Genomic DNA, 72,089 nt, shown 5'->3' on the forward strand with positions numbered 1-72,089 from the left:
TTGAGTACATTCAAACATCCATACATGCATACTGTAGGACCTGAGAGAAAAACCAGAACAACAACTACTGCTTTTCAGTTGTTCATTACGCCCTTGTTGGTGCATCGTTTGCTCCATGGGTCTCAAGAGTCAAGCACTTGCTGCACCATGGCACAAATTACTCCCGGACGACCAGTGGTTGTAACACTATTTTTACTAGTCCCCTTCTTGCAGGCTCCACCACTGCTCCACATTCACTGAGCAAAAGAAAGAAAAACGCACAGTTTCCATGTCCCACTACATTTATCCTTATTCAATTTACTCATGAGCATCTCTTGTCGACCCTTTTCCAGTGGTGTGTTGGGATGTTTACAAATATCCCAAAATACTACACTACTTACCATAAAGACAGTTGCAGACAGGCACTCACGATATATGAGTGTCTTATTGTGTCTGTCTGCAACTTGACGTGCTTTCTTTACTGGAAATAGTAATCTGCCTTTTCCTTCATTGTTCTAAAAATAACTAATGTAGAGTAAACAAATTTCGGAAATATATTTATTTAGTTAACATACTTAAGTGACTAACACTGCAAGATCACAGGTTAATGTAAATGCAAGATAAGCCGTTGCAAATGTGAAATGCTGATACATTAATAATGGGTGTAACTGCCAGAATGCTGAATGCAAACATGCATACATTGTGTTGCACAGGTGCCGAATGTCAGTTTGTGGGACTGAATTACATGCCTGTTGCACTTTGTCAGTCAATACAGGGATGGCTCATGATATTGCGCATATGGAGCTGTTGTCTGATGATGTCCCATACGTGCTCGATTGGAGACAGATCTGGTGATTGAGCACAAATGTGTCGACACACTGGAGAGTATGTCGGGTTACAACAGCACTATGTGGATGAGCATTATCCTGTTGGCAAATGGAATGCTGTTTATGAAGCAGCAAAACAGGTCGAATCACCATACTGACGTACAAATTTGTAGTCAGGGTGCATGGGATAACCATGAGAGTGCTCCTGATGTCATACGAAATCACACTCCAGACCATAACTCCATATGTAGGTCAAGTGTGTCCAATATACAGACAGGTTGGTGCAGACCCTCAGCTGTCTTCCTTCTAACTGAAGTTCCAACTACAGCTGCAAACAGCGGCAGTTTGAGGTCAGTGGCATGCACACTACAGGGAATCTGGATCAGAGCTGTCTATGAAGTAACCGATTTTTAACAGTTCGTTGTGTCACTGCGGTGCCAACTGCTGCTGCGAATACAGTACAACTTGTAAGTCACACACAGAACATCATGGTCTCCCCTCTTAGTAGTGCCACATGGCTGTCCAGAGCCCAGTCTTCTGGCGTCCGTACATTCTTATAACCACCACTGCCAGCAATCATGTACAGTGGCTCCATTCCTACCAAGTTTTCCTGCAATATCGCAGAAAGAACATCCTGTTTCTAGTAGCCCTAAATCAGTGAAGTGTTGATAATGGCGTCTTTGTCACCTTAAAGGCATTCTTGACTCACATCAGCTCCCCACCTCCAGTTCGCGTAGTTAAAGCAAACCTGATTTGCATCATTATAGCAGCCCAGCTGGCACCCCCCATGCGACTGTCAAGAAATTTTAATAGGCACTATCTTTCAGAGTCAGAAACGCACCTTCCAAATTTCATTTACATTGAACAACTCCTCCTTGGTGTTGTGACATTTTTCCTGTCAGTGTATTATTATTTTTGTTGCAGTGACCATCTAGGATCATGTAACAACTCCAGTTCCTCTTCTTTCCTTGTTTTTTTTATATTTCCAGTACTTCATCTACTCTACACATTCTCGTTTCCTTTCTTGTCTGTGTTGTTCCCGGTTTCTTATTTCTTCAGCATTGAAAGACTTATAAACTTAATATTTTATTCTTAAAAAGATTTGTCGTATTTTAGATTCTGTAATTTTTTTTTCTTTCTAAATCTTTACTTATTCCTGTAATCCATGCTATTGTTGCCATCTTCTTCCAGAAATTCAGGAAAATTTGTTTCGTGGGGGCTGTTCTCATTCATCTAAAAAAGATTATCTTCTTTTAGCTATTTCTTCTGATATTTTCTCTACATTTTTGTACATCTCATTACTAATTCCCAGCCTTCTGTCATTTGCTCATTTGCATTACACCCATAATTTTTCTAACTATCCATCTTCCGGGTACCTCTATTCTGTCCAGCTTCTAGTTCATAGTTAGGCATTGAGATCCTGGTTGACCACTGTGGTATAGTTGGGTTTTTTCCCCCTAGTCCATTCTGTTGTTTCTCCAAGGCATTTGAATTTACTTACTCAGTTTTTACCTACTGGTGTTTCTGTGAATATTGGTACAATTTTTATGAATTTTATTTTTTAAGCTGACATTTTGAGGCCAGTTTTATTTGCTGTTTCTTCCAAAAGAGTTATCTGAATAACTGCATGTCAGATTTTCTGAAAGTATTGCAAAATCATTAACTAAAGCCAGGCAGTTTACCTTAATTTCCTCTGTTTTCCATCCTAAAATTACTGGTTCAATTTCGTGATTCTTTAGCTCCAAATTCCAGATCCATTTAATTTTCTCTAGAATTTAGTTAAACAATAATACCAGTTTCTATTTCTGATGGCTGACATAATCACCCTCAAGTGCTTACAATATCGGTTAAATCACTAGTCACATTTAAGACTGTATTTCTTAAGTGAGCTGAAAATTTCTTGTTAAAGAAAGTGGTTTGTGTACTATTTCATCTTATTTTGAAGACTTTCTTATAAACAGTCAATACAAAGACTGAAATTTGTGTAATGTTTCTGTTTTAAGTGTATAAAATAAGTGTTTCCATCTGTTATTGCAATTCTCGAAGTAACTTAATTCTGTTCATCATATTAGATGTTTCAGGAAAGCCTGCAACTGTGTCATCCATGATTTAAATATTGAAAAGTGCACCAGTCACTCACTTTTTTTATGCTTAGCGCAGTGTGTTTCGAAAATTTCTCATTTTCACGTGCATTTGTTTACAAACAGTGTAAGTGATGATTTGCATGTGATATTCTGTGTAATGAAGGTGGCATAACACCCACTAACTTCAAAAAGAGGCAAGGGGGGAAGAAAATCACACATGCTAATATCAAACATAGTCATATGCACAAATGCACTTGAAAATGAGAAACTCTCAAAGTGCATTGTGCTAAGCATCAAAAGATAGCTGGTGAGGTTTTCATTATTTCAATCATTCTCTCAGTAGATTTTCTCATTGCTTGAATGCACATCATAAAAGATCTTCTTACAAATTTAAACAGTTCTATTAGCCAACACTGTAAACGAGAAGTTTCCTAGTCTTAATACCTCATCATAGTTAACTATATGAAACTTGTTAGTGATTGTTTTGGCAACTTGTCCTCACCTGAGAAACACTAGAATGTTAAATTTTATCTAATGTACTGTATATAAATTATTAGAGTGTATTTCAAAATTATGTGTCCAATTTGGACTGATGACTGTATTTTTACTTGACCACAAATAATTGCAACTCCTAAATGAAGCCATGTTCAAAGACTGATTTTTAATCTATATTCCCCTTATAAAATAATGTTTTTTGGAGATGACACCAGTAACCCTGACTGCTTAAAATCCTTTAGTTACACAATCATGGTCTGCAAAAAGGCAACACTTTCTATTAATAGGAAAGTTGCCTGAGACTGCAGTCGTGTATGAGAGTTGCTTTTGCGTGAGAGAGAGAGAGAGAGAGAGAGAGAGAGAGAGAGAGAGAGAGAGAGAGAGAGAGTATTGTTGACAAAGGCCAATGGCCGAAAGCTTTAATTTGACAGTCTTTTGTTGTGCCTATGTGCGATCAGAATCTCTGCTATACAGAGTATCAACTTTCCTTCTCATAATATTCTTACATTCCATCCTGGATTTTCCATTGTTTGATAACTATCAATAGGGATATTGTAAGGTTGTTGGGCAGGGATATTAAATTTTGGTTGGATGGAACTGTTCATTTGGGTGAAGATTGTATGCTGAAACATTGAGGTGATATGCAGGTAGGTTAGTTTTTGCAATCTGGGGTCAGGTTGTCATTGTGTACGAGGCATTTCTGGTAGCGATACGCGTGGGTTTCAGAGGGGGAAGGTACTACTGCTATGGAAAATGAAGGTGATGAGATCAACGTATGAATGGAATGCCTAAAAATAAAAACACTGCAGACAATGGACATGGGATCAAAGTTGTTGCAGACATGCAAAGTTTTTCTGATCAAAGTGTCTAGGCACAAGTATTGCATGTTGAAGACACATTGAATTTGGTTATGCATACCCATGAATCAGCCATCAGAGGAGGAAGCATTCACGATCAGCATACCCGCATGTATGGTGGCCTGGAGATCAGTGGAAGACCATTTCATTCAAGGACAAATCTTGAATTAGCTCACAGAGTGACTGATTTATTTTTACTTGGCGAGAAACCAAAATCCACTTTACCCACGAATATAATTAACACACTGACTGCAGCATACAGTGATGCATGTTTCTTCACCAGGCCAGGCACACAGCGTCAGGTCCTGCTGTGGCTGGCTGCAGCCTCGTGGCAGTCAGTCTCTTAACTAGTGGAAGGGTTGGGTTTGGATGAACCTGTGAATCTACATCCTTATGTCTGAGCAATGGGTGGTGATTTCATCCTAAAATATGACTGCTCAACCACAGCAGCAAACAAACCGGCACATGGAATCTTCAGCACGTTCCAGCAACATTAATCGAAGTGAGCACGTTCAGAATACTCTCTGGAGACTATTTTCTGCTTCTGTTTCTTATCCCAAGACCTATACCTCAGGTGTATTGCTTGGTGATATTAACAGCTACATTCATTCACATTTTATTAGCAGTTGGAGCTAGAGTACATACTGACACTACTTGCAGTAGACCCATATAATAAATTAATTTGTAGTTGTAAAACATTTTCCTAGTTTTTAGATAACTACTTCATATTGAACTGTGCTTTCACGTTTAACTTTAGCAAAGCTTTTGTCCGATTCAGCACTTTTTTGTAACATCATACCTGTGACCTTTGTAATGATTCGGGTAATCAATCATTCAATGGCAGAAGTGCACTGGTCAATAACTACTTTCTCCTGAGTAACTGACAAACTATAAGTGAACAGGTATTAGTAAGTTATATCATGTATGCAAAAGGACACAGAAACCTTTTGATTAAAATTGCATTATGCATCCAAATGTATACATGTGCAAGCACAGTTCATCGAACATCATACGTGTTCAGTGTCAGGATGAGTTACTGCAATGTTCTCTACTAAAGACCTGCCACACAATATTAATAGAAACCTCACTTCTTGCAGATTCAGTTATCTGCAACAAAGTACCATCTGAAAAAGGTGCACAAATGTTCAGTCTGATACTGATAAGATTTCAAACAGATGGAAAGACTGCCAACTTGCTTTTAAATGTTCAGAAATGGAAAAAGTGCACTCCACAAAATGTTTAAGCGTCTTACTGTTGTTATACTCTCAATGTATAATCATAGCTGGAATCAGTTAACTAGCAATTATTCGAATGCAACAATTTCTAGGGATGTGAAATGAAATGACCACATCGGTATGGTTGTAAGACAAGCAGGTGGCACACTTCAGTTCACTGGCACGGTATTACGAAAATACCATACGTAGATTGCTTACAAAACACAAGTGTGACCCATACTAGAGTACTGCTGAAGTGTACGAGACCCATCACAAATCAGAGCAACAGGATATATAGTTCAAGTACAAACCGAGATTTGGAGCTAATGGTCCCGTGGTTAATGAAGTCTACGAATGATTTTAGATTTCATGTTTTACTTGAGTCTGCACTACTACATGTTCCTAATACAATATTTTATGTAATTTTATACTGGCATTACAACTATACAGATATATTCACAGACAGATCTAAGCAGAAGGGCTTCCTTAATTGCTCTGTGGCTTTCTCTGATCAGGTTCTCAAGTTCCAGTTACCTTAGAAACTGAACATATACAGTACAGAATTATATGGGATTTTGAGGCAACTGGAGTAGATGAAATGGGCTGAGACTTCGGAATTCCTCATCTGCTCAAAAGCCTGGATGCCTTCACACTCTACAACACTAGTACCCAAAAAATAAAACCAATCAGAAAATCCATGGTGCCTTTTCCACCTTCAAAGACTTAGGAATGAGATGTCATCCTGCTGATCAGCATGGCACATGGAAATTTACCAAAATGACCCACCAGATGTAGCAGCCAAGGAAATGTTAAACGATAATCAGATGGTTCATTGTGCTGTCCTTTATATGCTAGCACCTCACTGTGGATGTACAGAGCCATGCTTACATTGGAAAAAGACTGGCTAAAAGTGAAACACAATACGCTGCCGCTAGTAAAGGTCATGTGTCCAAGGTGCATCCCCTTCTAGTGCCACAAACAAGAGAGTCCACCTGACTTTGCATAACACCCAGCCATGAGACACACGGGCTCCTGCTTCAGCTACAGGACCCTCCTGCTAGTGGCATCTGTGAGGAATGTTCAAAAGAAAAGTTATAAAATTCTTTGGGTATACTGAAGTCCTTATTCAAAAGGCCTGAGCACAACTATCCCACTATTTCATGAGCCAATCAATTCCTTGTTACCAGAATTCCTGTGAGTGTGACAGAAGCCAGTCCACTTCATCGTCCAAGTTGAAGTGCTTCCCTCTGAGATGTTTTTTAGCAGACCAAACACACAGAAGAGACAGGGCGACATGTCCGGCTGTAGGGCGGATGCAACAAGCTGCTCCCAGTTGAACTTGGCCATTACACTTCATGTGACCTTGGAAAAGTGTGGACACATTCTCAAAGGAATTCTATGAGCATTGGCCCTCTGAGGACAAAAAAGATGGTTTCACCTTGACTGCTGAGGGCACAGCTTTGAATTTTTTAGGGGGATGTCCACAAACCCTCCAGGCACTACCTTCTCATCGACAGGTGTCTTGTTACAATATACCACAGTGAGAGATGCAAATTGCAACCAGTCTGGTTCTTAAGACTTTTTGTACCTTTCCATTTGAACACGCTTACATCACATGTGCCACATTTTAGTTGACTGTTTTAGCTGCAGACAAGGAGAGCAGCAGCTAATTTACCTGCTGATTTGCCTTCTATTTTAGCTGATAACGAGCATTTTTTTGCATTACCTATGTTTTAATACATCATTTGCTAAATTTTCAGTGTTTTGAATGATTACATATACATTCAGACTCAACATGTACAAAGAAGAGCACACAAAAGATAACAGGTTTGTTTGACCCATGGGAGAGAGACAAGATTAGACAAAATACTGTGTGCACAGAGGTATTTAATTAGTTTTCTTTCCTGCACTCCATACACAAACAGAATGGAAAGAAACCCAAATGTGTGTTACAGTGAAAGTACCCCCTGCCAAGCAGTTCAAAGTGGTTTGCAGAATATAAATGCAGACTTAGGAGACAACGAGGAAGGTGATACAATATGGAAAGATTGCAGGATCCCACAAGTTTGGTCATTTCTCCCAAACAACCTCATACATGTTACATATGCCCAGATGCTGTGTTTACACTATTGCTTGTGAGAGACAATATAAATCCTCCGTAAATAGCTGCTGAGTAGTCTGGAGGGAGAGTGGGGAGGGAACCAACCCTACAGCAAATCTTATAGTTAGGGGGTTCCTATCCATTAATTTCGTTGTGCTACATGAATATTAGGGTTTAATATTTATACTATAGAATTTTCTGTAGAGGCCTATTCTTTTCTTTTCTTTTTCTGGCGTCATCAACAGCTATTTTATGGTCCAATTTATTTAGTCTTATGAGGCTGAGTGTACCCATTTCCACACCTCTCACATGGTACACATGCCTACAGATGTCCGTATTTTTGAACCAGACATGTCATGAAATCAGGCATTGAAGATCCTTTTGAGATCTTGTGGGCAAACGTATTTGAAGTATTTCAGCAAGTTCAGTGCACAAGATTTTTGTGCAAAAGAAATACTGTTTTGTGTCACTTATCCCAGCAATTAATAACACTTGTGTAGCAGGCTGCAGCACTGGGACCATGTATTTCATGTTTATTTTTCAGTTATTCTGTTAGCTCTGAGAAAGAACATTTTCCAAATGCTTTAGCTAAGAATTCAGTCATGTTTATGTGTACGTCTACTATAAGGTGAAAGAGAAACAGTTGTAATATACATTGGGAAGCTAAGAGGTATTTTCTGTTCTGCTTCATTAAGATTTGATAGTATAGGCTCTTTGAAACAATTTATGGGATAAAAATTTTACAAAAAAAAAAAAAAAAAAAAAAAACATTTAGCTACCAGCTTACACATTCACTCACAACCAAACTCTATAGAAAGAAAAAGTGTCACAAATGGAGCAATACAACTATTTTAATAGTAACTTAAGAAATATAGTACTTGTGACAGATCAAGGCTTACATATGGAGCTGGAATTATTTCTACAAGCCCGTCTACAACTCATGTTATCTTTGGAACACAAGGTCATTCAATAATATGATACAGCTAAAATGGTAAGCGTGTTTCTTGTCATGGAATGTGTATTATTTAAATGAAAGCTTCCACAATTTGTAATTTACATAGTGATCTCAACTTGTTCGTCATTATAAAACACAGGAATTATGCTACACTAAAGCTGAATATCTTACGTGTTTGGTTGGCATGCACGCATATTTACTCAAATGCAAGCTGAACTTTTTTCCGATTTTTGTGGTCCAAAAATGCACCTACATCTTAGATTCAAGGGAAAAGACTAAGGATGTTCCGAAAAATGCCGCTAGAAGTCACTGTATGTAGTTATTTTGCCACAGAAGCTGTTGTGTTAGTGTTTCAAGTATTGAATGTTAATTTTTTTATCACATTAGAAATTCAAATTTAATACTGCTCGTCTTCAAATTTAATTTAATTCAATTCATATTAATGAGTGTGAATAAGTTCCACATTTGACCATGAGCACCCTTATAAATGAGCTTTTACAAAACCTTGTTCCTTCCATGAGAGATTTCTACCATAGCAGTTGGTCTACACAAATCTTATGTTATCCTCACTGCAAGTAATGGATGAAACTTTCCCAGTGCACCAAACCCCCTTCCTCTAGCATCATTTGTGTTTCTTCCACTGACCCCTCAGTCTTCGAGAGCAGCGCTCGCTACAATTTTTCTAAACGCTACATTTGGATTTCAAGTTTCATTTCAGTCTACTTTAGTACTCTTGTAAAGTGCCAGGTTTTAAGTCCACCACAATGAAGCATGTTCAGCACACTGCCAAGCTGAAAACTGCTTTCTCTCACCAAGAAAACATCAAATTGTGCTGCAGGTCAGCAATACTGTGTCAATTTGAATAACTTCAAATGGTGGAGGCAGGAAAAGGAACAACTTTTAGCTTGTTCCAGCAATAGAAAAACTTTTTCTGGGCCAAAAGTGGCCACTATTACATGTTAGAAGATGTGCTGAATGATTTTGTCAGGGAGCAGTGACAGAAGTGATTACCAGGTGAGTGCAGACATTACCAAAGTTAAAGCACATGAAGTTGCTAGACAGCAGAAAATCAGAAATTTTAAAGGGAGCCGCAACTGGGTTGCCTATTTCACGAAACATTGGAGATTTTGTCTTGCTAGGTGCACTTCAATCACACATGAGCTGTCAGAAAACTACGAGGAAAAACCTCATGGAATTTCAGAGTTTCATAATCAGATGGCACACCAAAAATAACCATGTTCTTGGTGAGACAGAAAACATTGATCAAACTCCAGTGCATTTTGATATGCCAACAAATTACACGGCAGAAGCAAAGGGGAATAAAGATGTCAAGATATAATGTCCAATGAAAACCAGTTCATATCTCGCGTGCCTGCTTGTACAGCTGATGGCCATAAACTGCTATCATTTATTGCTTTTAAATGCAAGACGTCAGCTACGTCCAACGTACTTTCAAACAGCATTATTGTAACTGAAACTTCATTCTAGCATTATTGTAAATGCTAATGAAAGTGGGTGATTCAATGGGAACACAGTATTAGAGCGGTTTAAACTTGTATGGCATCATCATCCTGGTACTTTGCAAGGTTTGCCAGACATGCTTGTACTACATTTGTAGCCAGGTCACACTACTCTGGCTGTAAAGAGAAAATTCTTTAAGAGTAGGAAAGACTTTGCTGTAATTTCAGGAGGGTTGACATCAATTTTACAGCCATTTAAGGACAAACATAAAACTGTGTACGTACAGTGGCTATGAAAGAAGATAAGCAATTAACGCCAACAGAATATTTTAAGCATGCAAGCTTGTCTCAAGTATGTGAGTGGACTGACCAATCTTGGAAATGTCCTAATTTGTCTAACACCGACTGACGTAGGAGATATTGCAGGAGAAAGATTTTCTGCAGTGGTCACATTTTTACTTCTAGTTTGCACTTTGTACAGATCACTTGTGCCGAAAATAGTTCTGTCTAGACAAATAATATTTTTAAAACTTAATATAATAAGGCACCCAGTCTACACCCTACCAGAGATGACACAAATCAGAGATTTGAACACGTAGTTCACTCTTCACCAAATTTATATCCTTTAAATCAAGTGTGATACTCTGTCAACTAAAAATGCAACTTTTTCGATGAAAACACTGCAGTACATTGAAACAAAAAAGTACTTAAAATGAAATTCATGTGATATGGAAAGTCCAACATACGACTTTACCACAAGTTGTGGTACAATCTGTAAAAGTCTTATTGGCCCTTGCTGACCTAGTTCTGCTCTGAATATTTCAACAGATATCATGAATTCTCACTGTTAATTCCGTATGACTTACAACAAATAATTATTATTCCCCCAAAATTACTGAAGAGGTGTAACTGTAAGGTTGAGGAAGGTATTTTTTACAATGGTATGAGGGCTATCCACAAAATACATTACGTTTTCGTTTGTGTCTGTTAGGGGGGGGGCTGGTGCGGCCATCTTGGTGTCATGGCATTCCACCGCTCAGTCGGCATCCTGCCGTGCTAGTGAGAGGTTTGTGCTGTACTCCGTTGAGTTACTGTGACAGTTTGAAATGTCAGCGTTAATTGAAAATGCCGCCAAGTGTGCAGTGTGTCCCGTAATAAGGTTTCTGACTGCAAAAAAGCTTTGTGAAGTGTATGGGGACAACATAATCACTGAGAGTGGAGTGCATCAATGGGTCATAAAATTTAAAAATGGCCGAACTAACGTTCACGACGAAGAGTGAAGTGGAAGACCCAGCATAGTGACTGCTGAACTTGTCGAAAAAGTCGATGCCACGGTCCGTGAAAACCGTAATTTCACAATAACGGAACTCTCTATGAGTTTCCCACAAATTTCACAAAGTTTGTTGCACGAAATCATTACTGAAAAGCTTGGTTACCACAAGTTTTGTGCAAGATGGATACCTAAATCTTGACAGAGATTCACAAAAATCAGCAAATGGCTGCAGCGTTAACGTTTTTGGACGCTTACAAGAAAGATGGCGACTCATTACTCGATCGCATCGTTACTGGTGACGAAACATGGGCTAAGCATGTGAACTACGAGACAAAATTGCAGTCAATGCAGTGGGGGCACACAAATTCCCCCCCAAAAACCCAAGAAATGCATGCAGACAATTTCGGCAAGGAAGGTGATGGCGACTGTCTTTTCTGACAGAAAAGGTGTGCTTTTCTGTGGATTTCCTGGAAAGAGGCACTACAATAAACTCTCAAAGGTATTGCCAAACTCTGCACAACCTCAGAAGAGCAATACAAAACAGGGGAAAGTTGGGCTCAAAGATCTTGCTGATTCACGACAACGCCCGGGCCCACACGGCAAATGCCACTCATGAAGTTCTCGAATCTTTTAAGTGGGAGTTGTTTCCTCAGCCGCCGTACAGTCCCGACCTGGCACCGAGCGACTTCCACTTATTCCCAGCAATGAAGAAGTGGTTGGCTATGCAGCGTTTTGATGACGACGCACAGCTTCAAGAAGAGGTAACCATGTGGTTGAAGGCGCAGGCGGCAGAATTTTACGACGAAGGAATTTCCAAGCTCGTCCATCGCTACGATAAGTGCCTTAATTTAAATGGCAACTATGTAGAAAAGTAGTATTTAAGTGCGGCTTTCATCTGTATATAATAAAAAAAAATTACCAATACTTTATTTTTAATTCCAAAACGTAATGTACTTTGTGGATAGCCCTCGTACTGTAATAAAGCAAAGCACTTAAGTGACTCAAAGAGGAACACCTATTAGAGGTGTTAATTAGATTTCCATGAAGAATACACACTGAATTGAATTGACATCAACACAAATCAATTTTTATTCAATTGTTAGAACAATGTTCTCAAGTTTTAATAATGTATATCAAATATTTTCATTTTTAGCAACAACTGCACATAAATTGTGTATTTACACTGTCTATATAAGTACAAAATATTTTAAATTAAATATTGCTACACACCACACACACACACGCACACACACGCACACACACACACACACACACACACACACACACACACACACACACACACGCACACACACACACACACACACACACAGAAGAAAAGAAAAGAAAAGAAAAGAAAAGAAGACAGGAACAGAAGTAGCAAATTTCAGCTTTGTACCACTGGTAGCCTTTATGTGTTGTTGAAGAAACCAGCTCAACAACACAATCATTCAAAAAACAATTGCTCAATCTTAACCAAAAGGATCTATGATTCTGTTGTAGGTAATTTTGTTGTGTCAAGGTCATCAAAGTAAGGATGTAAAATTGCCTTCTTTGCAGTTATCCTGTCTGCAGGGCTGTATGTTAACATTTTCTGCAACACAAAAATCTATGTATTACATACATATAAAAAAGAACACACACACACACACACACACACACACACACAACAAACTTTACAGGCTAAGAAAGCTGTGCCTTAGGCCAGGAAAGGCAATTTCATACCAGCACCAATAGCTCCAACCAATGAAGAATTGCTATGTTTAAAAAACATATCTCATGAAAAAGTTGCGAAATTTGAGAATAATACTCTATGTTACCTCATAACATAGTTCTCTAGGACTATACGGGATAAACTGTGCTAGTTAAAACCTAAATTCAGGGTGGTCCATTGATAGTGACCGGACCAAATATCTCACGAAATAAGCATCAAACAAAAAAACTACAAAGAGCGAAACTCGTCTAGCTTGAAGGGGGAAACCAGATGACACTATGGTTGGCCAGCTAGATGGCGCTGCCATAGGTCAAATGGATATCAACTGCGTTTTTTTAAATAGGAACCCCCCCCCCCTTTTTTTTTTATACATATTCGTGTAGTACGTACAGAAATATGAATGTTTTAGTTGGATCACTTTTTTCGCTTTGTGATAGATGGTGCTGTAACAGTCACAAATGTATAAGTACATGGTATCACGGAACATTCCGCCAATGCGGATGGTATTTGCTTCGTGATACATTACTGGTGTTAAAATGGACCGTTTACCAATTGCGGAAAAGGTCGATATCATGTTGATGTATGGCTATTGTGATCAAAATGCCCAATGGGCGTGTGCATTGTATGCTGCTCAGTATCCTCGATGATATCATCCAAGTGTCCGGACTGGTTGCCGGATAGTTACGTTATTTAAGGAAACAGGAAGTGTTCAGCCACATGTGAAACATCAACCACGACCTGCAACAAATGATGATGCCCAAGTAGGTGTTTTAGCTGCTGTCGCAGCTAATTCAATCATCATTAGCAGACAAATTTCACGAGAAACAGGAATCTCAAAAACGTTGGTGTTGAGAATGCTACATCAACATCGATTGCACCCGTACCATATTTCTATGCACCAGGAATTGCATGACGATGACTTTGAACGTCGTGTACAGTTCTGCCACTGGGCACAAGATAAATTACAGGACGGTGACAGATTTTTGCACGCGTTGTATTTAGCGACGAAGCGTCATTCACCAACAGCGGTAACGTAAATCGCATAATTTGCACTATTGGGCAACGGAAAATCCACGATGGCTGCGACAAGTGGAACATCAGAGTCCTTGGCGGGTTAATGTATGGTGCAGCATTATGGAAGGAAGGATAATTGCCCCCATTTTATCGATGGCAATCTAAATAGTGCAATGTGTGTTGATTTCCTACGTAATGTTGTACCGATGGTACTACAAGATGTTTCACTGCATGACAGAATGGGGATGTACTTCCAACATGATGGATGTCCGGCACACAGCTCGCGTGTGGTTGAAGCGGTGTCGAACAGCATATTTCATGACAGGTGGATTGGTCGTCGAAGCACCATACCATGGCCCACATTCACCGGATCTGACGCCCCCGGATCTCTTTCTGTGGAAAAAGTTGAAGGATATTTGCTATCGTGATCCACCGACAACGGCTGACAACACGCGTCAGTGCATTGTCAATGCACGTGCGAACATTACGGAAGGCGAACTACTCGCTGTTGAGAGGAATGTCGTTACACGTATTGCCAAATGCATTGAGGTTGACAGACATCATTTTGAGCATTTATTGCATTAAAGTGGTATTTACAGGTTATCACGCTGTAACAGAATGCATTCTCAGAAATGATAAGTTCACAAAGGTACATGTGTCACAATGGAACAACCGAAATAAAATGTTCAAATGTAGCTATGTTCTGTATTTTAATTTAAAAAACCTACCTGTTACCAACTGTTCGTCTAAAATTGTGAGCCATATGTTTGTGACTATTACAGCACCATCTATCACAAGGCGAAAAAAGTGGTCCAACTGAAATATGCATATTTCTTTACGTACTACACCAATATGTAATAAAAAATGGAGGTTCCTATTTAAAAAAACACAGTTGATATCCGTTTGATCTATGGCAGCGCCATGTAGCGGGCCAACCATAGTGCCATCTGGTTTCCCCTTCAAGCTAGACAAGTTTTGTTCTTTGTAGTTTTTTCGTTTGACGCTTATTTCATGAGATATTTGGCCCAGTCAGGATCAATGGACCACCCTGTACGAACTGAAAACCATTATAATGTTACGTACTTCCTGCTCAGAAAAACATCAGCTTTCAGGGTTGCAGATGAAAGCAATGGATACATGAATGAACAAACCTTAGTGCTTACTGAGCCATGAGACGTTTAAACTACAACATATTTCATCCTAAGTTTCTTGACATAGTATACTAAGTACCCTGCTCCGTTTTCCAGACCTCCCACCCCCCCCCCTTTTTTTTTTGTAAAAACACTGACTTAATAATACACCACTTAGCACTATCAAAAGAGGAAGAAAGGATGTTTTGGAAATGAATAATGTAGAGAGACAAATTCTGCACAAAATCTTGCAACATGTTTCAAATTATTTTTAAAAAATCGGGTGTGGAAAAAGAGCTTTCCTACTTCCACTTTATCGTTAAGCCTGCTAACATTAGCCACAAACTTTTTTACAACTATGCACATCACCCTAGGGCTATCCAGTGATGTAACCATATTAAAGCCTTATTCCAAAACCAAACAGTTAAGCAATGGAGCTCTCCCATGAGCAGCTTCAAGAAAGTGAGAGGTATAATTACTGCCACATAGTTATTTCTTTTATTACCCTCCAGAATATAGGAATTATCACTTCCAGCATTAAGTTACTTCCACCAGATCCTGCATGCATGACACATGCACACCTGTTTGTGGCCATGTGCCCTGGGTATGGGACATGTTTTTGACTGACTGGTACTTACTCTTAATAAGTCCAGCCCTTCTGGATCCAAGTTTTTCATGCAACTGCTCAAATTATCTTGAGTCCATTTAGGGAATGATGGCTTGTAATCTGGTAGTTTAGAGACACCAGGCCATGTTTCTTCTGTGGGTGTTTTTAATATACTGAAATAAACACATAATTAAACAACATTTTTATACTACTACTACTAGTACGCACTCTAGGACATATCAAAAAATTTATAGGATTTCGTAGTGGAAAATATATGATTATGCAATTAAACAAAACCACATTCATAAACAAGATAGACTGGTTGTAGAGCCCACAATTGTTCAACCTGAATAACCTATTTTTTATCAGCATTATGCACAACATGCATAGCACAATATTCATTCACCTTTCTGCATGCAAGTGGTTTCAGTTACCTCACAGTAGTTGTGTGTCTGGTGATATCACCCACTGCTTCAGATTCATCTTACACCACATTACTCCAATGCCTAGTCTGTGCACTGACTTACGTGTCGTATAAGGCAGTTCATGAGCAGCAGCTAACTAAGCCTTCATACCATCAGATTGCCCTTCAGATAATTATTCCTGAGAGTTCTATTCACTCAGACTAAACTGTTAATAGAACAGACTCCACTGGCTCTAGGGAGCACTTTTTTATATGATCATACATGGTAGGACTTCACAGTAATAAAAGTAATGCCTTGTGTTATTTTCTCCACTTGCTCTGAATCTACCACTGTCTATCTGACATTTGGTGGCTGCAATGCCATTAAGGGGAAATTGTCATGCTGACTGAAGTTTCATTCAGAGCAGTATCAATAAGTTCTCTATGAGCACAATTCCTCCTGACGGGTGCTGGTTACTCTGCATGGAAAAGCACAAGCAGGGATGATGTACTGAGAACATCAGGTTACTCACTCAGAAGGCTACCAGTAAATCACATGATATACACAAATGTTCATTTTGTTGGGGTTGGACTCCATACGGTTTGCATCACACCTTGCCAGGTCTTCATGCACTGCTGGCAACTTCTAGTTTTGGCTTGGGATGTAAGTGGATAAATTTTTTTCCTATTTCTTGCTTTGTCAGATTTGTTAGTAAATACGAGCTTTCAATGAGTTCCCTGGCTGTCGCCATCAGGAGTTACCTGTGATACTAGTAGCCCATGTAGTACCGCGTATGTAGTTGGCCAAATTATGTCGTGAAGACAACATGAGACTTTAAAATGCTACAGATATTATGCCAATACTTGTGATGGAGGAACATCAGTAGTGACACTGATTCCATTAGATGATAGATCAGCCAGCTTATTTTGCTATAGGCTTTCTCTATCAAGTACCAGTTTCCATGCACAACTTTGGTTATAGCTGCTGCCCCAGTTAGAGAAGTTATTACAAATTTTAACGTCAATGAATTCTTTATGTGACATCCATGCTCTACACAGCGTTAAGAAATTACATATACAAACTGACCAGTTTAAATATTACGAAATTTACAAATAATTATGAATTCCAGAAATATTGTGACCAGGTTTTTCTTTTACTGCACAGCTCTCTCTCTCTCTCTCTCTCTCTCTCTCTCTCTCTCTCTCTCTCTCTCTCGTTTTCTTGGGTAGCCAGAAAATGGATTGAATACCTAGTCCGACCAGGGCTCTGTCATTTTATTTGTGGTACCTCTGATAATACGAAGGAGTACTATGGGCTGCTCATATGGTGATTGAATACCTACTGGAATTCTTTCACCAAACAAGCCATGCACAACAACTTTAACCAGAACGACAGCTATAACCTGCACAGAAACTGGCACTCTATGCTGACAGGCTACACAAATATAATCTGTGTGACTGACTATCTAATGGAATCAACATCAAAATCTAACATTTTTCCATCACAGATATTGACAATCTCTGATAGCATGTGGAAGTTCCATGACTTCATGTTGTGCCTGTGACCTAACAGTGCCAACTACATACAAAAATTCTACAAACTTTGTATTAAAGTTAATTTCTGACAATAACACGGGAGAAAGTAACCCAACACACAATATAGAACCAAATCTAGTGCGGCAAGTAACCTGAGATATTTTTCACGCAATGTTGCCATAAAAAACTACATTCTTGTATAGGGAATGCAAGTTGTGTGTCATCTGCACAGATGAGAACTACTGTACTGTCCAACTGTCTGGTCATTTATGGGGGCCCAATACTAAACAAAGGGAGGTCTTTTTCTATCTTCCCCACTGATTTTTGCTCGCTGACATAGAACTGTATACTAATACAATGAAAAATTCCCATAATTCTAAAAAAATTCTGGGTTTTACATGGATGATAAAATTCTAGCATTTTTTCCCGGGGCGTAAACACCCTGCTGACAGTAAGGGATGTGTGTACCAAGTTTACACACACACACACACACACACACACACACACACACACACACACACACACACACACACACAAAATGAGAATCTGCTTCAGAAAATTGTTCAAAATAAATTTGAGATGTGATGCCACAAGTGTTACGTATTAGATAAAAAGTCTCCAATAATATCATTGCAAAGACCATGATAAATTTTGGAGGAGGAAAACAGAAGGAACAACCTACAAATTTATGAGAAATATTCATGTTAAGGCAACTTAACAATTTAGGTACCAGAATCTGAACAACAGAAAAGATATGGTGGAGCTCCTCAACAAACTAGGGCAAAAAAAAAAAAATTAGAAAATACATCTGTTCTAGTGGATTCTGCAATCTAGCATTACCAAATTTGTAGAGTATGAGGATGTTAATACACATATAACCATTTTTGACTGAGGTGTCAACTTTTATACAAAAGAATACAAATGACATATTGAAAATCAATTAAAATTAACAGAAATAAAAATTACACTTAAGCAGGAATAATCACTGAAATGCTTTGTTTTCAAATTTGAACTATATAGCTCAGACTTTTATGTCACCAGTAGCAGCTAAAGAAATGTTTCCAGAAATGAAACTTTCACTCTGCACCAGATTGTGTCCTGATACAACACTTCCTGGCAGAAGTGCTACTGCCAGCCTTATTGTTGCAGTTTCCCAAGCACAAAATTTTAAACCTACCTAGATATCCTGAAATTTGCACACAAAACATCACTACTTTGTATTTCTGGTATCTCCGAGTTTAGATACTGCTTTACCTGTTGTCCTTGTGTTTTCTTTTGCTGTTGCCTTTCATCACAATACGCACAGTACAAACTGCCTAGCAAAGAAATAAATGCATAGCAGACATCTTGAACAATGAGGCAACATATGGGCATGAAACCAAGCAAGTGTATGTGTGTACTTTCTACTTATTTTTATACATGCACTTTTGTTCCGTGCAACAGCAATTGTGAACGAGGTATCATGTGGACATACCTTTACAGTCACATAGCAACTCTGGAGTAAACTGAAAAGCTGTACTACTGTTTTTACTTTGACTGGCAGTCGCAGGACTAGTGTTTAAATTCTTCAATGACTTCCTCATCAGGCTGCTGTGCTTTGTGTTCATCTTTGTCATTAGATCACATCAACCCTCTTTTCAGGAAGACTGCAACAAATGTGCATTTCTCAGGCTTAACTGTTTCATCTGAGTGGAAATCTTCATAAATATTGATCACACTTTGCCCAATGTCTTTGAAAGTCTATCAAGATCTGCAATATGAATCACTTTGCAGTGCTAGGTATAGTTCTTTTTTCCATATACAATCTTCTGCACCAAAATCACAAAAGAAAGTTCTCATAATGAAAGCACAGAGTAAAAACAACAACCATGCAGGTGATGCACTTTTACGCAATGGTGGCTTGTGAGTATACATTCTGGGTGCTCATAAATTTTAAATTCAGCTACATTTGAGAGTGAAATTAATAGTCTCTGCTGTTATGCTTATCAACAAGTTATATAACTACAGCCACTGACAATAATAATAGTAATAACAACAACAGTAATAATAATAAGATGCATAACTTATGCGACAAAAGAGAGAACTGTTTTGTGGAATTTTGTTGTTTTGTACATAATGAAGTACATTTTAGGAGAATAACAAAATAATGTTTAAGCTTTCGCAACTATCTGTTTCACATTTTTTGTGTAAGCGGGAGTTTTCGGGCTTTTCCATTTTTCAGACAAATGTAAAAGAGCCCTAACAGATTTATTAGTTCACAAATTTATTTCTAGGCTGAAAAATCCGATATTCTTAGACTCCATCCACAACAGCAACATCTTGTGCTCACTGTACACTTCCTTGTTAAATTTTTGCTTGTAGTCACAATTATTTGAGCCTTTGTGGCTACTTTTCCTCATAATTTATTATTCTGTTCCCTGAATGAGAGTTTGACTCTGCAGTGGAGTGTGTGCTGATATGAAACTTCCTGGCAGATGAAAGCTGTGTGCTGGACTGAGACTAACTCGGGACCTTTGCCTTTTGCAGACAAGTGCTCTACAAACTGAGTTACCCAAGCATGTCTCACGACTCATCCTCACATCTTTACTTTTCTGTTAGCATTTAAAATAGATTAAACATAGTACATGTTTACACTGCACATGAAAGCCAGTCCCCACACAGTAAACAACCAACACCAAACACAAAGTGCCGGCTGTGGAAATGATTTAACTTGCGTAGTAATGTCTATCAACACAGTGGTCACTTGACTAGAATACAAATGAGGCACTGAAATCCATAAGGGCCTAAAGCACACTGACGTCACTCCCACATTTAAGTGAATATCGGAGAAACCAATGATACACCATTTTGTGAATTTTCATATATACAATGTGCACCCACAGCACAGATAAACCTGACTCACCATGAGATCAACAGATTTCAGAGCATGAAAAAATGCTACAATATCTCAATCAACAGTGATGTGCTCTGGGCCCTTATGATTCTCAGCACCTCAAAGGAATTACTGTATGACAAAATTCATTACTTAACATATTACACATTCAGAAACCCACAAAATAGGTTTACCAACAGCACAACTTTCACTGACGTCCATTCTAATTTTGTTAAAGTATATAGTGAGTGAATTAGCACATCTGAGGAGTGTGCTGTCATCTAGCAAGATTTATGCTGAGCAAACAGGGATAAAAGTGTGCCGCAGTGTGCTACCACCTGGTGGCAACAACGGAAACGTCTAGTTGAGTGGCAAAGGCTTGCTGTGCACATTGTGAACTGTGCATGTTGTTTATCAAATCCGTATATATTTAGCCCATACAGCGATTATGTCACACGAGTTGGGCATGCGCAAAATCCCCTTAAAATGTGCTCAACTGAAGGTGTGCTCGCGACCCTGATGCCAAGTTTCACAGAGTCTAGAGGAGCCGTAGCGCAGCACATTTAAGTGCCATAACTTTCAGATTGCAGCATCTACATTACGTTTAACAGCATTCAAAGAATAATAAGCAACAAATCCGCAATGTGTCAAAAGTTAGGGTGTCCACATGCTCTTGTGCAGCTGCCACTGCTTTTATTGCACTGGTGCTCCAGAGATGTGTTCACTGGGAGTCTCATTTTTAAACTTGTGAACGTGGTGTACTGACTTAGGAACTTGATTTACTGCAAATCTTGTACCACAAAGAAATAGTAAGACAAAATGTGATCACAGTATGGAGTCTTAGATGTCATGAACTGAACAAAGTAATAAATCCCATAGAAAGATGACAATTGACACCAATTTTTCTGTTATATAATTTTTTCACAGCATGCAAATGATCCACTGGGTTACACAGACTTCCACCATTTCTGATCAAAATCCAATAGTATTTTGGTTGTTAACTATCTCAATGGACATCTTTTACACTACAGAGACTAGTAACAGATCTAAAGTTTTATAATTATTAGCCTGGCTCCTTTCTTGGGAAGTAGACTAATAATATCGTACAACAATGATTACCTGGTGAGTTCCAGGAATTAAACAGCTAGGTTATCAGTCTCTTGCTCATGGGACAGTTCATCTGGATTTAGTGATATCAGTCAGAAAATTTGATAGAATTGTGACAGTATGTAGAAGTGATAAAATAGAGGCTCTGAAAGTAATACTGGTGTCAGGTATGAGAAATAACTGAATGAGATAAAAGTAGATTGGTTGGGCTGGTCTGATAGCCAGAAAGCAGACAAGGTTAGTTACATAGTGAGCCTTTGCATAGTGCTGCTTTAAGCGATGGGGTGGTCTGTGAAGGAGACTGCGAGAGACATTGGAGTGCCCTTCATCAGTCCTGAATAGCAGTTGCCAAGTCTTTGGTCCACAATGGCACCTGCTGCTGCTGGAAGGAGCCCGTTAAAGAGTGATGACAGTTCCATCAGAGCGATGATTATGTAGGAGACATCCCAAATAACCTTGCTGTCACTATCTGACAGGTAGGACAAAGGTGACGGCAGAGGTATACAACTGTCAGCCAGCCATTTGGAGCGCCCAATGTGGTGTTCGGGCCATCAGGTGGTGACAACGAAGTGACAGGACGTCAGGTAGTAATAACTCACAAGTATCATTCTGTAGCTCCTACAGCAGTGAAGCCACCAAACTGGGGGAAATATTGTAATATTAAATACAGCCCAAAAGGTATCATGGGCTGCACTGAAGTGGTTAGGTGTGCCATCATTGAGGAGAGAGAGCTCAAAGTCAGAAGTTGGTTAACCAGAAATCCCCTGATAGAACATGTGGTATTACCCCTACAGTGTGTGGTGTGTGCTGAAATTGCAAAATAAGAGAAGAAGGTGGTAGGTGGTGGGAAGGGCATGGGGGGGGGGGGGGGGGGGGAGGGGGGGGGAGGCGGAAGGGAGGAGTTGTCAAATTAAAATAGGCAGTCAACATTTGTGCCATGCCTAGAGGTAAATAAGCATTGCAAATGTAGACTTCTGGCTTCGTTCACATTCTTGCTGTTACTGCTTCCAGTGTGGTATAGAGGGGAATCTACACCGTGACAATATCTATGCAAACCAACATAGAGACCTCTTCAGATGCTCTCTCAGGGCCTGTATGGTTCCGACAGAAGGCACAGTAACATTGAAGTGCTGGAGAATGGTCATCAGTGAAATTTATTTCTTGTAGAACAACATACTAGTCACCTGTAAGGGTGAAATGACATCTATGAACATTGGTTCTGAATCCTATGGAGTGCAGATATTTAGCACCTTCAGGGACACAAGAGTAGCCTCTTCCCAAGAGTCCTTCATTTTATCCTCTCTCTAGAGGTTCTTAACTCTTGCCCACTGTGGAGTATGAACTGAATCTGGAGTGGGCAGCCCCATAGCCCGCAGTACGTTGTTTCTTCAGCCACTGGCTGGTATCAGGTCACTGGTCTGTAGGTTTCTGGAAAGAAGGTTCTGTAGTGTCACCAGTAGATGCCATAAGAAATAGCTGCTTCACCAGATAGAAGCAGGGAATCCCCAAAGAGGATGCTACAGGAACCATTTACTCAAATACAAGTTGACTAAACTATGAACATGTTATTCTTACTACAGTACAGCACTGAATATCTATGTCACGGGAGTGGAAGGAGGAAGTCCACGTTCTGTCAATTACCTAACAACAATGGTGGCAAAATTCAATGTCACTTGGATGGGATTTAAGTGGTCTTATTTTTTCCAGGCTTCAAATTATGAGAGGTTACGGGTGACCTTAAAGTCCTGGATTTTACACTCTCTAATTATTGCTGTTTTCAGTCCAAGAACTGGTTTGTGCAGCTCTCCGTGCTACCCTACTCCATGCAAGCCTCTTTATTCCCAAATAATGACTGCAACCTACATCCTTCCAAATCTGCTACAATTTTTATCCTCTACACATTCCTAAGAAACTAAATTGGTGACCCCTTGATGTTTCGTGTACTATCAACCAATCACTTCTTTTGATCAAGTTGTGCCACTAATTTGTCTTCCTTATCACCACATGGCTACACTTCAGACAAATACCTTCAGAAAAAGACTTTCTAACACTTAAACCCATATTCAATGTTAACAAATTTGTCTTCTCAAGAAGTGCTTTGCTTGCCATTGCCAGTCTACATTATACGTCCTCTACTTCAGTTGTCATCAGTTATTTCGTTGCCCAAATAGCAAAACTCATCTATTACTTTTAGTTTCTCGTTGCCTAATCTAGTTCCCTAAGCATTGTCCAATTTAATTCAACTACTTTCCATTATCTTTGTTTCACTTTTGTTGATGTTTATCTTATATCCTCCTGTCAATATGCTGTTCATTCCATTCAACTGCTCTTCCAAGACCTTTACTGTCTCAACAGACTTACAATGTCATTAGCAAACCTCAAAGTTGCTATTTCTTCTCCCTGAACTTTAATTCCTGCTCCAAATCTTTCTTTTGTTTCCTTTACTGCTTGCTCAGTGTACAAATTGAGTAACATCTGGGATAAACTACAATCGGGGATAAACTACAACCCTGTCTAACTCCCTTCTCAACCACTGCTTCTGTTTCATGCCCCTCGACTCTTGACTGCTGTCTGGTTTCTATTCTCAAGTTGTAAATAGTCTTTCACTCCTCGTATTTTGCCCCTGCTACCTTCAGAATTTTCAAGAGTATTCCAGTCAACATTGTAAAAACTCACTCTACATCTAATAATGCTATAAACAAAGACTTGCCTTACCAATCTTCTAATACAATTTGCAGCGTCAGTATTGCTTCATGTGTTACAACATTTCTCTGGAATCCAAACAGATTTTCCCTGAGGTTGGCTTCTACCAGTTTTTCCATTCTTCTGTGAAGAACTAATGGTAGCATTTTGCGATCGTGACTTATTAAACTAATAGTTTGGTAATACCTGTCGGCATCTGCTTTTTTTGGAATCTGTATTATTATATTCTTCTTGAAGTCTGAGGGTATTTCACCTATCTCATACACCTTGTTGACTAGATGGAAGAGTTGTCACAGTTGGCTCTTTCAAGACCAACAGTAGTTCTAATGGAATGTCATCTACTTCTGGGGCCTTGTTTCAACTTGGGTGATAACTTACATCTTTCCACTGTGTGAGGAGTATCTTGAGCACCACCCACATTGAGCAATAGACAGCAGATTTCATGGCCATTGCCCGGTGTCCACAAAGGACCATCACCTACTCTTCAGAGCACAGGGAAGCAACAGCTCAGTCATGAACAGTACATTCCCCGCATAGTCAGTAGGGCTTCCATTGTACAAATAATTTATAGTGTCTACGTGGACTGGGTATCATGTTCGGTATTGTGTAAAATGCTGGACATTGAGTGACCTCATCCACATGTCCTGCACCTAAAAAAACTGGAAGTCAAACTCAGATGTGGGGGACCAAACAAGAGCTAACCAAAATTCATGGTGAAAAGTAAAATGGAAAGTAATAATCAGTGTCCTAGGAATGGGCTAGCTTGTAACAGAAGTTGTGCTAGAGGTTAAGCATGGAACAAAGAGACACACTGAGTAAGATAATAGGACACGAAACGAAGTGCTGCTCTGGCCTGGGACACAATGTCTGTCACATCTGTACACACAGGAGTTATGAACTCCCTGGTAGAGAGTAAAAATAATTATGTTGGATTTAAAAACCATGAAATTAAAATTAGTAGCTCTTAATCAAAAGCCAGATGAAATTTAGGTACATTGAACATGTTCTCAGGGAGCAGGTGAAGTAGTTTTAGAGACATCAGTAGACCCAGAATTTCATCTCCAGCAAAACACACATCACTGCATTAGACATGCATCAAAACATACGGAATGAGAAATATGTAAAACAACTTTGAAAACAATCGAAAAGTAATATTTAAAGAAATAATACAAGTAACAGTGGAATGCCAAGTTGTTTCAGTTCTTTTAACATACAACTTTTCCCCTCAAATACTCAAGTGTTAGACTGGCTGTTTATATTTATATGGGTAATCGGCAATAAAGCAGTCACTACCATGGATGCTACAAAACAATTATTAATACAAAGTCAATGATGTAGCTTTATTATCTTCAGTAATTTCATATATTCCAAGAACATGTAAGCGTGTGAACCTACACAAATAAATAATTGTTTAAGGTGTAGACATGGATCCTGTGTAGCCTGTTCAACTACCACTGTGTCATACAGATTTACTATGAGAAACAAGAACAGTTTTTAGTGCATTGTATTAAACAACTGTTTATGTAATTTAACTACTTACAAGAAGTAGAAAAAAATCAGCAATGGAAATATTGTAAAACCATCCTGCAGGAATTGACCTACCGGAAGATCCTGAAAAGCTGGTCTATTTCTGAGTCTCCTTGAAACAATGGCTTCTTTGTTGTCATTTCTGCAAATATACATCCAATGGACCATATATCAATTGGACAGGAGTATTTGAGAGAGCCCAGTAAAACTTCAGGAGCTCTATACCAAAGAGTTACAACCTGGAATTAAACACATGAAAAATAGAGTTTGTCCAAGTCTTATCAAGTGATATTAGGTTCAGTACATGTAAAGTGGTCTAGCAGAGCCCACTTCATTATCTTAGAATCTACTGAAATTTTGTATGGAGATGCCCATAAGTTTTATAGGAGATTCCACATATGCTTGTCTTTCAGTACACATTAGTTGATTGTTATGAGCTCCTTAAGCCATGGCTTTTGAAATTTTGTAACAAAGATGTAAAAGTTTTCATTCTCATTGAAGTGTTGTTTATTAAAGAGCTAAGCAACATCCCTGATATAGACTTGTTCAGTTGTTAGCATGATGTGAGGTAAAGTAATGACAAATATTCAATGTTCAGACAGAATTACTTCCTGATTTAACTGTCACAGAAAGCTGTTTTTGTAATTTGTTTTGTATCAGTACTTGTGTCATATGCAATATTTAGCTCCAGGCAATGGCTGTTTCTTGTAATAATCAGATGCAACAGTCACAATACAAGAGAAGGAAAGTTGCTACTCACCATATAGCGGATATGCTGAGCTGCGATAGGCACAATAAAAAGATTCACACAATCATGGCTTTTAGCCATAAAGGCCTTTGTCAGTAGTGGACACACACACACTCACACACACACACACACACACACACACACACACACACACAAGCGCAACTTGCACACACATCTGCAGTCTCAGAGAACTGAAACTACACTGCTATCAGCAGCACCAGTGCATGATGGGAGTGGTAACTGGGTAGGGGTAAGGAGGAGGCTCGGGCGAGGAGGGGGAGGGATAGTATGGCGGAAGTGGTAGACAGTGAAGTGTTGCAGTTTAGATGGAGGGTAGGAGAGAAGGTGCCGAGCGGAGAGGGGGTAAATAGTGGAAAGGAGAGAAATAAAAATAAAAGAAATTAAAAGACTGGGTGTGGCGGTGAAATGACGGCTGTGTAGTGCTGGCTGGGTGAGGCCAGGGGGGTTACAGGAACGTAGGATGTATTGCAGGGAAAGTTCCCACCCGTGCAATTCAAACAAGCTGGTGTTGGTGGGAAGGATCCATATGGCACAGGTTATGAAGCAGTCCGTTGGTTGTCACGCCTACATAGAATGCAGCGCAGTGGTTGCAGCTTAGCTTGTAGATCACATGACTGGTTTCACAGGTAGCCCTGCCTTTGATGTGATCGGTAACGTTGGTGACCAGATTGGAGTAGGTGGTGGTAGGAGGATGTATGGGACAGGTCTTGCATCTAGGTCTATTACAGGGGTATGAGCCATGAGGTAAGGGATTGGGAGCAGGGATTGTTTAAGGATGAACGAGTATATTGTGTAGGTTCGGTGGACGGCACAATACCACAGTAGGAGGGTTGGGAAGGATAGTGGGTAGGACATTTCATTTCAGGGCACGACGAGAGGTAGTCGAAACCCTGGCGGAGAATGTAATTCAGTTGCTCCAGTCCCAGATGGTACCGAGTTACGAGGGGAATGCTCCTCTGTGGCCAGACTGTGGTACTTGGTGGTGGGAGACTGGAAAGATAAGGCACAGGAGATTTGTTTTTGTACAATGAAGGGCTCCGAAGTATCTAAGTACTGCAACAGTCACCTAGATATTTAGGCAAAGCTGAATCCTCAAATCTCAAAGGTCATCACTAACACAGTACATTTTACATTCATCAGGAATAGTTTATTTTTCTGTACAGGACTCCATAACATTGCTTTCATATTTTTTCAGATATGCCCATTCACCTTAAGTACTGCAGACACACATTTTCATAAATGGCCACAGAACTTCTTTTTATTTTCAAAGAATGAGTTTGCATCTTACGGGCGCGACACTCTCTCATTGTCGGTTTTGACAAGGCTACATCATACTGCATAGAGCAATACTGTATGTACTGTACTTCCAAACAATTCCAATAGATGGCAATGGCATGAAACCACACAATACGAACAAAGAACACGCTAAAACCCAAACCAACACATGCATGACTTGGCGACACACTGACTTTTTGACATGCGCAAGTGCACTGATTAGGAGAGGGAAAAAAAAAACCACTCACACCTGCAAATGCATGGCTCCAGGCACACAAAAGTTGAAACTTGTCAACTGTCAGTCTAGCTAGCCAAAAGCATAGTTGCGCGATGCGTCAGACAGCGCCATGTCAGCCGTGAAAATCGGAAAAATTTGTTTGGATAAAGCAGGTTTAGGATAAAGGCAATTTGGATAAACAGGAGTTTACTGCATTTGCTAACATACCAAAACAAAAGATGTCAGAGAAAGCAGAGCTGTTTCCAATTAATGAATGAAGGGCTCCGAACTATGTAAGTACTGCACATTGACAGCTAAGAATTTGTCGAATTCTCTAACAAGTATAGGAAGCTACACACCAACAATAGACGGAATCTGCTTGCCATCTGTGGGTAATACTCTTACAAAACTGACCTATTCAGACCAAACTCTCAATCCCCCCCCAACACAACTTCACTTCTGCCATCTTTCCACACTCCACAAATGTCCAGCATAATTTGTGGGATTGGCACTCGTTGAAGAACTGTACTGTTTTGAAGCTTTCAATCAGTAAGGGCAGCGCTCTGAAAAATCAAGATTTTGAGTTCGAGTCTTGGTGCAGGACACAGTTCTCATCTCCCATGACATTTCGGATTCTATGCTGTTAAGGGAAAGGGGAGACGAGTTCTAGAATTTGACTTCTTTATATGAAATGATCCATTAAATTATACACAGATTCAAGTAATGCCAATAATACTTTAAAGCAGAAAAGCGAACAGTACACTTTATACCCATCACAGAGTGATCAGCTGGTTGGAAACTATTACCATACAAAGCACACTTCCTTACCAATGTAGAAGGCAGTGGTGACCCATTACAAGCATTACAAGGTATACAAATGTGAAGAGAAATTAAAATTTAAAATAAACAAATGCATGTAAAATCAAACAATGAGAAACTCCAGGATGGAATGTAACAATATTATAAAAAGGATAATTGCTACTTGGTGAGTAGCTATATGGTGAGTAGCAACTATCCTTTTCATAATATTGTAAAATGCATGCAAGTTATTTTAAGAGCACTATACCTTCAAATACCAATCCAGCAATGTCAAGTACAGGATGAAAAAATAACAATATTGTGGGAAGTATAGATTGCTATTCTCTACAAAGAGAAGGCACCGAGTTGCAGACAGGCACAATGAAAGAGACTGAAAATATATTTACAACTCTTAAGCTTTCCACATGCATACACATGGCCACAGTATCTGGGCATTGGGACCAGACTGCGCCTGTATCTGCAACTATATCTGTATTTGTGCCCAAGATGGACAGCAATCTACTGGGGTGTGTGGTAGAGGTCAGGGCCCTACAGCACCAGAATACCCCGACAGCACTTCGAGCTGCCAGTACATCAACCGGCAGAGCTGGTCTTCAGCTTGCTTACTGTATCTAAAATAGCTACACTTTGTGTGCAACATTTAAATAGAAAAAGAATTCAGAAAAATACAGAAATACATTTTTCAATTACATCAGAATGTCGTGCTAGTGGAGGCACGCTGAGATGAACTAAATGGAGAAGACAATTCTACAGAAAGCCATCTCACTAGAAGAAAAGATGTTTGTGACATTAAGGTCTACTCACTAGCTAATTATTTGTATTTACAGCGATATTTACAATTTTAGTTACAACTGTAACATGTTCACAGAAGTGCTTTTACAGTATTTATTAATACTTTACTTTAAAATCAATTTCAACATTATAAATAAATGTATTGGACAAAAGTAGGAAACCACCCTCATTTATTTACACTTTATTTCTTACAAAAATTCAACCACATCTGACTTCTTACATCCATTAGCATCACTTTATCACTTGCTACAACAGGAGATGTATCTACGCTATTTCCATCTGAAAGCAGGTTTTGAGGAAAGCATAGTGTTGGGGATTTGTGTTTTACAGTTCTTGGGATTGGAGACGGGCATCAGAAACAGGCTGCAAGGAAATTTAGGCTCAATAATTTCCACATCCTCCAATGGGCCAGTGTCCGGAAAGTGCATTATAATAAGTACATTGAATGTGATTGCTACTTAGAGGGGCATATTCTTCAAACAGTGTTACATTTATGATGTTCCAGATGTCCTACACATTGGTTTTTTAATTCTGGGTTTGAACACTACTGAGATAAAAGGTTCCAATTTATGATCTCATCTGAATCTCTCCAATAAAAGAGTTGATAAAACTATCCACAGTACTCACATGCATGAAGAAAACTATGTATGGGTGAGTAACAGTTAGCACTTGGCAGCACTACTGGTGTCCTGGTGTAGTACTGGCCTTAAGCAGCTGTGCATTTCACTGGCAGCACTGCCAGGATGGCAGACCTGCTGGCAGAACCTCGCAGCAGCTCCTCTGTTGGCAGTGCTGCCACATTCAGGCAGATGCCACAGGCAGGATGCTCCATTGTGTTCCATACTTTTGTCTGGCATCTCTGCCAGCAGAGCAGCCATAGCATCCCAGTGCAGTGGGGCCTACAGAGGCAGCAAGGAAGTGTGTGGGTGTGTGTGGGTGGGTGTGTGTGGGGGGGGGGGGGGGGGCAGTTAGCAGGATAGGGTGTAGGAAGTTGCTGTGCTACCTGTAGGAGCATGCAGGGATGATCTGGAGACTGGACAGGACTGGTAAGTCCAGTGTTGGGAGGAAAAGACTAGTGCATTGGCAGGACAGAAAGCATGTGTAGTGCTGGAGTGGGAGCATGGAAATGGACAGAGGGGCAGGCAGGAATAGGAAGCCAGAGACTAGCCGAGGTGAAAGCCAGGAGAGTTATGGCAACAAAGGACAAGTTATACGGAAAGTTCCCACCTGCACAGTTCAGTAAATATGGTGGTGTTAGGGAGAATCCAGATGGCACAGGCTGTGAAGCAATCACTAAAGTGAAGCACATTGTGTTTGGCAGCATGTTCAGCAACTAATTGGTCAAACCCTCTCTTTGCCACAGCTTGATGGTGTTGATTCACGCAGACAGACAGCTTGTTAGTTGTCATGCCCACATGGAAACCAGCACAGTGGTTGCAATTTAGTTTGTAGATCACATGACTGCTTTTACATGTGGCCTTGCCTTTGACTGGATAGGAGATACCTGTGACAGGGCAGGAGCGGGTGGTAGTGGAAGGATGCATGGGGCAGGACTTGCACCTAGGTCTATTGCAGGAATACAAGGCATGAGGCAAGGGGTTTGGAGCAGAAGTAAGTACGGACGGACAAGAATACTGCTTAGGTTTTGGTGGGTGACAGAATACCACTGTGGGAGGGCTGGGAAGGGGAATAGGAATAATATTCCACATTTCAGGGCCCAACAAGAGGCAGTTCAAACACTGGAGGAGAATATGAGTCACTTGCTCCACTCCTGAGTGGTACTGAGTCAAGAGGAAATGCTCCTTTGTGACCAGACAGTGGGGAGGTGGTACATGACTGAAGAGAGAAGACATGAGTGACTTGTTTCTGTACAAGGTTGGGTGGAGGCCTCAGTGAAACCTCCGGCACCTTTGGAGGTGGAGTGGTCATCACTACACTGTGGTTTCATAATCACAGGTGGCTAGGCAGTATGGAAGGGAATTCGAAGTAGAGGCATTGCTGATCATTGGTACGTTTGATACGGATGAAGGTACTGATTTAGCCATCTTTTGAGGTGGATGTCAACATCGAGGAAGGTTGTTTGTTGGGTTGAGTAGGACCAGGTGAAGTGAAAGGTGTTGAGGTTCTGGAAGAATGTGGATAGGGGGTCCTCACCCTTGGTCCAGATCATGAAGATGCCCACAATGAATCTAACCCAGGTAAGTGGTTTGGGATTCTAGGTGGTTAAGAAGGATTACTCAAGAGGACTCAACTGTCAGCATAGGATGGTGCCATATGGTTGCCCACTGCTGTACCACAGATGCTTTTTGTAGGTGATGCCTTCAAAGGAGAGCTAACTATGGGCCAGTGTATGGTTGGTTACAGTAACCAAGAAGTAAGTTGTAGATCTGGAGTCAGTCAGGTGTTGGGAAAGGTAGTGCTCAATATATAGCAGCAAGGCCACGGGCATTGTGGATGTTAGTGCAGAGGGTATGGTATCAACAGTGACTAGCACGGTGCCGTGCAGTAAAGGAACAGGAACTGTGTAGAGTCTTGGAGGGAATGATCGTGTCTATCATATAGGAGGGCATGTTGCAGGTAATAGAATGAAGGTGTTGTCCACAAGAGCAAGGATTCTCTTTGAGGCAGCACAGTAACCAGATACAAGGAGGAATACTGGGTGGTTAGTTTTATGGAAAGTAGACGTGTGGGGAGTGGAGGAGAGAAAGACTCAGGGGAAAGGTTCTGGGATGGACCTAATTATTTGAGGAGGGACTGGAGATCTAGCTAGATTTCTGGAATGAGGTCACTGTGGCAAAGTTTGTATGTGGATGTATCCAACAGTTGGTGGAGTCTCAGTTTTTAGGTGGTGGATTGCAGTTCTTGCAGATATAAGGTTGGTTTCCTTGTTGAGGGATTAAGGAATGATAGTGAGGCAAGGTTAGAGGTTACAAAATTCTGTAAAGTTAATAAGGGGAATGTGGGAACAGCGGCAGTGAATCATGGTTAAATGAAGGAGCAAAGTGAGTCGGGTAGGGTTCAATATTGCTTTTGGGTCGAGTCTGGAGGGCTGGTGGAAAAAAATTTTCCACTGTAGGGACTAGGAAAATGTCTTTAACCTCTGAACATAAAACCCCAAGTTCACATTTTTATTACTTTTACAAAAGCTTGAAATCTCGAGTCTAATTGGACAACTCAATAGCAAACCTTTGAAAAAAATAAAAAAATCGCTCATAAACATTTCGGCACTGATAATTAAATATTCTGCCACTACAGACTATCCAGATCTACATATGTGTTTACTGGTATCCACCTTTGCATATTCCACAATAAAATGCGGGCTCTCAGCCTCTATCTTATACCATTGTTTAGGCAGTGCTTCCGAAAATCGATGGCTACAGTCACTCTGAGGTTGACACAGAATTTAGTGAAGAATAATGTGATGTTACTTCACTGGAAACTGATAGTGATGACAGTTTGCCAGGCAACAGACAAATGCTTGGCCGTGGTATGAATAAATACATTTACTGTGCTCCAGCCAGTCCCTCCAACATTTCCATTCCCAGCAAACCATTGTGAAAAAACATGGGTCCACTTTGTATCTACTCAGAAACTAAAAAAAATGACAGTTTCGGGATATCTGAGTGAACGTACAGTGCACGAGTACAGTAGCGATCTTATTACTGGTAATCTTCAATATTCCATTGTTTGGTTTTTGCGTAACTGCTTTCCTTCCATACTGCAAACCAGCACTATTTCCGTTTGTTACTACTCTGTAGTGCATTACTTCTCCAACTCCAACCCTGCTATCCACCCTCCTCCCTGTCCCATGCCACCTCCTTATCCCTACCACCCACACTAGCAATTGCTGCTTCTCTCTCTCTCTCTCTCTCTCTCTCTCTCTCTCTCTCTCTCTCTCTCTCTCTGTCTGTCTGTCTGTCTGTCTGTCTGTGTGTGTGTGTGTGTGTGTGTGTGTGTGTGTGTGTGTGTGTGTGTGTGTGTGTGTTTTTTTTTTTTTTTTCTTCTACTTCAGAAGAAGGACTTCAAGATTGTATATGCTTGGAGATGGTCATATGTTGGCTTGCAGTAACCTATATAATCAAATTACCCAACACAATCTACAAAAGGTGTCAGTTGAGAATCAATGGTGTCAGCAGTCTAAAGAAGATGCACATGTACGGCATTGTGCAAACCATCACTTACAGTGTACCAAAAGACATAAATGTCAAATTTAATAGTACAAAATTATATTTAGGGTAGTAGCAAATTCTGCTTTGGCAACTAATGTAGTGCAACACTGTGGTGTCAACTAGGAGAGTAAAAATTACCACAGAGTACCATCCAGCAACAAAATATAGGATCGTTGGCTACAAAACAATACTGTTCTGATATTTATTAAAGCAACATTGAATAATGAGGGCTACACAATCATTATCATCATCACCATCACCATCACCATCACCATCACCATCACCACCACCATCCAAGCCTTTCTTCAACAGGTCCCAAGGTGCCCAAGAAATGTGCTAGTCCAGCAGGACAATAGTTATGCACATATTTCCTGAGTTACGTAACCACTGTCTCAGTGGGTTCTGAATTACATAACACTTTCTCAGTGATTTAACTCTGCTCAGAATCAGAAAATCAGTTTTTGGATAATTTTGCTTTCATATCGACTAACTGCTTCTCAAGTATTGGTCCTTACTCCTGACACAGATCCCAGGCGGAGGGAGACCCACTTTTAGTGAGGATGGTAGTAGACAATCTTAGTCTAACCCCCTCATTACATATGGGTCTGAGTGAACAGCCCTTCCTTTTTAACCTTACACAACCTATCCCATTAGTTGCAACAGCTAGGCTGTGTGCATCTTTTACTTTTACAGATATATATCTGCAGTGCTACTCAGTTTGCCTCCTGAGTGCAAATACCAGCCAGCAGTGCTGTCTCGTATTTGCTACTTCACTACCACTAGTAACGGACATTCTGAAACTTCGCTCTGAAGCCTCCTAACACTTAATACTGGCACATACTTTTCAGATCTGCAATGATAATTAAAACAGTTTAATAATCACATTTGAAACGCCTCTAGTGGTGTTAAATTTTTTGCCACAAAATGGCAAGAAAATATCTGCTAGAAGGGGTGTAGAGTGCCAACTTAAGAATTTTCAAATGAAACCTTGACCTATTTTCTGTTAAGAGCTTATACTTTATAAGATGGTTGGTTGTGGAGTGTAATATAAGAGATTGAGTCACACGCTGTAGTATACAATATGTACGATTACTGAACATCATAATACACTCTACTTGTATTAAGAGATTTTATATTTGTATTTATAGTCCTGTCTTTATTTTCAACTTACACTGATAATTGTTTAGCAACAGTTGAGACCATATAAAAAATTTTTTTGTTCAAAACTTATACGATGATGCAAACAATTGTTCACGAAGTAAACATATTAATATCTAGTTTAAATGCAAGATGGATAGCCCATTTTATAAAGAATAATTGGAATTGATGAAAAGAATTAAAACAAAGTGGAACTGATTCATTTCCATCATTAGCTATGGAATGTAAACTTAATAGTATTAAAGGCTTTGATGCAAAAATTAAAATTTATGAATTGGCAAAGAAGACTGGCCTACAAGAATCAACAGACAGACAACAATAAAATGCAAAGAAAAAATTCTTAAAGCTGTGAAAAATTCTCAATCTCTGAAATCAAATATCATTCGTGAACATCATGGTGGTATTGCTCAGGTAGAAACGATGTTAAAATTATGGTGCAATAATCAAGGAGTTAAAAATTGTCCTGTTGATCAGAACATGTTGTGCTTTTAAGCTAAGCTCATTTCTGAGAGATTCAAAGAAATTGGGCAGGCAGCCAAGGTGAAACGTTTAAGCCTAGTAATGGATGGTTTAGCCGATTCACAAGGCACAGCATCACAGAAAGTGGAGAAGCAACAAGCACTAACAAAATGACTGTCACTCTATCCAGATAAACTAAAGGCAATGATAGAATATGCCGGATATATCAGTCGAACCATATTCTACACAGATGAAACTGGTAGGTTCTGGAACAAGATGCCTAAAAGAACTTGTCACAAGTCAGTTCATAGCTCGAAAAGTCCAAGAGCTTCAAAAAATACATCTATAACTGGGCTGCCCACATTTGGAAGTCAAATGCTGAAGCCTGGACAACAGTTTTCCTTTCCGAGGACTGGTTTGGTCACCGCTTCATACATGAAGTCAAATGTCATTGTCAATTAAAACAAATCCCATTTAACATGATGCTATTAATCGATAATGCACCAAGTCTTCCTCCTGTTACTATAATTTCTACCCATGCACGAAAGTTGTATTTTTTGCCACAGAATACAACCAGCTTGCTTCAACTGATGGTCCAGGGAGTCATTAAAACATTTAAAGCTTACTACAAGAGACAATCGTTTGCGCATCTACATGAACCTAAGGCACAAAAGAATGAGCTCTCAGTTGAAGACCTTCAGAAACAATTCAATGTTTTAGATGTTGTGAGAATGAAACTTCACAAAAAAAACTTTAAATAGCATCTGGAAAAAACTGTGTCCTGTATTTCCGCAATGAAACCCAGAGGGGATCAGCACCAGGTCATGATCAAATTGATAACATGATTGAAGAAGTGGTCGATCTTGGCAGACAAATTTAGAGGTGGATCACGATGATGATCCAGAACTGTTAAATTCACACAATCAGGACCTGACAATTCAAGAGCTTATAGTAATGTGTGCGCAAAAGCAAAGCATTGAACAACATGATTCTTTAGACCCAGTACAGTCAGAAGATCAAATTATGGTTGCAAACTTTATAGAAGGCCCCAGTTCATAAAAAAATTCAGCAAAAAGAGACTTGAGAGAAATTCCCATTTCTGTAACAAAACGAGGAATAAAAAATTTATTAGGATGCTACAACGAAATTTTGCAAGAGAAGAGAGAAAATTAAAAAAAAAATTCACTTCAGACAATGTGGTTAGATTTCACGAAGCATTCTACATCACAATAACTTCGGTTTACAATGTTGCAGTGCATAATACTGTAACTTAATATATTCTGTTGTACTGTCAAACATTTTGTGAAACATATTTCTTCCAAATTACATTGTTTTCTTTAGTGTCTGGTCCCAATTGAACATAATTTGTATGCATTTATATGCAAAATTGAACACCAACTTAAGCAAATTCTACTTACACCGTTATCGCTAAGCCCCACCTATCGTGTATGTCCAGGGTATTACTATATAAACAATATAAACGTGTTTTCTGCTTAGTGTAATGTCATGCTTCAATAATTTTGTGTAAGTTTTTCTGATAAGAGCAACACTAAGTACCAAGTATTGTTGAGATTATAAAGGGGATCATGGCTGCGACTGGAGAAAATGAGTCGGTCAGTCAGAGAACTAGGAGGAGGAGATGAGTGTTTAACATCCCGTCGACAACGAGGTCATTAGAGACGGAGTCAGAGAACTAGCATGTCGATCAGTCAGGAGGGCTGTTACGTTTGGTTTGTGTGAATAAAAGAAGAACTATAAGAGAAATAAGTTTTATCAAGACATTTTGTTAAGCAAAATCCTCACAACAATATCAGAATATGAAAAAATTCTAGTCACCTCAGGGCTTCTGTAGCTGACACAAATATTTAAACATGACTAACAATCTTCAACACCTCCAATTTAACCAGATAAGCATAGATTAACATAACCTTGTACTGCAAACCTATCATTTTGTAAGGACCACAACATTAAGATGTGGATAATGTAAATAAATATTTTCGACTTGAAATTTTTACTTAATACTCACCTACCAAATATTGTGAATAGCAGCACAACAAGAGGGATCTTTATATATCACTTTTAGAAGGATCACTTTCTTTGTGCAGTGTTGCTCTAATTAATACTAATTATACAGACTTAGCAAAGTATTCCCTTTTCAAGCCTGACCACTTACTTCGTGAGTATATACTCTGAGTGGGACGCCATAAGCACGCCCCAATCCAAAATCAGCTACTTTAATGACTCCGTTTGGTCCTACAAGTAAATTCTGTGGTTTCAGATCTCTATGCAGTATTCGGCGTTTGTGGCAATACAGCACAGCCAATGTGATCTGAAAAACAAAATTTCAGATAAGAATTTTTGGCAAACACTGTTATATTATCTCTAATGACAAATGGCAAACTGCATCTCTGCAGAAAAAACTTCACAACACTTTATGAGCGAACTGGCGGTTTTATAGGCCAGAATCAGTATGGGCAATGTGGGACCTATTTTTGGCTTAACTCGTCATAAGAGGCATTGGTCATGAACTGTCCCTTGAATCCCATACAGTTTATACAAAATTGATATTTAACCCTTTTAAGTAGACAGTGAAAATAAATGAAATGACTGGTTAAATCCTGAAGGATTAATGATTGTGACTAAACAAGAAAGTTATATTTTAAACTACGTCAATTTTTATATAATAATGTCCATGTATGTGTGTGATGGCCTAACACAAAATGCAGTTTCAAAATGGGGGAGGGGGGGGGGGGGGGGGGGGGGAGAAGCCGGTTTGAGTAGGACTCATTCACCAAGGGTCCCACAAAGACTTAATTATATATATAGACAGTTCATTCATCCTGGGAATAGATAGTCTCCATGATTTTTGCCTGTTATCAACATCGATATTGGCAAGATATTGATCCAGGAAATTCTAAGATTTTTGAGAATGTTTTAGTTTTCATTTTGAAGTCTGATAACAAATGACACAAGAAATTACTTTGTGTGATATGATTACAAATTAACAATTTTCAGATATTTGTTCCTTTAGTTGCACTGTGAAACCTTTCTTCCTGGAAAATTTCATGATTCTAGGCCAACAAGAAGTTTTGATGACTGAGTTTATGAGTATCAAAATTGTGACAAAAGGCTGATCTTTTGACTGCATTGACTTACTAGCTTCAATTTTTTTTTTTTGGGCATTGCTAATGGACCATAGATCTTATTATGCAATAAATTTCAGCTTGATACATCAACCCGTTCCTTAGAAAACTGGTTTTTAATAGACATACGGACAGACAGATATAACAAAGTGATCCTATAAGGGTTCCATTTTTATAGACTGAGATAAGGAACCCTAAAAATGATGTGTACTACAAGTACACCATCAAACAGACACATGAGTGAGCAAAGTTAATTTAACTGTACATTAATTCATAAAAATTTTACAGCAAAGATTCAAAACCTGAAAGTGTAATTGACCTCTATCAATTGTGATGTAAACTTAAGTTTTGTTATCCTGAATATAAATAGCAACTGCAGCAATAATTATAGTTTACAGCTGCCTAAATCCTGTAATTGAAGTTGAAGCTTCTGGTACGGTCGTGCAAAACCAGTCACTGAAAACAGAGTCAAATAAGGCAAGTCCAGTGAAAAGTCAAGTCTAAGCATTCACAAAATTATTTGACATCTAACGAAAAGCTTAAGTATTTAACCCAGGTGGCCGACTGGCCACACAATCACACAAAGGAGACGCCAACAATCACCTCATACACAAAGACTACCAACAGAACAGCACATACACCATACAGCTTGCCCTTACATACTTTCCATGATGTGACACTACTAAATCCAAGTTGAGACAAATATTGACCACTATTCCTATACAAAGAGAACTGCATGAATGCCAAACATTACATTACAGCTAAATTCATTGCAGTCATTTTATGACCACATATTAAAAATAATACCAAAGTATTAGAAAAATTATAAACAAAGTCCATGAAAAATGCTTACATGGGGTTTTGCAATGTGAAACTTATTAAAAATTACAAACACACATGAAATGGTGTATTGAGGTTACTCATATACTAACAAGATTACGAAAGGATCTGGGAAACTTGCGTTACCCTCCGACTACATGTAACTGTGGAAGATTTTTAGTACTGGCACACCTGCATATTAACTTCTAATAAAACCTTCTGTACTTCTTTATACACATGTACTACTTGAAAAGTAGCTTCTTGTCGTGTTTACTGACGTTGTCAGAGTTCATTTTATACTCCTTATGACTGCCCCAGTAGTTCAGTTTTTATTGATTTTTATAACCAATTATAATTAAAGCAATTTCAATTCCTTAATATTAATCTTAGAATTATGCTTGAAGTTGCAATGAGCCTGTCTCAGCACTGATCTTTCTGGTGTTTAATTTTGCTGCTATCACATTTGCAGGAGCTTAACAGTTATAGTTGACAATATGACATCTCTCTTTCATTTCAATCACCTTCGCCTCTCTTCAGCCTTTAGCAAACTGCACGCATTTAAAAAAAAAAAAAAAAAAAAAAAACACACCCTGGCCCTCACCCACAGTCCGCCTGCATTTCTTGCCAGGTTGGCCAGTAGTCATGAACTATCAGAACACTCGCCCCTCTCTCTCACTTTTTGAGCCGGCATCTCGTAATGTCGCATTATGAAAGTGGTTACTCAGCCAACAGCAATAGAGAAAATAGCTTCTCTCTATTCTGATAGCATGATAACTAATATTCAAAAAGTTAATGAATAGAAACACTACTGGGTACTGAAGAGAGCAAATGACATTCAGATTCCTAACATACATTCAATGTTATTTATTTGATTTTCAAACAACTAACACACATTGTTGTTGTTGTTGTTGTTGTGGTCTTCAGTCCTGAGACTGGTTTGATGCAGCTCTCCATGCTACTCTATCCTGTGCAAGCTTCTTCATCTCCCAGTACCTACTGCAACCTACATCCTTCTGAATCTGCTTAGTGTATTCATCTCTTTGTCTCCCTCTACGATTTTTACCCTCCACGCTGACCTCCAATGCTAAATTTGTGATCCCTTGATGCCTCAAAACATGTCCTACCAACCGACCCCTTCTTCTAGTCAAGTTGTGCCACAAACTTCTCTTCTCCCCAATCCTATTCAATACCTCCTCATTAGTTACGTGATCTACCCACCTTATCTTCAGCATTCTTCTGTAGCACCACATTTCGAAAGCTTCTATTCTCTTCTTGTCCAAACTACCTCCATGTTTCACTTCCATACATGGCTACACTCCATACAAATACTTTAAGAAACAACTTCCTGACACTTAAATCTATACTCGATGTTAACAAATTTCTCTTCTTCAGAAACGATTTCCTTGCCATTGCCAGTCTACATTTTATATCCTCTCTACTTCGACCATCATCAGTTATTTTACTCCCTAAATAGCAAAACTCCTTTACTACTTTAAGTGTCTCATTTCCTAATCTAATCCCCTCAGCATCACCCGACTTAGTTCGACTACATTCCATTATCCTCGTTTTGCTTTTGTTGATGTTCATCTTATATCCTCCTTTCAAGACACTGTCCATTCCGTTCAACTGCTCTTCCAAGTCCTTTGCTGTCTCTGACAGAATTACAATGTCATCGGCGAACCTCAAAGTTTTTACTTCTTCTCCATGAATTTTAATACCTACCCCGATTTTTTCTTTTGTTTCCTTTACTGCTTGCTCAATATACAGATTGAATAACATCGGGGAGAAGCTACAACCCTGTCTCACTCCTTTCCCAACCACTGCTTCCCTTTCATGCCCCTCAACTCTTAACTGCCATCGGGTTTCTGTACAAATTGTAATGTACAGAAACCACATTATAGACCTGAAAAAATTACAGTCATTACAAGTAAGTGCAATGAAAATTAAACAACACTGTCATCACAGACATTACCCATTCAACAGTCATGTTTCATTCAAGGACTATGTTGTATACGATTAAAGTGACAATGTCTTTAAATTGAATTTTGAGGATTTTCACTAACTCAGACATTCCTTCATCACTGTAGTCTCAAACTCTCTGATTAGCAATTAGTAAATTCATGTAAAAAAATTTTGGTGAAAATGGGGAATGGAACACAATGCTGGCTAAGGTTTTCACCTTTACATTCTTAAGTAGTTTTTCCCTGGGATACTTGAAGTTCAGGGCAGCAATGTTACGCTCAGCTGACCAACCCCTTATTTGGTGAAACTTACCTTAAAACTTACCACCACCACCACCACCACCACCACCACCACCACCACCACCACCACCACCACCACCACCACCAATGTCGTGTGTGTACTTTACTTGTATAGCATTCGATTTATTTTCACTGACTGTGATGCATCCTGTATTCATCCAGGCTATAGTCTCTTCCTCTATCTTTCCTGTTTTTTAATTCAACTTAATCTTCCAATGTTAAAGAAATCATTACTTTTCATTTCCACTACAAACTTTATTTTTAACTCTGAACATTTTATTTTCCAAATTTCTTGTGAACTGTTAATGTATTGCTTGCATTTCTGCTTGCTCTCTGTGACTAAAATCAGTGTAACTGGTCATGTAATTGTGGTTTGGTATTAATGATCATTCATATCTTTGATATGCTGGGCAGAATCTCTATTTGCATTAAAATCATCACAAGTTTGATACTTTTATTTTAGCGACCACATGAGTGACCACAGCAATACAATTCAGTTTTATAGGATTAGCATTTAAGGGCTTCAAATAACAATCTTATCAAATGGTTCACCTGCTATTCCCTCGTACTGAAGTTCCATAGTTCCCTTAAGGCGGCCACACATGTAACTAACTGTATGCTCAACAAGCATGCATGCACAAGCGTGCTTTGGCAAGCATTCAAGTGTAATCATGCTTGAGCATGTGTACAAAGAACAGGAAGGCTAGTGCAAGCATTCAGTGATTTGATTTTTATTTGGTCCTGTTAAATTACATTGTGTACAGAGGATATACTGCAATGAAGAGTAAGTCAAAGAATTCGATATTACATGGAGAAAAAAAAAGAAGAAAAACTGCAATACCATGAGGCAGCTTCCGCAGCATGCCTACTGTTAATAGTTAATATGGGAACAGTATTTTCATTTCTTTATCTACTCTTTACTCCACTACTTCTTTCTTTTCCTAACAAAATCAAAAGGCTATCAAAGCCAGTGCATTGTCATCTGAGCTAGATTTTCCTCGTAAACAAACCAATTCTTGTACAAGCTTGCCTGAACCGTGTAGACGTACATGCTTGTTCCTGCATGCTTGTCAAACGGGCAGTTACATGTGTGGATCTGCCTTTAGATACATTCAAACTGTGTATACTCCACAAGGGAGCATGGAAGATGAAGTTTGTGATAAACAGTATCAATGAGAACTTTTGGGATTGAAACTGTCTTTTGTGCATCAAATGTCAGTCTAGTACATTAATCTTTTATAGCTTTCTGCCTGTCTTTTTGCATTGTTGTGCTTTAAAGACCAACCTGTCGATGGAGTTGTTTTCCTCAGTTCACATCTGTGAAGCCTTCCCATTTTGAGGGGACTTGTCCAAGTCACTTAGAGGCTTAGTTTTTATTTGAAATATGTCCCAGTTTTTGCGTGTTTCTTGGTAGCAGATGTGCATTTGAAACAAAGATCTTTTTTAATTCATACATGCTTAAGGGAGCCACCTACACTCTGAATTTTCAAGTTGTTCTTTCAGCTCAATAGCTGTAATAATCACTTACAAATGCATCTCTGTGGATGGGTGTGTGTACTTTAATGTATAATTCTGACATACTTACTATTCAGTACCATAGCAGACTATAATGTACTTAGTTCACTTTCACATATGACCTAACCTTCACACATTTTTGCGCAAGTAGAGAAAATTTTATACCTTTTTAAACCAAGTTTAGGTAGTTTTAAGTATAAAACATTCCTTTTCTAACCGAACGACAGGAGGATGGTTGGTGGTGGCTAGTGTTTAACGACCCATCGACAACGAGGTCATTAGAGACGGAGCGCAAGCTCGGGGTAGGGAAGGAAATCGGCCGTGCCTTTTCAAAGGAACCATCCCGGCATTTGCCTGAAACGATTTAGGGAAATCACGGAAAACCTAAATCAGGATGGCCGGAGACGGGATTGAACCGTCGTCCTCCCGAATGCGAGTCCAGTGTGCTAACCACTGTGACAGGAGAATGGCACTACATCACTAGAACTACCTTGTTATAAACATCTGTCATTTGGCTCATGTAATCTTTCATCTACAACTTGATCCACCAGTTTGTCACTAGACTTAGTTCACTTCTGCACTGGAAACCTCTGTAGATCTGGCATGTGCCAGGAGTGTCAAGATGAAAAATATATCTCACTGTCCTACCATAATCTAGGTTAGGTTTGCCACAAGAATATTTGTGGTATTCAAAATCAGATGACAGGAAAACAAAAAATGGCAAACTCTGCAGTTGCTTCATTCTAGCCCAAGTCCCTGCTACAGTAACTTTTTCGTGTGTATGTTGTCTTATTATAAGGGCAGATTAAAAAGGATTCTTCAAATGTATGTTCTTTCACAAACATTAAATAACTGGTTGTTAGAGTCAAGGTCAGAAGAATTGTGAAAGATTAAGGAACAAACTGTCATCCTCAAGTGAAACATCTACACTACAACCACAGCCATAACTATTAATATATGACAAAGTAGGTCCCAAACACCCTTCTCAACCACACACACACACACACACACACACACACACACACACACACACACACACCTCTCGCCCTCTCTTTCACCATTTACTGATTTACTGGAGGTTACAAGCTTCATTCCACGCACAGAAAGATGGCTATGATAAAGAGCAGATTGAAACTCCTGATTATCTAGAACAGATAGCCACAGTCATGTGCTCTTCACACAAAACAGCATCAGCTTTATGTCAACCTTTAACGCCAAAGGGCACTCAGCTTATAAGGTATTTCCGAAATTTTTATGTCGAGCTCAACAAATACGAAGACCAGTGCAGTACTGGACATGCATGTGGAAACACATCTGCAAAGAGATGTCTTATTGGGGTGCAGAATTTGAACTTCCTTCATTTACAGTAATATGTGTTACATTTACACAAAACTACTCGTAATCTAGTGAACTTTTTTTAAATTTCAGTTCAGATATTAAAATCTACACAGTAATGAACAATGTTCACTGTACATCACCAGTCTGCATAGAGGATAAATTGACCATTGAGGATGAAGCACCTATGCATAAAATAAGCTATTAAATGATTAAGGAGGTAATAAAATGAAGACACTTGAAGCTTGAGGTTTCAATGTAATCAAGCTTTACAACTATTTCATCTGCCAAAATTTTTAACGAGGTGTGTGCTCCACATAATGCTGTTAAGCTACATTTTCCTAGCTGCGGGAATTTGTTGCAGTGTGTTGCAGAATACGCTTGCATCTTCTGCTGTGGCATGCGGGTTGCAGGGTGCTGCGCGAAACTTTTTCCTACGCGCACCACGGTGCGCGTCAGAACCTAAAGAATGAAACTCTTTTTTTTAGAATTTGGCAACTGCACCTGATAGAGTGATACAAGAACTATCCCCTGAAACTTTTTCTTCTTTAACTCAATAAAAATTTTGTGCTATTGAAATAGATAAATATTTAAGACGTGAAGAAAAGTTGATTTTTTGCACTACTCGATATTTATCACACCATATCTCCTAAACTAAGTGTCGTACAACATAACTTTTAGTTGCGTTCTGTAGTATACAGTGGCGGTCGAAATAATAGAGCCACCTCTATTGACGAGATTAAGAACTAGGATATCTATTAGTTCGCGAAATCGCCACGAGTGCCGTGTTGTCAGTCCCTTGTAGACAACATCAGGGAAGACGTTGCTGCTATCTTTAGTCGTCCGAAAGGAAGCGTTTGAGCTAGACGTGTGAAAAAGAGGCATAAAGGTAAGAATCTTATGGGTCAAAATAATAGAGCCGCTTTACACATGTGCCTTTAAATTGATTTTTATGCAGTTGTTTTGTATGTAAATTGACGTGTGGTTTTGTTTACATTCGTCTAGATGGGCAGAGCAAAGCATACCAGTGAAGATGAGCGTATAGTAATGTTCCGGATGTTCAAAAGTGGGATGTCCATGAATAAAATAGCCAATGTCTTGCATGTTTCGCGAAAACGAGTCCAGAACGCCATGAGACGCTCAAAACAAACAAAGCCGCAGGTGGAGAACAGGGGGCGACCTCGTGTAACTACTCCTCGCGTAGACAGACTCATCACTAGGGAAGTGAAGAAAGACCCATTTTTGTCAACACCACGACTGAAAGCCATTTTGTTTAGCAACGAACATGATGTTCAACCATCAACCTCAACGATTCAAAGACGACTGAGATCTGCAAAATTGAATGGGCGCATTGCAAAAAAAAAAAGCCACATGTTTCACAAGCTAATGTTCGGAAAAGGTTAGCCTTTGCCCGGAGAAATGAACAAAAACCTAATACTTGGTGGAGGAACATCCTTTGGTCCGATGAATCCAAGTTTAATAGGTTTGCCTCAGACGGAAAAGTCTATGTGCGCCGCCCACCAAACCACGAATTTAATCCCAAGTACACTTTAAAAACTGTGAAATACGGTGGCGGAAGTGTTATGGTATGGGGATGTTTTTCGTGGTACGGCATTGGTCCAATACACCGTATCAACGGCATAATGAATGCAGAAATGTACAAAGACATCTTGGCAAATGTGATGCTGCCTTATGCTGAAGAGGAAATGCCGCTGAAATGGAAATTTCAGCACGATAACGATCCAAAGCATACTGCAAGGATCATAAGGCAGTTTGTTCAAGAGCACAATATCGAAGTATTAGAGTGGCCACCTCAGTCCCCTGACGCATCACCCATTGAGAACTTATGGGAGATCTTAGACAAGAGAATTGACCGCTCAAAAGCTACATCTTCAGAAAAACTGTGGGAAGAAATCCAGAGAGCCTGGTATGCGATCAGTAGTGACGAATGCAGGCGTTTAGTAGACTCTATGGGTAAGAGGTGCAGGGCAATCCTCAAAAATAAGGGTTACCCCACGAAGTACTAATGCAGTCCTATGCAAAAAAGACTGTTCCTGTACGTTTCATAAGACTGAGATCAAGTACAATATATTTGTTTCAATTGGCTCTATTTTTTTGACCCTGTGGTCTGGTATTCTTTTGAATATTATTGATTATTACTGATTATTTTGTGTTGTGTTATCGATATAACTGACTATAGTACAATGTGACTCGGTTGTAATGGTTTCCATCATAGTTCAAACATGTCTAGTAATAAATGTGCACTTTATTCCAAACCTTTGCCAGGTGGCTCTATTATTTTGACCGCCACTGTATGTCAATAACGTCTGCAAAAGTTCTCGTCAATAGGGTTGGTAACAGAAGTAATACATGTAACATCTGATGCAGAACTTTTACCAAACCAACGTCCAAAATTTAGTAAGCGACAAACTTTTTCCCGTTACATTTTTTGTGGGAGTGTGAAGGGAAGAAAAAGTTTCGGAAAGGTTTGAAATAATTTTTACAGTTTGTTGGAAGTCAGTGGGTGCTATAGTTTCTCCTAGATGAGAGCAGTTTCGCGAGGTTCGTTGTTGCGGCGCTATTTCCTGCACACTGAGAGGAGCTTTCTGGTAGGCCTGGGGCAGTGCAGCACGACAGCAGCAGCAGCAGCAGCAGAGACATAGAATGCCAAACGTGCAGTGCAGTGCTCGAGCTACAAAACTGTTAATTTTCGCATTCCGAAAGTACATGGAAGTTAGGGAAGAGGACTGTATGTTATTGGAAAGAGTACTCAGGAAGCACAATGCAGTGAGACAAATGTTATTGCATCGTGAAGAAGAATCATAAAATTTTAGTTACAAAACATTTGCTCGACGATGCGGAGAAGTTTATGACATTTTTCAGATGCACACTCTACCAGTTTCATTATTTTCTTTCGTTAGTTGAAAACAAACTGAGAAGTAATTCCTGTAATTGAGTGGCAAAATGTATTACATTGGACGTAATAAAATACAATTTACATCATACTTCACAAGCCACCCAACGGTGTGTGGCAGAGGGTACTTTCAGTACCACTATCTGATGTCTCCAACCCTGTTCCACTCGCAAATAGTTTTATTCATTTTTCTTCTGATTTCTGACCAAATTAAGTCTTTTTTTTCGTTTAATTTTTCCACTCGACATCAGCCATAATCAACAAAATTGGCTTTCGGAAACCTGTTTGATAAGTTGCTCATCCTCTGAGGCGGAGAAGCGGTCAGCCAACATTTCTGATGATTGTTTCTATAACAACTCTTAAAAATTGTCTGTTTTTGCCAGTGTGCACAAAAAAAAAAAAACAGTGTAGCTGTCATCTTGCTGCTGCCAGTTCAAATCCCCGCATTCCTCCGGCCAAGTAAATCGCTGCGATGTGCGGGACAGACTCCTCCCGAAGCACACAAGCTTTTCTCGCAGGCAGAGCCCACAGCAGCACTGTGTTGTCTGCACTATAGGAAAACAGTCTCTTATGTTTGCATGTGAGCAGCAGGATCTCGCCCGCATTTTACACAGCACGCTGCAGGAAATTCCTGCAGCTAAGAAAACACAGCTTTATGGGCACTCAACAATAAATCCATCTCAAGGGTAACAATGTGTGCTGGGAGACAAGCTTTGGTATACATAGTGCTGCGACACAAACAATACTTCACAGCATTGATTGGGGTCCCACAGCAAATGTGCAATAGGTTGCCATTCCGACAGTGTAACCTCCTCATGAGTAAGTGGCAACATAATGACCAGTTACCTTCAAAAATCAGGTAATTATAACTCAGTTGTATTTTACTAAAAGCTTTTAAACAATAGCCTAACCACTATGGATGAAAAATTATTACTCTCTAACTTTCTTCTTAGTAATAATATTACTGACCCTTTTAGAACAAATTTTATTTGTGCACTTCCATCAAAATTACTTCCTCCGAAATTTCAAAACAGGCGTAGTTTATGAATACAATTATCAAAAACTGAAGGAGACCTATATAATAATTTGTTTCATCAATTAAAAAACTGGTTAATCTTACCTGGTACACATAAGACTTCACAACATCTGGTGCAAGATAATTCCCATCTCCAAGCCGCTCTATGTATTTCTTCAAATCCATATCCAAATACTCAAAAACAAGATACAATCTTCCACTTTCCATAATAACGTCTTCCAGTCTACAGAGAACATATATCATCATCAGTGGCTAGTCAGTTTTAAAGTGACAAAATATTCAACATCACATGACGTAAATACATTCACATAGCCAAAAAACTGTAGGTAACTTGATATGAAGACCGCTACACTCGCATTACACATACATGCATCTGTCACATTCTTTCAAAAATACATAAACGCATGTAAGGCAACCTGTACACCAGGTTCTCTATCTGATATAGGTGAACACTACATGTAATGTGCATGCATATCTCATTTGGTAACACAAACAAAGAAGCGGAGTGAAGATCAAAATTGGAAGGCATTGCAAACACTAATTAAAACACTATTAACAGAGGCCAGTCCCCCTCATAAGATCAAGGGAAAGTGGAACAGCTGGTGCCTCTTTTTTATCCAACACCAAAACAGACATATAAGACCAATCAACAATTCCCTCTGGCGTAAATACCAGATCCGCGTGAGAAAATGGCATCTGTCATGTTTGGTGTGCATATCTACATCTACGTGATTACTCTGCTATTCACAATAATGTGCCTGGCAGAGGGTTCAATGAACCACCTTCAAGCTGTCTCCCTACCGTTCCACTCTCGAACGGCACGCGGGGAAAACGAGCACTTAAATTTTTCTGTGCGAGCCCTGATTTCTCTTATTTTATCGTGATGATCATTTCTCCTTATGTAGGTGGGTGGCAACAGAATGTTTTCGCAATCGGAGGAGAAAACTGGTGATTGAAATTTCATGAGAAGGTCCCGTCACAACGAAAAATGCCTTTGTTTTAATGATTGCCACTTCAATTCACGTATCATGTCTGTGACACTATCTCCCCTATTTCGCGATAATACAAAACGAGTTGCCCTTCTTTGTACTTTTTCGATGTCATCCGTCAGTCCCACCTGATGCGAATCCCACACCACACAGCAATACTCCAGAGTAGGGCTGACAATGTTGTGTAAGCAGTGTCTTTAGTAGACCTATTGCACCTTCTAAGTGTTCTGTCAGTGACTCACAATATTATGAATGTGATCGTTCCCATTTAGGTTATTTGTAATTGTAATCTCTAAGTATTTAGCTGAATTTACAGCCTTCAGATTTGTGTGAGTTATCACATAATCGAAATTTAGTTTTTTTTTCTTTTTTCTTTTTTTTAGTACTCATGTTAATAACGTCACACTTTTCTTTATTCAGGGTCAATTGCCACTTTTCGCACCATACAGATACTAATCTAAATCATTTTGCAAGTTGTTTTGATCATCTGATGACTTTACAAGACGGTAAATGACAGCATCATCTGCAAACAATCTAAGATGGCTACTCAGTTTGTCTCATAAGTTGTTACTATAGATCAGGAACCATAGAGGGCCTATAACACTTCGTTGGGGAATGCCGGATATTACTTCTGTTTTATTCGATTTTCCTTCTATTACTACGAACTGTGACCTTTCTGACAGGAAATCACGAATCCAGTTGCACAACTGAGGTGATACTCCGTACGCACACAGTTTGGTTAGAAGACTGCTTGTGAGGAACGGTGTCTAAAGCCTTCTGGAAATCTAAAAATATGGAATCAATTTGACATCCCCTGTCGATAGCATTATTACTTCATGAGTATAAAGAGCTAGTTGTGTTCCACAAGAACGATATTTTCTGAATCCGTGCTGACTATGTGCCAATAAATCGTTTTCTCCGAAATACTTCATAATGTTCGAATACAATATATGTTCCAAAACCCTACTGCAAATAGACGTTACTGATACAGGCCTGTAATTCAGCGAATTACTCATACTTCCCTTTTTGGGTATTGGTGTGACTTCAGCAATTTTCCAGTCTTTAGGTACAAATCTTTCTGTGAGCGAGTGATTGTATATAATTGCTAAATAGGGAGCTATTTTATCAGCATACTCTGAGAGGAACCTGACTGGTATACAATCTGGAGCAGTGGCCTAGCCTTTATTAAGTGATTTAAGCTGCATTGTTACACCAAGGATATCTACTTCTATGTTTCCCATCTTGGCACTTGTTCTTGATTGGAATTCAGATATATCTACTTGGTATTCTTTGGTGAAGGAGTTTCGGAAAACTGTGTAATAAGTCTGCCTTAGTGGCACTGTCATCAGTGATTTCACAATTTTTATCACGCAGTGAAGGTATTGATTGCGCCTTGCCACTGGTGTGCTTTATGTATGACCAGAGTATCTTTGGGTTTTCTGCCTGATACTGAGACAGTTTTGTTGTGGAAATTATTAAAAGCATCTCGCATTGAACCGCACTATATTTCGAACTTCTGCAAAATTTTGCCAATCTTGGGGATTTTGCATTTTCTTAAATTTGGCAAGCTTTTTTCATTGCTTCTGCAACAACAATCTCACCCATTTTGTGTACCATGGTGGATCATTACCATCATTTATTAATTTATGTGGTATACATCTCTCAATTGCTGTCGATACTGTCTCTTTGAAAACATTCCACAACTTTTCTACACTTACATGATCAGATCGGAAGGAGTGAAGACTGTCTCTTAAAAAGGCGTTAAGATCATTTTTATCAATTTTTTTAAAAATAGATACACTTTGCGTTTCTTTTTGATGGTTGTAGGTGTTACGGTATTCAGCCTAGCAGCAACTGCCTTGTGGTCGCTAATCCCCGAGTTCGTCACAATACTCCCTATTTGTCCAGGATTATTTGTTGCTAAGAGGTCAAGTATGCTTTCGCAACCATTTACGGTTCAAGTGGGCTCATGAACAAATTAATCAATATAATTTTCTGAGAAAGCATTCAGTACAATTTCGGATGACATTTTATGCCTGCCGCCGGCTTTGAACGTATAATTTTTCCAGCATATCAAGGGTAGCTTGAAGTCACCACCGACTATAATTGTATGAGCGGGGTACTTATCTGAAATGAGACTCAAGATTTCTTTGAACTGTTCAGCAACTATATCTTCTGAGCCAGCGGGTCAGTAAAATGATCCAGTTAATAGTTTAGTCGAATTGTCAGATATAACCTCTAACCATACTATTTCACACGAACTATCTACTTCAATTTCGCTACAAGTCAAACTACCTCTTACAGCAATAAATACTCTACCAGCAACTGTATTTACTCTATCCTTTCTGAACACTGTTAGAGTGTTTGAAAAATTTCGGCTGAACTTATTTCCGGCTTTAGCCAGCTCTCTGTACCTACAACTATTTGAGATTCAGTGTTTTCTATTATGGCTTGGAGCTCTGGTTTGTTCCCAACACAGCAACGACAATTTACAACTACAATACCAATCGTTTCTACAACTACCTTACTGTGTTTTACCTGCCCACATTTAGACGGACGCCCCTTCTGTGGTTCCCTGAGACCCTCTAACCTAAAAAACCACCCAGTCCCTTCCACACAGCCCCCGCAACCCATGTAGCCACCTCCTGTGTGTAGTAGACTCCTGACCTATTAAGTGGAACCCGGAAACCCACCACCCGATGGTGCAAGTAAAGGAATCTGCAGTCTACACGGTCACAGAACCGCCTGAGCCTCCACTCGGCTCTGCACCGCAGGACCACAGTCGGTTCTATCGACGAGGCTGTAGATGGTGAGCTCCGCCTTAATCTCAGAAGCAAGACTGGCAGTCTTTGCCATTTCTGCTAACCACCCAAAACCAGACAGAATCTGCTCTGATCAAAAGCCACACATGTCATTGGTAACGACACCACCTGCAGCTGGCTGCATCCTGTGCTCTTCATGGCATCCAGAAGCACCCTCTCTACATCCGGAATGACTCCCCCCGGAATGCACACGCAGTGCAGACTGGCTTCCTTGCCCTCCTTGGCAGCCATGTTCCTAAGGGGCCCCATTACGCGCCTAATGTTGGAGCTCCTAACTACCAGCAAACCCACCCTCTGTGAACACCCAGACCTTGCGGGCCGAGAAGTTTCCTCTGGAACAGGGTGGACGATTGCATCCAGCTCAGAGACATCAGCCGCCACAGATAACACCCGAAACCTGTTCATCAAACGAACTAGGGAGGTCCTACGATCGGCCCCTCGGAAAGTTTTTCGCTGCCTGCCAGACTCTGAAATGATCTCCCAGACCATGGGCGAGGGGTCAACCTCAGTGCAAGCAGTACCCGAGGCAGTCACAGCAGTCGACCGATCGGAGGAAACGTGGTACGTGCTCAACATCCCCCGCATCCCCACGTTCAATCCCCACAGTGACGCCCCTTTGCAGCAGCCTCAAGCTGTGTGACGGAAGCCAACGCAGCCTGGAGCTGTGAGCGAAGGGTCGCCAATTCAGCTCGCATCTGTACACAACAATCAGTTCCTATCCATTACTGTAGTCGCTCCTGTTTTAAGCTCGTAAAAATATGCAACAAACAAACAGTGTACTCGCCTTATTAGCAGCGGGAAATCGAAGTGCTCTCTCACGGATGGTCTGACACTGAGCTGTTCTAACCAAACAAACAAAAGCCTGCACAATACAAGGGTCAATACAACGGTCGATAGCAATGGCGGTACTGTACACTACACTGTTATTGAAATAAAAGCTGTGTTAGACATCTCCAGAGGAGCTCCTGATAGTGCTGAGTCAGTTGGCAAGACTCAGCACTACCAGGAGCACCTCCCAAGATGTCCAATGTAACTTTGGATGAAACGTCAGGGATAGAAGAGTTCCATGGGCCACGGCCATACAACTCGGAAGAATCCTCGGCAGCTGAAATTATTTAGCAGTTTTATAAAGGGCTGTATGTAAAAGGCTGAATGTATAGTTCACATTTCATTAATATTTTGTGTGGCTTTACCTTAATAAAATTCTTTAACCTTTGCATACGTCACTGCAGACTATCCAATTTACACAGAGGTGACGGAAGTCATGGGGTATCTACTAATACTGTGTCACACGACCTTTCGTCTGGCGTAATGCAGCAACTCGACACAGCACTGACTCAACACGTCGTTGGGAGTCCCCTGCAGATATAATGAGCCATGCCACCTCTACAGCTGTCCATAACCGAGAAAATGTTGGTGGTGCAGGATTTGTGCATGAACTGACGTCTTGATTATGTCCCTTAAACATTCGATGGGATTAATGTCAGGCAATGTGGATGGCCAAATCATTTGCTCAAATTGTTCAGAATGTTCTTCAAACCAATTGCGAACAACTGTGGCCCAGTGACACGGCGCATTGTCATCCATAAAAATTTCATTGTTCTTTGGAAACATTATGTCCATTAATGGCTGCAAATAGTCTCCAAGTAGCTGAACGTAAACCATAAGTTCAGTTGGACCAGAGGACCCAGTCCATTCCATGTAAACACAGTCCACACCATTGTGGAGTCACTACTTGCAGTGCCGTGTTGACAACTTGGGTCCATGGCTTCGTGGGGTCTACACAACACACTAACCCTACCATCAGCTTTTACCAACCTATCGTAACCCATCTGACTAGGCCATGGTTTTCCATTTGTGTGGGGTCCAACCAATATGGTCACATTCCCAGGAGAGGCGCTACAGGTGATGATGCCATGCTGTTCTCAAAGGCACACACATTGGTCATCTGCTGCCATAGCCCATTAATGCCAAATTTCACCATACTGTCTTAACTGATACCTCAGTTGTACCTCCCACGTTGATTTCTGCAGTCATTTCATGCAGAGTTGCTTGTCTGTTAGCAGTGAAACACTATGCAAATGCCACTCCTCTCTGTCACACCAGCAACATGTTGCTTTCAATTAACTGAGCAGTTGCTGTGCTAGTTGATTTAAATTTTAAGAATCCATTTTGATTTTCAAACATTAGGTTGTGCATCTGGAGAAAGTTTGTAACTCTGCTGTATATGACAACTATTTTGGAAAAAAGACAGGAAGTATTGAGACTGGTCTGTAGTTTTGAATTTTGAATTTGTGTCCTTTTGTAAAGATTGGTGTTACCTGAGCTATTTTTAGCCTGTGTAGGATGGTGCCTGATTCTATCATATTATTTACTGCTGCAGACCAATGTGCAGAGATATTTTGTTTGCACACTTTGAATACATTAATACAGAGGCCATCATACCCTGCAGAACTAAGATTTTAGAGAGCTAATGATGTTGCCCAATGCCACTGACACTAGTATGTAAATCATTCGGCTTTACATTGGTGCGGGAGTACTCCTGGAATTTCCTTTGCAGAAAAACACTTGAAAACTGTATTTAGCACTTCTGCTTTGCTAATATCAATTTTAATTCTTTCATCCTCCATGAGTGTCTGGACACCAACTTCGGTGCCAGCGACAGATTCACAGATGACCAGAATTTCTTTAGGTTTAGTGAGATCTTTCAGTAAGATTTTGCTGTAGTAGTTGTTGAATGCTAGACACATTGCATTTTTGACAGTAACATTAGTATTCCTGTATCTACAACCCTATGCTTTGTTTTTCACGCAAGGCAAAATACAACAACATTCTCTACGCTAATCTGCTTCAGAAGGTGTTGGTTCCATCTCCTACAAAATCACCACACACAAATATGAGTGATGAACACTAAATGAACCCTGCAAAATTATAACAGTAGTTTTTAATCTTGCACCTACTGCTTACGACATACGGCAGGGAAAGTGGAAAAAATCCAACAAAATGAATTTCCACTCTGCAGTGGAATATGCACTCATATCAAACTTCCTTCAAACTGGGGGCCTTTAGAAGATATGAGATCACATACTAGCAGAAGTAATGCTCTGAGGACAGGTGGCGAATCATGCTTCGGTAGCTTAGTCAGCAGAGCTCCTGCCTGTGAAAGGCAATGCTCCCACATTCGAATTTCCGTCCAATTCAAAGTTTTAAACTGCCCAGGAAGTTTCAAATCCAATAAAGTTTCCAATAATCACCGCTTTGAGCATCAACCGCGAAAGGTATACATGGGAGAACTTTCATGCACTCTTTATTTACTGGCACAGAGAAGGGGAAGCCACAGTTCAAAGTCGAGTAAAACAACAACACTAGGCACTGCCAGCAGCAAAGAAAACCATCCCAACAGGCTCTCATTTCGACTGGGAGTTCTGTAAGCACCAAATGAATTCTGGCACGGTATTCGAAAAGCCAATGCAAACCTAAGCTATTTAGTATATAAATCACAGGATGATCTATGAATTCGAAAGGATTCAGATAATTTAACATCTGAGGCAATGATTACATTGCCGCACACACTTTTTGTGCTTTGTGTACTAGGCTTAGGTATATAATATGCACCAAAATACTCAGATTTGATAATACAGATTTTCTGAATTTACCTTACAGTTTTCACTCATACCAAAAAGTGTGTTATATATGACACAAGTGCAGGCATCAGTTTGCACTATAGACTGGTCTGTTATTTATTTCAGACTCACATTAGTAAGCTTCACCAACTCACACAGACTTCATTATCTCCCAACAGACCTCAGGCTACGCTACAGTCTGCTGCCACGATCAAGATCTCGGGTGGTGTGGGGAAGGGGGGGGGGGGGGTTACTCTCTCAGTCTAGCCAAGTCTGGCCAACATCTGACCACTGTGCATGCCATCTATACAACGTAAAACTCAACAGCAATAATAATTCCACTCACCCACTCCCTGTTAACTTGCCTTACATAAACTACAGCTACCCCTCCCGATTTCATAATAAACTTTCCCCTTCCAATTTATAACTACAAAGTACGATGGAAGATCGGCAAGTAACACAATGTTTTTTGTCCCCTGGTATTGGAGCTGGAATGCTGAAATTTCACTGTGATATAGTTTGAAGTTTGCACTACAGAGGGTATTTTGTTTCCATGTGCTCTGGTGAGAGAAGCCTCAATTGTGACACAAAAATGGTGAAGAGCAACAAAGCATAGTTCAATATTTGTAAGCCAAAGGTCATAAATCGAGTGAAATTCAAAGGGGGCGTGCATGGGACGACTGAAGACCGTAACAATGTCTCTAGGTGGCGTGCATTCTTCCAAGAGGGCCATGTGAACATTAGTGATTTGCACACTCCGAGAGGCCACTAACAGCTGCAATCCCGCAAAATGTCGGAGCCATTGAGGCAGCAATTTTGAACGACCCGAGTGTAGAACTTCAGACCTTATCACAGCAGTTCAACATTTCCTTTGTCGCGGTGTACGATATTGTTCGTGACATACTGAAATTTCATTAAGTCAGTGCTCGCTGGGAGTCTAAGAACCTGACAGACAACCACAAGGGCCAGCAAATGATGACAAAGCTTGGATAACTTAAAGCGTTACGCCACAAGAAGGCATGACTTTCTGAATGGTCACTGGTGACAACTCATGGGTGTACCACTACATGCCCAAATCCAAGAAGGCCTCTATGGAGTAGAAACATGCTGTACGGAAAAATTCAAAGTATCTCAATCCGCTAGGAAAGTGCTTGTGAACATGTTCAGGGAAATGCATATTGTGTTAGTAGTGAACTTCGCTGAACAGGGGATCACTGTGAATGCTGCAGCATATACTGAAACTTCGGTTAAACTGTGTCGTGCCCTTCGTGAGAAACGCAACAACATTAACGCTGCAGCGTCGAACTTCTTCATGACAATGCTCACCCCCATGTTGTTGCTCCTGTTCATGAGAAGTATCGCCATATTTGTTGTGGGAGGTGCTCCAGCATACACCATTCAGTCCGGACCTTGCACCTTCACAGTTTCATCTGCTTGGTCCCATGAAGAAATTCCTGTTTGGCCAAAGATTTGCGACACATGGCTATACTCCAACAAACTGACTTCTATGAACAGGGCGTACTGAAAGTGGTACCACGATGGGAAAAATGTGGCGAGAATGTTGGCGACTATGTAGAACAGTAAAAGATGTGAGTTGATGTGTGGTTTTTTTACCTACTAAACTTTTTGGTAACAAAATTATTGTCATTTACTTTCTGACCTCCCCTTGTACACATTTATTACTAAAAGTAAAAGAAAAAAAAGAGGCAGCCTTCTGATAGTTAGGGCAGTTTGATGCAAAAATATTTGAAAGTCAAAGAAGGAAGGAAGATTAGAGCTCAACATACCATCAACAACAAGGTCACTAGAGACCAAACACAAGTTCGGATTCAGTGGAGAACTCAAATATGGATATCTGAACTGCTATCCTTTCCTTTAGAGGAGGGGGGGGGGGGGGGGGATTTCCAGTATCTTGCCACTGCATCACCTCACTCTGTAATGTGACATAACACTTCCTTAAAGCCTGAGTTGGAGAGGATGGGGGCAAAACTATAATATACCTTTGCAATGACCTAACAAGTCTACTAGGCTAAGCAGCATATTATCGTTCAGATCATGGTCATAACTAGGGCCAACAATTCTGATGCATCAGCACATACTGAACATGCTACAGGGTATTTATGCAATTAAAAGATATTTCACAGGAACAACCCTTAAGGAAGGACATTAGTGAAAAATGCACACTATTTAAAAATGCACCTAATCCACAATTTTGAATATATGGCATTGTAATTTTGTACCATACTTTACATGAAATTAACACATTTACTTTGGACACACACACACACACACACACACACACACACACACACACACACACACACACACACACACACACCACCTGCAGAACCGATTTTCTCTCTCATTATACTCACATACCTTTGGCTGTCCTTACAGATTGTGGAATAGTTTTCTGGGGTAAAATTAATAGTCCATAAAATGAAATTTATATATTACTGAAAAGGGCTATTTGAATCTTGTCACGTAGATCGAATAGGACTCACTGAAAGCCCCTATTTAAAAAGGGGTGTTTGTTTACTGCTTCCTCCGTGTCCATATACAAATGTGTGTATGACCAGAGCTAGACTCCGTGACCTGCCAACCAACTGGATTACAACAGTCAATACTTGGAAGGCTGGGTCTCTATATATAGAACAAGTCAGAACTACTTGCTCTCACAGATGAGCCACTTTCGTGCCATTCTTTATAATATGTTGCGAACATAAATAGAGGGATTGGAGACAGAAACGGCTTTCTTTTCTTTTTTAGATCAGAATTAAAATCATTGCTTGTTGAGAAGTGTTTCTACAACATGTTAGCTTATAATGCACTCACTGTTGGATTCTTTAGATTCAGTTAATGATATACTATCAATGCAATCTGTCTTCACAGGGGAGGTTTCTACTGTATTTAATGTTCCCTCTGTTTGAGATACAGTGCGACACTTCTGCTGACAGAGGGTCTGGTGCCAACCTAACTGTGATGGTTACAGTGTCTGCAGGTTGTTGGCTCCTCATGCTTTATACCTCTTTGGAGTATTATATAATGTGCTTTTGTGTTTAATTTTTGAAGAGTGTTTTAAATAAAGTGTCATGTTTCTCCTACAACAGCTATTTACTTACTATACATTTTGTATTTTTCTGTAGCGTTATGTAATTTGTTCATGCTTTTCCACTTTTTAAGTAGTTTTTTTTTTTTAATTCCTTTTTCCTTTATTTACTTATTACGCATGTTGCGCTCAAAGTGCAGTGTTTTGTAATTCCCCTTCCAACCAGGAACTTAGCGAGATCGCCATTCCGGTCATAATGTACTGGACTCGCATTGGGCAGCACTGGAGTTTATTCCCCAACTGGCCAGTGTGACGCGGTTCTTCCATGGTTTCCCATTGTCGCTAAGGTGAATGCTGGCATGGTTCCTTTGACTATGCCGTCGGACTTCCTGCCCTGTCTTCACTTCATCCTACCCTATATTCCTAATGTTTTTGTGTGCGTTTTTCCATGGTTTCGAACCAACTGGATTACTATCATGGCAAAACATATACTTACTTTTATACAAGTGCGGCAAAATTACAACTCAACAGAAGTGGTATTTTCAACAGTCTTATCCGTCAGTTCGTCTTCCTGGTTTCGTATTATAACACTACCTGACCCGGTGCAATCATTTACTGGCCCACGTTTAACAGTCTGATTACCGATTGCCCCTGCCGTTATCCATCACACCGCAAATGCACGGCGGTACACCACTGACTCAAAATAATGGCAATACTTAGAAATGCTATTTACTCACCTAACAATGTTTGGATGCGTTAGCTCTTTAAGTAACGAAATCTCGCGGACAGTTGTTGAAGGGACGCCTTCCTCCTCATTTTCCAGTCTAATCTTTTTCAGAGCAACGTGCTGGCCAGTCTTCCTATTTCTTCCTTTATAAACCACTCCATACGTACCTGAAAATAAATATTACAGATTTCCTTCTGACACCGGCCGCCGCAACCACCACCTTTTCTTGAATAATACAATACCTTCGCCAATCTTCTCAAACTTGATAAAATCGTTCATTTTACCACCAACCATATGTAAATACTCAATTTCGTACAACCCTTACTGGTTGCGTGATTCGCTACGACCAAAACACTAATCCAATAACTGTTTAAACATGATGAATACTTGGATGGCCTTTAATATACGTTACATCCCATTTAAAAGTACCAGGTAAACTTTCGCAGACGCAAATATTCAAGGGACCAATAGCACTTCTCGTCTACCCCAAAGATGTACTTTCTCGCCAAAGATGATGTCAGTGGTAATCAGTCAACCTACGGCGTCTCGCTTCAAACAGCGTTACCTGTTGCTGACTCTGTTCAATAACTACTATTTACAATATTGTAATTAAGTAAGTGACTCCGTCTCCATGATACACCGTAACGTGGCCGTAGAAGTATACCATTATTAACTATGGAAACAACGTAATCCCGTAATCGTTATATTCTTACCAAGTGAATATTGTAAACCGTCGTAATTGGTATACCATCGCGTCTCATAACGTGTTTGTTGTTGCACATGTGCTCAGAATTAAAAATATTAGTTCGTACTGCCTGACGAATATAAACAGTTTATTTACATTGATACCAGTCTTTGGCGCAATTCGCGGAAAGTGTAACTTTTTAAGAAATGTGACTAAATAAAGCAATATTCCATAGCGCTCCAAGCAATGAAGATTTACGCCCACAAATTACAAATATCAAAACGTTTCTCCATCGATTAAATTAATACCACAAATATATTTTTCACTCGGTTTTCTACATCAGCAGGTCACAGTCTGATGTGAATTAGAGCGCGATAACTATTATGTATCTATGAAAAATAAGAGAAATTGAGTACCGGTAGCATTCTCCTTGTCATGAAACAGGTGTTGTCTACGGGGTGTTCTGTAACGAGAGAAAGTGTAAGCATTGCTGCGTTCTTGTTGTAAAAGTCAGTTTTGTTTGTTAATACCACGCTTCCCTGAGATGATGATTTTTATGTACTGGTATCTAATTTATATCACCAAAAGCGGATAAGTTCTTTTCTCACATTTAATCCACACTCATTAATTTGTTTGCTCAGTTTGTTATAAACTGGAATGTACAAATGACATAATATTTGTCAAGCTTCTCTAGTCCTCTATGGATGTGGGAAGTTGAAGCACACAGATTGCAGAGAACAGCAGTGTGAGTGGAAAAACCTCTACTTTTCTCACACAGCACTGTGCACTGTGTCTGCACATGTTCTCTGTGCACATATAGAGCATAGGTCATAATTGCCTCCTCACCCACTCTGAAAGACAACTCACGTTATGTAATGGTTACTACAATACTATACACAATAATGGCCTCTGTTAAATATGTAAAGCAGGCAGTGGCTATGCACTAACCAAGTATCACAGCTTGTACTGATTCAGAACTAGGGAGCCCACACATTAAGGATAGTTTGACAAGTTGTATTGTTGTTGCTATTTAGGCTAATGACGCACTATATAAGGGGTCATTAACATAGGAAGCTATGTATGAGCATCTTTTGTATGTCTATAAGTAGAGAAAGCCTGTTCATGTAAAGCAGACTGCTCAATCAGCCATCCTGATTTTTCCTTTACCTGGTTTTTGCACATCTTCCAGATTATCGATGGATTGGTTACTGCTAATGTATGATGACCTACGACTTCCCCAATATTTACTGCAATTTATAAGGGGACATAAATTCTTATGGCATGTTCTCACTATCATCATCATTGTCATCACCCTCTTCATCTTAATTTTAGTTTTAATCCTGTGAATTTCTTTGTTTTAAAATTTTCTGAACATGTCAAAGCCACATGTCATTTACATATAAAGAAAACGGAATTATATTTAAATAAAATGAACAGTATGTTTTAGTTTTATTACAGTGTAATGTTTCCATTATCAATATTGGTTGGTGATCATTCATTCATACACTCATTCACAATTTGTACTCTGTAAATCACTTCATAAAGGAGTCCTTCAGGGATTTGGAGCAAGTCCAGTTACACATTACATGGCAGATATGCCTATGAAGTATTTTATTAACAAAGTACAAGTAATCCACTCACAATGATCATTATGCAAAATACTTCTAGACTACATTATATAGGTTTAGGTACTTTAGGAAGAAAGCAACTACTTTGAGTGTGAGAAAAGTCACTCCTCTTACATGACTTGGCTGCTGTATTTATCTACTAAACCATACTAAGCATTTACATAACTTTACCGATGTCTAACGTCTGTATTATGGGAATTCAAGTCTGCCCCTGATATGCAGACAAATGTTGTTTTGTAAATACCTAAATACATTTAAGCACCCTTTTATGAAGCAGACAGTGTTGCTGAAAAAATTAACCCTCTCTTAAAAATAATCTTCCAAAACTTTGAGTCTTGTTTTTCCCTAAAACAAATAAGGTCAAAACTGAACAGAGCCAAGGATAAGGGGTGGATAACTCATAAGATTAAAGCATCCTATTCTATGAGCAGCAAGCACTGCATAATTCACAGGACAACAGGTAGATTTGAAAATCCGTTACCACCAGCTTTATCAAATCCTCCATTCTGTGATTAAAAACTCTCATGTACTACGCTCAATAAAATAAAATACTTCAAAAATAAGGCTAAACCTATTTGGAATGTTATTAACAATAACTAAACAAAACTAGTAACCCAAATGAAATTGAGTCCCCAGGAGACAGCTCTGGTGAAAATGGTGACACTTTCAAATCACTAGCCATCAAATTCAATCGTTACTTCTTCACAGTGGCTGCAAAAACAGCATCTAATGATAAACAACCAAATACAGATGCTTTACATTTACTTGTGCAAACACTGCATGCACCACCAACAGACATTAGTTTCAAACAATGGGAAGTCCAATGTGGAAAAACAATATGGAAAGAATAGATTGCTATTCACCACATACAGGATGCGCTGAATTGCAGACAGGCACAATGAAAAAAAAGACTGGAAAAATATTAAGCTTTTGGTAGTTGGGCCCCATTGCCCAGAGACAATTGCCATGTGTATGTGAATTGTCCTTTTTTGTGTGCACTTGTGTGGGGGTATTTTTTCTCCCCGATTTCAGAAAAAGGTCTTTGTCTGTAAGCTTAATATTGTAACAGTGTTTTTCACTGTGCCTGTCTGAGACATCAGTTTCAAAAGTACAGGGTGATTCAAAAAGAATACCACAACTTTAAAAATGTGTATTTAATGAAAGAAACATAATATAACCTTCTGTTATACATCATTACAAAGAGTATTTAAAAAGGTTTTTTTTCACTCAAAAACAAGTTCAGAGATGTTCAATATGGTCCCCTCTAGACACTCGAGCAATATCAACCCGATACTCCAACTCGTTCCACACTCTCTGTCGCATATCAGGCGTAACAGTTTGGATAGCTGCTGTTATTTCTCGTTTCAAATCATCAATGGTGGCTGGGAGAGCTGGCCGAAACACCATATCCTTAACATACCCCCATAAGAAAAAATCGCAGGGGGTAAGATCAGGGTTTCTTGGAGGCCAGTGATGAAGTGCTCTGTCACGGGCTGCCTGGCGGCAGCTGCAGACAGTGCTTGAACCAATATCAGACGATAAGGTTTCATAACTAACCTTTTTCGTAGGACTCAACATACAGTTGATTGTGGAATTTGCAGCTCTCTGCTAGCTCTGCGAGTCGATTTTCCTAGGCTGCGAACAAATGCTTGCTGGATGCGTGCTACATTTTCATTACTCATTCTCGGCCGTCCAGAACTTTTCCCTTTGCACAAACACCCATTCTCTGTAAACTGTTTATACCAACGTTTAATACACCACCTATCAGGAGGTTTAACACCATACTTCGTTCAAAATGCACGCTGAACAACTGTCGTCGATTCACTTCTGCCGTACTCAATAACACAAAAAGCTTTCTGTTGAGCAGTCGCCATCTTAGCATCAACTGACGCTGACGCCTAGTCAACAGCGCCTCAAGCGAACAAATGTACAACTAAATGAAACTTTATAGCTCCCTTAATTGGCCGACAGATAGTGCTTAGCTCTGCCTTTTGTCGTTGCAGAGTTTTAAATTCCTAAAGTTGTTGTATTCTTTTTGAATCACCCTGTACAATCCTAAGGAGATTACAGAATTCACTAAAAAGTAGTAATTCTGCTGGCTATGATGGTACTTCTAGTAGAAAAATTAAAATCTTGTGCTGACTGGACAGGACTGCTGTCAAAACTATCTTTGTAATCAATTACTTAAGGCATACTTCCTGATGTTTGGTGTAATAACAACCATCTACAATACTGGAGATAAGCAAACAGCCTTTAACTACAGATCAATGTAATCAATCCAGTCTTTTAGAAAGTGGCCTGCAGTATAATACTGGCTCATTTAACTGAGAAGGACTTGTAAACTGGCTCTCATTTTGCATTTGTTAAGGGTTAGGCACACAGAAAGCCATACTAGACCTCACAAGCTAAAGACAAAAAGTTTTCCTTGATTGAAGTTTCTCACAATGAGAAATCAGAAAGAGGGATCAGTATGTACCCGGGTGACAATTATTGAACTATACGAAATAAAATTAGTCTAACTTCTGAAGTTTGTGTTAGATGTTCAAAATGCACGGTTGTCTAGGTGGCATGATGGGAATTAGAATATGCATGTGTATAGTTTATTTTTAGCAACAAAGCCCACTTTCATTTAGATGGATTTGTCAATGAGCAAAATTGGCGCATTTTGGACTGAGAATCCGCATTTCGTGATTGAGAAGTCTCTTCACCCTCAAAGAGTGCAATGTCCAGTCACGGGATAACCAGTGCGATATTCCTTGATGGCATAGTGACTACCGACCTGTACATGAAGGTTTTGGAAAATGATTTTATCCCCATCACCCAAAGTGATCCTCTTTTCGACAAGATGTGGTTCATGCAAGACAGAACTCAACCTCATCAAAGCAGGAAAGTTTTTGATGCCCTCCAGGAGAACTTTCTGGACCGCATTCTGGCTCTAGGGTACCCAGAGGCCACTGGCATGGGCCTAGCTAGGCTGCCATATTCTCTGGATCTGGTCACACATGACTACTTTTTTTTTTGGCGGGGGCGGGGGGGGGGGGGGGGGGGGAGGGGGGCGGCTATATTAAAGACAAGGTGTATAACAATAACCATTGCTGAGCTGAAAACAGCCATTCAGGTCATCGACAGCATCAATGTTCCGACACTTCAGCAGATCATGCAGAATTACTCTATTCATCTGCCCCACACCATCACACACCATCACCAATGATGGCAGGCATATCAAACATGTCATAACCTAAATCTGAATATCTGTAATGATGTTTACACATTAAATAAAGTGTGTGCACACAACATTTTTTAACTAAGTTACATTTTTTTCAGAAAGTTCAATAATTGTCACCCTGTACTTTGAAGATATTTGTTGTAGCCAGGATCAAATTGAAAACTTATTTTTAATGACCAGTTTTGACAGGTAAGACTGTTGTCTTCAGAACTTTAAAAAAATTTTTGGTAGTATGTCATGTTCCATTGCGCATTCATTATTCATGCCGTATTAACATTTTAGTGGAGAGTATAGTGCACATTCCACACAGGCTTGTCAAAAATAAAATTACAATTACATTTGTCACAAGTAAAAATATACACAGCTGAATTCCATGTTGTTGAAGTTGGCATTTCTACTTGTATAGCACTCCTTTGATGCTTGTCAGTATTTAAAATCCAAAGTGAAAATTTATGTCAATGTTTACATTTACTTGATGAGTGAAGCACATTTTGGACCCTTCTCATTCGAAATACATAGTGGAACTAAAAATAAAAAATAATTTTTTTAATTATCCTGTTGGTATATTCCGTGGCCTTGCCAAAGGTTTTGATTGTGTAGATCAGAAATTCCACTTTGCAAACTAAAGTTCTATGACATTAAAAATAGCATCCCTCTGGACAGAATTTTATCTCCACTAGCGAACGTGGCAATACTTTGCAACTTCCTAATATGCTTCTTCTATCTCTCTCTCTCTCTCTCTCTCTCTCTCTCTCTCTCTCTCTCTCTCTCTCTCTCTCTCCCCACTTCTTTCTCCCCTCTCCCTTTGTCCATCTCCCCCTCCCCCCCCCCCAATCTCCTGCTTCCCTCTCTATGTCCATCACACACACACACACACACACACGCCCTTCCCCATGGCCACCTCCTCTTCCCCCTCTTTTTGATCTGGAAACTTTTTTAATGTTACTGGAAATAAAGCATTGACTGGGAACTGAATGCAAAACGCCCTATCCACTCACTTAGCACTTTTTATTCCAGTACTGTCAAAGCTTATCTTATACCATCGAAGGTCGGGCCACCTGTGAAAGCAATCATGTCATACACCAGCTCTGCTGCAATCACTGAACAGCTTTTGATATTGATACGACTATCAACCAGCTGTCCACCAGGATCAATAGCTACTGCTAAACCGTGGCCAAGAACAAATTAGACCAACCTGTGGCACATGCAACTGAACATAACATGCTTGATTTCAATTACTGCCTCACTTCCTGAGCCACCTGGATCCTCCCCTCCACCACCAGCTTTTGTAAACTGTGCAAATGGGAGTTACCCTTACAACACATTCTCCACTCTTGAAATTATGCCAGCCTCAACCAACCTACAGTAATACAGACTCCCCACCCCCTCCACCCAACAGTGTCCACCCAATCTGTCCCATCACCTCCTCATTATTCTCGTCCCCTCAACCTCTTTGTGTGCATCTCTCTGCCAATGCACCTGTCATTCTTTCCCCTTCCCTGCTCCTCTCCTTTGCCGCTGCATTACCCATCCCTCTCCCTGCCATAAACCACAGCCTCCCAACACTGTACCTGCTGGCACTCTAGTCCCTGTATACCCCCCCCCCCCCCTCCCTGTACCCTGCTATCCATTCCCTGTCCCCTCCAGATTGCTGCTTTCATTCTACGTGACAGTTGCATTCTGGTCTGAGTTGCCAAATATGGTGGTCACATGTGCGTGAGGTGTGCTTGCTTGTGTAAATGCACACCTTGTATTGTTCACGTTTACACTTAGATACAAGTGAGCAGAGCTGTGAAGCTTTAAGTACCGGTACCTCTCTGCAGAATATCCCACAGCCATGTACAGGGTGATCCATTTGAGATGTCATTATATTTATTAAATTTATATAACTCTGAGCAATTTCCTGTAATGTACATGAAAATGGTGGGAGTTAACGATGAGTGACCATGCTCGGAGGCAATCCCACAGCGTATAGAGAATAGTGCAAACACCGGAAGTCAGAAACACATCGTACAGAGTGCATATTCACAGCACAAGGAACAGGTGTCAGAAACACACTGTATGGGGTGGGACAAGTTAGCACACTTAGTGTTTTTTGATTGTTAAGTGATAATGGCCGTTACACCACAACAATGCGGTCAGTGTGTCGTATGGTACATGAAAGTTTTGAGTGCCATAGAGGCCCAGCGAACTTTCAGGCGTGTCTACATTAGGTATGCCCCATCACATCAAGACACAGTTAAATGGTACAACATTTTCTTGGAAAGTGAATTGCAAATGTCTCGCACAAGAGGAACACAAAGTAATATGAACAAGGAGGAAGATATTTGACAAGCCATGGCTCAGAGTCCACGAAAGTCACTCCCACACTTATCATCAGTGTTGAATACACCACACACGTCAGAGGATTGTTAGACAATACCTTACCATGTGTCCATGCCACATTCAGCACAAACACGTACTGACATAGCTGAATTATGGAGCTCAACTCCAATATGCTATGATGATGTTGAACAGCAGGAAACAGATGATAAATGGTTAAATTGATGGATCTTCAGAGATGAAGCCACATTTCATGAGAGTTAACGAGTCAACACGCATAACTGCATCATTTGGGGAACCAAGAATTCACATGTTTCATATGAACTTGAAATAGCCAACCCTAGAGTGAATGTGTGGTGGAGAGTGACACATGAGAAAGTCTTTCACCCAGTCTTTTTTTTGGAAGAGGCTGTTCGTGCGATCAGTTACTTTGAAATGTTAGAGCAGTATGCGGTCCCTCAGTTGCAGCAAGATGGAAGATTGGACACCCTTCCCGATCAACCATTGCACTGGGCTCTCACAGTGTGGGAACAAGCAAACCAGATATTAAATGATTGCAGGTGCGACCATGGTGGACCTTTCCTGTGGCTTCCTAACACTCCCAACACAATGCCTACAGATTTATTTATTTATTTTGGGGCTACATCAGGCCAACACTGTATGCCCAAAGACTACAGAATCTAGCTGACCTATAGTGGCAGATGACAGTGATCTTTCAGTATATCACTTCAGGCATGCTGCACGCCACATGGCACAATGTGGGTGCAACATATAATATGAGCCACATTCACAATGCTGGACATCTCGAGTGCTAAAGTGTTGTGACACAAACTCCTTTCTCCTACACCTATATATACCATTAACAAGCAGTAAATCTGTAAAGTTTCTCGTACATAATGTTTTCTTTTCTGATATCTCAAACGGAGCACCCTGTATACTGAAAGATGAAATGCCAGCTGCACTATTGTGAAGAGTAATAGATTATGACTTGAAAGCCTGAGATATGTTAATCATTACACCAATTTCCCAAGAGTACGCAAGTTGATTAGAAGGTTCGCTGTCCAAGAAGTCAATATCATGACTACAAAGCAACTTATATCAATTAATCCAAGCAAGGAGATCATCAGGCAACTCAGACGCACACATCTGGGATTCACCTAGCTATTCTCAATATATTACAATACCTAAAGGCCCTGAAGCAGAGATTTTGTAATGATTGGAATACTGTACCATGGCCATTTAGACTGCTGGGCTTTGAACAGCCATATCTCACTCATCGCTGATGTCATAAGAACACACTAATAACCTTGGAATTGAGTGCTCGTAAGCTCCTGCCATCAGAAGATCAGACCACACACCTTCACAGTTATCCACCACCTTACCACCAAAAAATAAAGTTCAGATTTTGTTTCTTGGTTGTGACAAAATGCCCCATACCATTACAATCTATTGTACACATGAAGTTCACCTCTGATGAATATTTAAGAGTTTAGTGAACATGCACGATGCTCTGAATCTAAGAATATTTCTAGGTACAACTATACTGCCTTTCTGTTGAAACCAGAATTCTACTGCCTCTCACGCTGCATCAATTTTACTGAGTCCCATAGCCAAATGCTTCTTCTGCTACACACATTCTGTGCTCCTCCCAGGAAATATGTTTATCTCCTACCCACTACTAACTTGTTTTGACCGACCAGTGTAAAATTTAGAAAGAGACCATTTACTTAAATTCAGACACCTCCTCTCTTTCCAGATAGCCCAACTTGACACATAAATGTTAGACTTTGACTCAGATAACTGCCTTTGGTTACACTAAGCTATGTTTTATCACTTTGCATAGCCCACCAGCTGCCCATTCCCTACATTCATCCTCGGGCCCCACACACTTCTCAGCTAGGGTTATTACACCAGCTGTGGAGGTGTGTTTACATTCCACCTCTGTCCATCATGTCACAGCAGCTGCAACTCCCTTAGTACATCGTAAGCACTTTGGAAAATGAACCTGATGTCTGGTATCCTAAGGGGCAGCAATACCAGCAGTGAACTGATGATGGTTGACATTGCTGTAACCTTCCTTGCCCCCACTGGCGTAGCCTGCATCGCTTATTCACCAACTTATATGTGGATGTACACTAGTCAGTCACCAATTCTTCTTCTTTCTGTATTGAATCAGTCACCAAACAAAAGCAGCTCACCATACAGCATATCCTATTTATCAAGGCATCTCACAGGTTGCATAAGGTAGCCTTTCCTAGGGCCACGCGCCAGCCCAGTCCACTAGAGTGAAGTAGCATAATGACAAATTTGTGTTTGACCTATTATATACTGCAACATATTTTAGTCAATCCTGAACTCTGTTCTGGGACTGATTCTTTATTTAAAGATTTATTCCTTCTGCTGTGACTGACAGAATAGTTAATTTTCATGTACAATACTAAGAGTGATAAACTGTATTTTATCTGAATGATGACAAGTGACTAAGCCAAGATTATAGCAGGGAAAATTCAGTGGAAGACCTTTGCGATAGACCACAACATGATACATGCTTTCAAAGGGAAAAAGTGCAGGACAGCAGTGGAAACTAGGGATTGGAATAGATATTCCCACTTAGGTAGGTGCCTAGTTGATGTGGCTGTTTCCTGAGTGACATGCAACTCCCTCTAAAGTTATCTTTATGATGCCCTTAAAATCTAAACCAAAATGTATAAAGTTGCAATATTATGAAAAGGATAGATTGTTAGTCACAATATAGAGGAGATGTTGAGTCACAAAAAGGCACAACAAAAATACAACTGAACACGTAAGCTTTCTGCCAAAAGATTTTCTTCTGAATTAGACAACATAACACACATATTCAGACAAACACAACTCACACACACAATCACTGTCTCTGGCTACCAAGGCCATGCAACATTCTATGTGGACAAGTTGACCAACAAGTTGTTCACATGAATGGCCACTGACAGACTGTGGCCAAGAAACAGCTGGATCACCTAGCTGCTGAGCAAGCTGCCCAACACAGCATTCTATATTTCAGCGAATGCTTCACAGCCTGTACCATCTGGATCTTTCGCACCAACACCAGTTTTTCCGAATTGTGCAGGTGAGAACTTTCCCTGCAATACATCCATAATCCTGCTGGCCTCAACCTTAATTGGTCTCTGTCCTTTACCCACCTATCCCCTTCCCTGTTCTCACTCCACCATATCAGGTTGATCATGATCTTGTAGGCTTGCAGTCTGGTCAAAACACACTTCTTTAGCACTTTTTTTGTTATGTCTGTGTGCAACTCAACATCTCCACTAAATGGTGAGAAGCAATCTGTCCTTTTCATAATAGTCATTATTCCATCTTCCATTTCCAATGGAGAATCTAGAAACACTGTTTTCTATATAATTTCATGCAGTTAATAAAGTTGAGCTATGCTAAATCTTGTTTATTTTCAAAAGTTATTGTTAATGTTTTTCTCTGGGTAATGAACTGTTCAGAGTATTCCAGGAGGGATTGTCAACATTCCGGAGTATGACAGGAACAACTGTTTGAAGCTAAAAACTCTAGTAACATGGACTCTAAAATGCATCTTATGAACAATGAGCACTTGTTCGTCTTCTCTACTGTGAAACATATCTCCTCTAGCTCTTAAGTGTATGCCTTTTGAAGCCCATGTTTACTAGACCTTTTTGTCTCGAACAACTGTTCCTGTCATATACCAGAATATTCACCATTCCTCCTTGGACACCTAATACAGGTAAAATTATTATTGCTGAATTAATGCAAATAGAATAACGACCAAGGTGTCTTTAGATGTCCATCAGAAAGTGCTGTCAACTGACAGAAAAACAGTCTGAATAAACATATTTATTTTGTCACCACCATCAATGAACTATATGAATGTGATGGTAACAATCACTGAGTGAATAAGCACGTGACAACACTTCACAGTAAGGAGTTAGAACACCCTATTTCTTTATCTTTTCTCATCCTTGGTCTTTCCATATACTTGTGAGCTAATGCAGTTCTGTTTGTAAGTCTAATATTTTAATTTTGTGATTCATCCTTGTTCTTTCCTTATACTTGTGAGTACATGCAGTTATCCAGAAAGAATTTTCACTCTGCAGCACAGAGAGTTCTAATTTGAAATTTCCTAGCAGAGTAAAACTGTGTGTTGGACGGGGAGTCAAACCTGGGACCTTTGCCTATAACGGGCAAGTGCTCCACTGATTAAGGAGCAGCTCACAACCCGTCCTCACAGCTGTACTTCCACCAGCATCTCATCTCGTACTACCAAACTTCACAGATGCTCTCCTTGATACCTTGTGGGACTAACACTCCTTCCTTCCAGATTACTTGTTCATCTTTAGGGTGTTTATACACATCACTTTCACAATCACAGCATTATGGCTTTATGGTGGAACAGCTGATATGATCAAGAAATATGAGAGGGGGAAGGGCAAGATGTTAGAGGAGGGAGTGGTCACA

At 39.9% G+C, this 72,089-nt stretch overlaps 1 protein-coding gene across 1 annotated transcript; it reads right to left on the reverse strand.

Annotated features, from left to right (window-relative positions):
• Window positions 1-12,305: 12,305 nt before the first annotated feature.
• LOC126418485 (cyclin-dependent kinase 1-like) lies at window positions 12,306-60,198 on the reverse strand. The gene is made up of 7 exons (XM_050085265.1): window positions 59,989-60,198; window positions 59,757-59,913; window positions 48,621-48,759; window positions 37,687-37,842; window positions 25,931-26,094; window positions 15,739-15,880; window positions 12,306-12,836 (listed from the first exon to the last, which is right to left on the reverse strand). The coding sequence occupies exons 1-7, from the start codon at window positions 60,038-60,040 to the stop codon at window positions 12,729-12,731; spliced, it is 918 nt and encodes a 305-aa protein (XP_049941222.1). The 5' UTR covers window positions 60,041-60,198; the 3' UTR covers window positions 12,306-12,728.
• Window positions 60,199-72,089: the final 11,891 nt, after the last annotated feature.

Source organism: Schistocerca serialis, chromosome 1 (genome assembly GCF_023864345.2).
Source record: "Schistocerca serialis cubense isolate TAMUIC-IGC-003099 chromosome 1, iqSchSeri2.2, whole genome shotgun sequence".
Taxonomy (NCBI): Eukaryota; Metazoa; Arthropoda; class Insecta; order Orthoptera; family Acrididae; genus Schistocerca; species Schistocerca serialis.

What these genes read in the sequence shown, in the direction of transcription:
- LOC126418485 (XM_050085265.1), bottom strand. Translation starts at nt 60,040, where the DNA reads ATGGTTGGTGGTAAAATGAACGATTTTATCAAGTTTGAGAAGATTGGC. An exon ending in TGAAGTCTTATGTGTACCAG is followed by an intron (nt 37,843 to 48,620) that starts GTAAGATTAACC and finishes TTTGTTTTTCAG; the next exon opens with ATCACATTGGCTGTGCTGTA. An exon ending in TCAGAGTATATACTCACGAA is followed by an intron (nt 26,095 to 37,686) that starts GTAAGTGGTCAG and finishes GTTTAATTCCAG; the next exon opens with GTTGTAACTCTTTGGTATAG.